The sequence below is a fragment of the Capricornis sumatraensis genome, chromosome 18 (assembly GCF_032405125.1).
Source record: "Capricornis sumatraensis isolate serow.1 chromosome 18, serow.2, whole genome shotgun sequence".
In the NCBI taxonomy this organism is placed as follows: Eukaryota; Metazoa; Chordata; class Mammalia; order Artiodactyla; family Bovidae; genus Capricornis; species Capricornis sumatraensis.
Window position 1 is genome coordinate 52,344,363 of NC_091086.1, and position 72,089 is coordinate 52,416,451.

The following is a 72,089-nucleotide window of genomic DNA, read 5'->3' on the forward strand; positions in this document are numbered from 1 at the left end:
TGGAAAATCCCATGGACAGAGGAGCCTGGCAGGCTACAGTCCATGGGTTCACAAAGAGTTGGACTTGACTTAATGACTAAACAACAACAAAATTCCAAACTGCCTTAGGGCCTTGGCCTTGGCCTCTGATATTCTCTCTGCTTCTGTAGCTATCATCCCCTTTTTTTTGCACAATTGTTTCTGTTGCATTATTTCCATACTCAGCTTAAATATTATCTTGTCAGAGAGTTGTATCCTGAGTACTCTACTCTCTTTCACTCCCTAGTATAATCCCAGTTGACTTTCTATATAGCACTGATGAAAATTAATAATTTATCTATTTATAAATTCTTTGTTATATCTTATACTAAGATTTATGACATCAATAACCATATTTCTTGCTTTCAGCATTTTTACTCAGCATCAATAACAGTAGATGAAAGAGGTATATGACATGTAAACATTGGCTAAATGAAGGTATTTAAGTTGTTTATACTTTTACTATTAGTATTGCTTTATAAATAATAAAAACATTGGCTATTTGAGGTGCAGAAGGCAGGGTGAAACTCAACAAATAAACTATATGTGCCTCATACTGTGCAAATAGACTTTATATCAATAAGCTCATTATTATAACACTTCCCTGATGGCTCAGATGGTAAAGAATCTGTCTGCAATGTGGGAGACCTGGGTTTGATCCCTGGGTAGGGAAGATTCCCTGGAGGAAGGCGTGACAACCCACTCCAGTACTCTTGTCTGGAGAATCCCCATGGACAGAGGAGCCTGGTGGGCTACAGTCTATGGGGTCACAAGGAGTCAGACATAACTGAGCGAATAAGCACATAGCAAAACACATAGTCAACCATATAGGCAATTCGGATTCACAGTCATGGAGGGAGTAAATTTTGATCACCAAGTAGCTTCTGGCATGTGTTCCATATGATATCAGGGCACTCACATTTATACTCATGGTTCACTGACATGATAGTGGTAGTTATTTAGTCACTTAGCCATGTCCAGCTCTTGCAACCCCATGAACTGTAGCCTGCCAGGCTCCTCTGTCCATGGGATTTCCCAGGCAAGAATACTGGAGTGGGTTGCCATTTCCTTCTCCAGTGGATCTTCCAGACCCAGAGATCAAACCCACGTCTACTTCATTGCAGGCAGATTTTTTTTTTTTTTACCTCTGAGCTACCAGGGAGGCTCATAGACATACACCCTCACTATCATGGCATTCATCAGGGTATTCCAGAGAAACAATCAGGGAATTCCAGAGAAACAAAACTATGTAAATAGGTGATGGTTAGACAGATAAATAAAAGCATAAATGCTAAGTTGCTTTAGTCTTAATCAGATTCTTGTGACCCCAAGTACTGTAGACTGCCAGTCTTCTGTCCATAGAATTATCCAGGCAAGAATAATGGAGTAGGTTGCAATGCCTCCTCCAGGGGATCTTCCCAACCCAGGGACTGAACCCACATCTCTTATGTCTCCTGCACTGACAGGCGGATTCTTTACCACTAATGCCATCTGAGGAGATAGATAGATAAATAGATTTTTAAAAAATTGGCTCATGTGACTGTGTAAGCTTGGGAAATTCAATATCTGATGGTGAAATCTGACAGGCTAGAGACTCAGGAAAGACATGTAGTTCTAATTTAAAGGCAGTCTACTGGCAGAATCCCATCTGCTTGAAGGAGGGTATCTTTTTTTTGTTCAGACCTTCAACTAATTGAGTGAGATCCACCACATTCCAAAGGACAATATGCTTTACTCAAATTCCATTAACCTATAGGTAAATATCATCCAAAAGTACCCTCATAGAAATAACTAGAATAATTTTTGACCAAATATCTGGGCACCAATCAAGCTGACACATAAAGTCAACCATCATAGTCAAAATCATAGAAAAAATCATAATCAAATCATTGAAAATGAGCCAGCAGAGGCAGAATACACAGAAGGAAGTAAGATTGAAGAGGGCTCTTCTTTTCTTTTCTAAGATTGAGAAGATTAACAACTTTTCTTCTGCCCATTTCTCCATAAAACATATACCATGACTTAAAGTAGTAAATATTCAAGCAATTCTAAGACTGCCCCTAGAAAAGATGAGGACAAAATTCATACATCCTACTGAAATAGAGACTTTGGACTTTTCATTACCATTTTCTCAGAATCTAGTACAATGCTGTATAAGGTTTAAAACAAAAAGTAAAAAACATTGCATCATTATACTAATAAGAAATGATGAAAGAGTGAACAGGAAGATAGCAGTAAAACTTTCTCCCTAAGTTACTACAATATAATACAAAGAATTAATATAAAATTGGTCTAATAATAACACATGTGCATTGACCAATCAATGCATCAAAATAGAAATTCAAGACACACCTAATAACACATAAATATTTAACAAATAATTCAAATCAATGGAAAATACCTCATTCAAAATAAGTGTTAAAATATTTTAGAAACAATAAGTACCACAATATAGGGTAAGAAACAGCAAATAGTAGTAATGATAATAAGAATTGTAATAAATTTGAGCTTATAAATATTTAAAACACCCTGCCTGGAATTTTACAAATTTTATCCCTTTGTCTCTTTTAATGTATTAGAACTACTTGGTTTGTGAAGGCAGATTGCTGGACTTCACTCTAGGATTCTTATTTATAGGTTTGGGAAAGGCACCATATTTTGCAGTTTCAACTAGGGGGTCCATTTGAGAATTACCAGTCTATACAAATTGTGATAAAATTTTATTTTAGATAAATTTAAGATAAAATTAAGACCCCATGTTGCTTTCTTCTATAAAGTATGCTTAGTTTCAGGACAATAATAAAAAATGTCAACATGCTTAATCCTATTTGATATTACCCAGGATTTTGAAAATGTCATCTCTATAACACTATAAGTACTTTACATATAAAATATACATTTACTTAATTTGACTCTATTAGTGTTTTAAAATTGATTGCATAAATCTGTCATTAAGTTTTAGTTTAATAATACTCTCAAAATATTTGTATTTCTTGCTGATACTGTAATCTATGAATGATACTATATTTCACTTATTCTTTGAATTAATTCTTAAATTTGGCATTATTCCTTCTGAATATGAACCACCACCTGACCCAAACATTCTAAGGAGCAGAAGATTATTATAATTTAACTTTTCTTGAAACATCTTTATTCCTTTGTATGCTGAACATAAGTATCTATTAGTACTAGTTATTTGATTGAATAAAGAAATTATCTTTTTTCTAAAAAGGACAATTTAAAAAATATATTTACTAGCTTATACCATGACTTGAATTTCTTTGGTAGCTAAAAAAAAGGCTTTCCTCGGAAGCACTGAAATTTAGGTGTAATAATTTGAATTCAGTATTTAAAAACTACATTTATTTTATGATATCATCTAAATCAACCAGAACAACATTTTCTAAGAAGTATAAACTGCAATATTGCTGAGAGATAAGGGATTATAAGGAATTTTAAATTACTTCCTGAACAAATGATTCTAAGTTTTACTTCTTTCCTCCTTAAAACTGTTACTTTGTAAATAGTTATTTGGTGATAAACAGATGTCTATTACTTATTATTTTTCAATCAGAAAAAATATTTTCAATATTTACTATATATGGGTTCAAGTTCAACAAAATTCTATATGTATAGCTCGAGATTAGCAAAATATCCTGCAAAACAATATGCTTGTTTTTGGGTGAGAGAAAGATAAATGCACAATAGTGCTTATTATTTAAAGTAAACAATTTACATGTAATAGTTTAACCACATATTCACGCTTGAACTTTCTGGACACAGACTGCTACCTCGTGATTTGATTCCATCAGCACCTTAAGGTCATAAAAGCATTCTATCAATAATTCTATATCCATTTTATTTTTCACTTCACTTATGCAAAATTCGCAAGTAATATTAGCATTACTTGGGAATGATATTCTCAGATTTCTCAATTGTGTTGATATATGTTTTTTAAAATGGCTTTAAAAAGCCCTCATTTCTATAAGGACTAGTAATATGAAATGGCTACATATAAAACAATATCAAGAAAATTTATACCAGCTTGGTGTTACACAAAATTTAATAAAAATAAAAGAATTAGGTTTGACATAGTACTCACATGACAAAAGTTGTTTGCTTTCTGTTTTGCTTTTTAGAACTCTCTGGTTCTTTGAGTTTAGTTAATTTGAGCTAAGATTCCCATTATGACAGCACTTTACTTTGAAGTGGGATTTTTTAATGTCAAGAAGGAAAATCACCTCCCAGTTGGTTGGCAATTTATTAAAGCAAGAGGTCTCAGGAGATGAGCACGCATAATATTGTAAGACATAATGTCAGAGGGCTTGTCATTACAAAACAAACAATTTAATATAGATCACAGCCTCTCATTTAGAAAGTCATAAAAAGCCCTCAAAAAGATGATATTAAAGTTTTAATATGAATACTTTTATATTCTTCTCTTAGGGAAAAAACAGGTGTTTTTTTTTTTTTTATTTTTAAGTATGCATGCATTAAGGCCTATTCAAGTCAATAAAAATTGGTCATATTTGTACTGTTAAAAAAAAGCAAAGTGGAGAAACATCAATATGTGATATACGATATATTTCTTTTATACTCCAGAATTTTAATTGTCCCTCACCTGTTCCTACTGCCTGTTATTACATATTACACATAGAATTTTGTCATAGTTGATTACCAATCATCTCATATATGTTTTTAGAATAAGTTGGAAATGATGATTATCATAATCTGACTTGTTTTATGATACTCAAGTAGCAAGTTGAGAACTTAAGCTGAAATGAAATTTGAATTTGAATGCAGAAATGATTGAATTCCAGAGGCAAGTACCGGGCTATTATGTTGGAGCAGAACTTTCACTGTTAGGTTTGGGAAACCAAAAATACCAAAGAGAAGTTTAATCTTAGAGCATAGATATAAGGAGGTGTTACCTGTGCCTTAATGGGAAAAGGGAGGTGTCAGGGGGGAGCATAAAAGAAACAAAGAGATACCTACTTGGTCTCTAGTGTTTGTGTTGCCACAATTTAATGTTGGTCAATAAATTGTACCTAAATTTTCTTGTATGCAGAATTGAAAATTAAAACCATGTATAGTTATTCATATGCTATATAAAACAAGTTTTAAAAACGTTCTAAAATTTGACTTTTGCCATGAGAACATGCGTATTAGTCGTTTCTGTTGTGTCTGACTCTTTGCTACCCTAAGGGCTATAGCGTGCCAGGCTCCTCTGTCCATGGGATTCTCAAGGCAAAAATATTGCAGTGGGTTGCCATTTCCTTCTTCAGGAGATCTCCCTGACTCAAGGATCAAACCTGCATCTCCTGCGTCTCCTGCATTGGAGGTGAATTCTTTACCCACTGACCCACCTGGGATTTCAACTAAAAACTGAATTTGCAATAAGGAGCTAATGATCTGAGCCACAGTCGGCTTCAGGTCTTGTTTTTGCTGACTTTAAAGGGTATCTCCATCTTTGGTTGCAATTAATATAATCAATCTGATTTCAGTATTGACCATTTGGCGATGCCCATCTATAGAGTTGTCTCTTGTGTTGTTGGAAGAGGGCGCTTGCTATGACCAGTGTGTTCTCTTGGCAAAACTGTTAACCTTTGCCCTGCTTCATTTTGTACTCTGAGGCTAAAGTTGGCTGTTACTCCAGGTGTCTCTTGACTTTTTATTTTTGCATTCCCATCCCCTATGATGAAAAGGACATCTTTTTGGCATTAGTTCCAGAAGGTCTCCTGAAGTAGGAAATGGCAACCCACTTCAGTATTCTTGCTTGGAGAATTCCATGGACAGAGGAGCTTGGCACGCTACAGTCCATGGGTCCCAAAGAGTTGGAAATGACTGAGTGACTAACACACACACTAGAAGGTCTAGCAGGTCTTCATAGAATCATTCAACTTCAGCTTCTTTGGCATTAGTGACTGGGGCACGGACTTGGATTACTGTGATGTTGAATGGTTTGCTTTGCAAATGAACTGAGATCATTCTGTCATTTTTGAGATTGCACCCAAGTACAGCCTTCCAATATCTTGTAATAACTTACAATGGAAAGCAATTTGGTAATAATTCTCTATATATATACTGAATTACTTAGATGTACATCTGAATCTTTTTAAATCAACTGTGCTCCAATTAAAAAACAGAAGACCTTATGAGTGCAGAGGTTATGGTAAATGAAGTAATACTACTAGCATCTAAGAGTTATATTGTAGAGGGCTTTCTGAGTACAGTTAACATGGAAAGTTGTTTTGGTAAAGCTCCTTACTCATTAGACATCAAGAGTTCATAACAGAGCAAGGCCTTCTGAGCATAACGAATGTAAATATTTAGCTGAAACTCCAACCACATTACACATCAGTGATCTCAAAATGGAGACAGGCCTAAGTACAGCAATTATGGGCACGTACTCAGCCAAAATTTTGACCTTACTCAGGACCAAAAAGTTCGCACCAGAGGGAGTACTGCAAATGGAGGAAAACTAACAAATTACTCTAATCTATCCCTAAAAACCTCTTTAAAAATTGTAAAATATATGTGACAAAGTTTATCTCTACCTTTTAATGTTTGGTGCAGCATGTTTAAAAACACATATCTAATCTCCAGAATTCTTTTTCATCTTGCAAAAATAAAACTCTATACCCCTTAAACAACATCTCTCTCTACTCCATTCCCACCCCACCTGGCAACCACTTTTTTTATACTCAGTCTATGAACTTGATTACTCTGGATACTTTATATAAGTGCAATCATACATTTTTCATCTCTTTGCAACTGGCTTATTTTGCTTAGCATAATGTACCCATGTTGAAGAATCTGTCATCACTTTCTTCCATACTGAGGAGGAGTCAGAATTGACCTGCTTAAGACATGAGGAAGGGTGCTGATATTCAATGCAATTTCATCTGACATGATGATATTTAGAGAAATAGGAGATCCAGATTTTATATGGACTATTTATTAACAGCTTTACTGAGGTACTGCTATACAAACATTCATTTATTAAAATTGTAAAATGTATTTTCACATATGTGTGCACAATGAGACTATCACCAATGTCATGATAGTGAACATGTCCATTACTCACAGAGTTTTCACTAGCCCCTCCATATTCTTTCTCCCAACCCTACCCAAGTTTCCATCTCCAGGTAGACATCGTAGTTTACATTTTATATAAAGGGAATGCTACAGGTATTCTTGTACGACTCTTCAATAAGTGCACGAATATATTTTTAGTATTATGTGTGTGTAAAAGAATGACATCAAATAAGGATAAGTAAGCCTTTCCTATGTATTAGAGTTGCATTGTTTGTAACCAAATGTGGGTTATTTTGCTGTTGTTTTCACAATCCATGAGAAAATGTTATTTAAAGTGGGAACTGAAGTTGAAACTATCAATAGTAGTTTAAACTGAAATTCAGTTTCATATGAATTATTTATGAATAAAATAATTTTGAACCATCTATATTATACAGAAAAGAAATTTTCAGGTATTATGTTTGACTTATCAATGAGAAATGCCCCCTTAGTTTACATATCTGTTAAAATATTTGTACCCAGAAGCTATGTCATGAGCCTGTGATGATTAGAGAACAGATCATTGATTTTTCCAGTAACTGTGCACCATTTTAAGGTTTAAACTCAGACCTTACCTTTTTAGCTTTTTATTTTATATTGGAATACAGTTGATTAATAATGTTGTGCTAGTTTCAGATACACAGAAATGTGATCGGTTATACATATATTGATACATGTATCTAATTTTTTACAAGTTATTTTCCCATTTAGATTGTCACATAATAATGAGCAGAGTTCCCTGTGCTATGTAGTAGGTCCATATTTGCTAATAAAATGCTGTGGCCAATTCTATAATATTGGTGATTGCTACTATTCAAATTAACTGTGATTTTGAATGCAAAATCTATACCCTATAGCACTGTATTTAGACTCTATCTATTCGTTATTCAATTATCACTTCATATAGGCATTCATCTGGATGTGATTCAACTAGAATATCATAGAGTGAAAGATAACTGATTATATACATATTCATTCAGTTACTAAACAAATGCCATAAACAAATATGTTAGATTCTAGTTAAGCATATTATTAATATATACTAGAAAGTACACTAAAGTAGTTTTCATTAAGTAATACATGGAAAGTAAACTTGCAAATTTAATTTCTCTGCACATTGAAAAAAAACCTGCAAATTTAATATCTATACACATTGGGAAATGCCATTCTCTATAACAGTCAAAATGTAAAGGGATTTAGTAAGATTCACTTAGTAAAATAAAGTAATAGAATTTAGAATAAACACAGTTGTCAGGATCCAATTAGATATGACACATATAAGTTCATTATAAATTTTGAATAGGTATAGAAACTGGAACAGTCATTTCTATATATTTGAAAGTATTATGTTCAATAAATTTTTGCTATACTTATTAGTGGTATTATAGTCAAAATACCAACTTAATTAAATGAAGAGTAATTGTAATTATGAAGTTAGGACTCTTTTTGTATGTGATAATTCATTTTATGTGTCAACTTGACTTGGGCCAACAAGTGCCCAGATGTTTGGTCAGACATTATTCTAGGTGTATCTGTTAGGGGTTTCTGATGAGATCTGAATCAGTAAAGGAAGAAGAGCAGATTGTTCTGCCTAAATGTAGGTGGGTTTCATCTAATCAGTTCAAGACCTGAAAAGAACAAAAAGGGAACATTATTCCCTCAAGAAAGGGAACATTATTCCTACCTTTGGGCTTAAACAGATATATCAGCTCTTCCTGGGCCTGGAGCCCGCTGGCCTTCAGACTGGAAATGCACTTTTAAATCTCCTGATTCTCAAGCCTTCAGATTCAGACTAGAATTGCATTGTCCTCTCTCCTGGGTCTCCAGCCTACAAATTCAACCTCCAGTTATTTGGGCTTATCACCCTCCATAATCACATAAGCTGATTCCTGTTTATACATACTGTGGGCTTTTTTTTCTTTAAAGAACCTTTAGTATGAATATACTATAAGCATCATTCTTATACAAGATACAGATTGTTCCTTAATAAACTTTTTATTTTCCCAGGTTCTTGCAGATTCCCTAGTAAATTAATGTTTGTTGAATTAGAAATTCTCAGATTTTTTATCATGATTCATGATGGCTGCTAAGAAATTGAACTTTATTTTATTTTCACAGCCTTTAATTTGGAAATATACTTGCATCCAAACTGTTAGCCACACTGTGGTGAGTGGAAATTTGTTTGTTCACAAACATGACACATATTTAAACTTTTATGCCATGTTGTTACTGAAAAATTTTGACACTGAGGAGATGTACTGAATGAGAAAAATACGTCTCTAACATCCTATTCTGCAATATGATTGGGCCTTATGAGAGATTCTGGTACCACTAGAAAATATAACAAACTTACTTCCCTGGACACTATCATCCACAACTGTTTGAAGTAAGAATATAGTAGCTTAAATTTTCTTCCATAACAAAACATGGAGCTGTTTAATCTACCTATTGTCAAACTGAGATAATTTTTTTCAATACATTATGGAATAAGTAAATCTTACTTGATTAATCTTGGTGAAAGGCTTTTCATCAATAACACCTTTGAAGACATTACTTAATACTATGTTCATGATTAAAATATCCAAAATATCTTGCATTAAATATCAAAAGCATTCAAGAGATTGAAATAGTAAAATCAACTTATATTACAAAAAGTAGGTATTTGTTTTAAAAACATTACTAGAGAATAACTATTAAAACTAAGAAATTTAGTTTTACAGAAAACTCAGATAGTAAACAGTCTGCCTGCAATGCAGGAGACCTGGGTTCAGTCCCTGGATTGGGAAGATCCCCTGGAGAAGGGAGTGAATACTCCACTCCAGTATACTTGCCTGGAGAATTTCATGTTCAGAGGAGCCTGGCAGGCTATACTCCATATGGTTACAAAGAATCAGACATGACTGAGAGACTAATACTAAAGTGTTAGTTAGGATGGGAGTATGTATTCTGTGAAATTTTATTTATGATATTTTCCTGAAATCAAAGAGAAATAAAACTTAAGTACTGATAAGATCCAGTAATGAGGGATCTCCTGAAAACATTAGCAATAAAAAGCATAACTGATAGAAAAATGTCACTAGGGAGCACAGAATGAAGAAGAGTGAACACATATAGACTTTTTCTATTCCCAAGGAAGTCATCCCTTCCATTCCTGTTGTTGACAAAGCAAAGGGATAGGAGATACATATTCAGTTATCGATTAAGCTTCAGCAGTATCAACTTTTGCAACTCTTTCTGATATCATAATGACTGGAAACCTGAGAACAATTTTTTCTCAGAATTCTTACCAAAAGAGATTCCACCATCAAGAGGCATTTGCACAATACATAGAAATTAGAAGCTATAATTGAGTTCCATCAAATACCATGAGCAGAAAGAAGAAATAAAATTTTTCCCTCATTCTGGGTATTGTCTAGAAAACAATGAATGTGTGCTATAGTCCAGGGGATCACAAATAGTCAGACATGACTGAGTTGACTGAACTGATCTGAAGAAGGTCAATGGAGAAAAAGAGTGAAGAATAATAGTTGAAATAATAAATGATGTTCAGGGAAGAAGGTTTCCCTAGGGATAAATATGGCTATTATCAAAATAATCAAGTAAGTGTTCAGGGAACATTTAAAATTGTTTAGATGTGTTTAGAGGTTTTAGATTTTTTCAGTGGAGGAATGATTTTTGGGTAGGAAAAACAAACCTAAAATGTTCCCATACTTTTTGTGGCTGAAGCGTATCCTAGGTAATTTGATGAGGTAAAAAATCAGGAATCTCAATTAATTACTTAGGGTGGCTATGATATTTGAGGAAGAGAGACAGATTGTTAAATGCCAACTCTTGGCAATGAGTCAGAGTGACTGGGGAATCTAAAATTACACAACAGATAGAGATTTTTCTTCAGGTAATTTACAGATAAGAGGACTTTGCAGGATAGCTTGGGGAACTAATCCATGGACAATAATATTTGTGGAGGGGATATGTGTTTTAAGCCTTAAACAAGTGATTTAGGAACATACTGGAACACAAGTCACTTGTTCCTGAAATATAAATGTGTTCCGCTAAAATGTGTTCCAGTTTTCTGCTTAGCCCTTAACCTTTATTTTACTCTGTGGACCTGAAAGATTTATTAACTTATTCATTTAATTTACTTTTGGGTACAATCCAAGGAGTAGGTATTTGCTACTATAGGTAAGGATTTTTAATTTGCTTTGTAGAATTAAATGTTTTCCTGTTTCTTATACTTTAATAAAGGCTATTTCTGTGGCAGACTGTTGCATCTTTCTTCATTTAGTTGCAATATGGTCCATGTGATTACTCTCACCTTCTAAATTATTAACTGCAGTTTGATGAACTGAAATTAAATGAATGGTAGTAAACTATATATGATGAATTGTTTTATAATCTAGGCAGATGTCTAATTGTAATGATTACATAAAATGTAGTGGCCTATTAATGACTAAAATATTATCATAAGAATGCATATAATCAGAATATAAATATAAATGTTCCTTTAAATAAAGCATCATTTTTTTTTCTTTGAAAATTGTTATTGCTTGATAGTATACATGTTTCAATGCCATTCTCCCAAATCATCCCACCCTCTCCCTCTGTCTCAGAGTCCAAAAGTCCATTCTATACATCTGAGTCTCTTTTGCTGTCTCGCATACAGGGTTATCATTACCATCTTTCTAAATTCCATATATATGTGTTAGTATACTGTATTGGTGTTTTTCTTTCTGGCTTACTTAACTCTGTATCATCGGCTCCAGTTTCATCCACCTCATTAGAACTGATTCAAATGTGCTCTTTTTAATGGCTGAGTAATACTCCATTGTGTATATGTACCACAGCTTTCTTATCCATGATCCAGAGAGATGATATGGAGGGAGGTGGGAGGGGAGTTCAGATTGGGAACTCATGCACACCTGTGGCGGATTCATGTCAATGTGTGGCAAAACCAATACAGTATTGTAAAGTAAAAGAGGCCTGGTGTGCTGCGATTCATGGGGTTGCAAAGAGTCGGACATGACTGAGCGAATGAACTGAACTGAACTGAAAAATTAAAAAAAAAATGTTATTGCAATCAAATAAATCACAATACATTTCTCCAGGATTATTCAAAACCATACAAAGTGACATGGCTACTTCTTCCACTATATCTTATCACCTTGAATCTCTTTTATCTTATGAAAATTTTTCATGATATTCCTATACATACAAATAATTGACTTCCCAAATATAGCAACCAGAGCATAGACAAGTTGTTACAACATAGCTATGCAAAAATACAGTCACATAAATTATAGTTTTCTTTTTCATTTGTCTTACTCATCCATCCTACTCCTTACATAGCATTCTAGTGACAACTGAGTAAAAGCCATCAATGCAGTGTGATTCGGATCCACTGTGTCATTCAGAGGTCATTTTCTCTCTCAAAACTAAGGGCATCGTCTGCATGGTTGAGGCTAGGTTATATTTATATACATTGTAGCCCACAGAAAGGACAAGAAAATCTGAAAAGGAAGACAAGCATTTTCATTTTATGCAAATAATGAATTAGAAAAATTATCTTTCATTTACTTCCTACTGATAACACCTAAAATTTCATGAGTGTTTCTCATAAAGAAACCCAGTTTCTGGTAATATGGACATGTACCCAGCAAAATTTCTTGGGAAGAAGACAGAATTTCAGATAACCTAGCACTTTGCCATACCAAGATCCCGGGTGCGGAACATTTGTATTACTCAGAAACAGGGACCAGACATATTCCTCTCCATGCTTTACCTAGAAACCCATCATTCTTATTTTTCTTTATTCTATGAGTGAGTGAGTGAGTGAAAGTCGCTCAGTCGTGTCCAACTCTTTGCGACCCTGTAGACTACATAGTCCATGGAATTCTCCAGGGCAGAATACTGGAGTGGGTAGCCTTTCCCTTCTCCAGGGGATCTTCCCAACCCAGGGAACGAACCCAGGTCTCCCGCATTGCAGGCAGATTCTTTACCAGCTGAGCTATCAGGGAAGCCCAATTTCACCAAAAATAGATATAATAAAACTAAGCGATACTTATTAATATAGTAAACACTACCTAGTTTCTGTTTCACTTGTTCTTCCTATCAGCTATCTGACATTAGGGAACATATCTAAACCATTTGATGTTTATTTTCCACATGTGCAAAATCAAGCTATTAAAAATTAACTCACAAAATTATGTTACTTAATGAGAAAAAAATGGATAGAAAATCTGGACACTTAATAAAACACTACTAATTTTCTTATGCCTTTTAGTCTCATTAGCAAACTAATTCTTGAATAGTGTGAAATCTACCCCAGAAACGTATAAGCATTTAAATAACCACAAGTATTATATAAATAAAAGCACACATTTTTCTTGAGTTTTAAGGCCACAATTTGCCTCATGAAGAGTCAAATAACTTGTAGGGACATGCGGGGATGCAATTTCCTCTCATAGGCTTTTAATTATTCTTTCTACTGCTTTTTGGTGGATTTTTTTCCCCTCAGATTTATTCCTGAGTATTGTTCTACTTTTGAGGAAATGAATTAGAAATAGCATATGAATCATTATGAGTATGTGTTCACAAACAGAAAAAAAAAAAACTAAAACCAAAAACCTAGAACCTCAAACACAATATCCATGGAAAGACTGGGTCTTAAATCAAAATGATGGCACATAAAAGCTGGAATAAAATTCATACATTATACATGTATACTTTTTAATATTTTTCTCATTTTTAAGTAACCTACAGTAAAGTTGAATGTCTTGTGTACCATTATATGAATTTGAGTACATGTATATATTCATGTAATCAGCACAGTTTCACTGGCCCAAAAAATCTCCCTCATGGTATCTCTTCACAGCCACAGCCTATCTCAGTCACTAGCTCCTGCTGACTACTTCTTTGAAAGCACAGTTTTTAATTTTTTTTAAAATCATATAAAAATAAACATGCAGTACATAATTTTTTGAGGCTTGTTTTCACTCATCGTAACGATATATATTTGCATGTAACAAATCTTCTACTTGCTACTATCCCATCGTGTGTCTGTACCACCATTTGTTTGTCCATTCACCTATGTGGGATCTTCAGGTTATTTCCACTCTGAGGAACACATATGCTATAAACACTTGTGTATGTTTATATTGGGTTGGTCAGAAAGTTAGTTTGATTTTTCTATAAGATTTTATGGAAAAGCCCAAAAGAACTTTGTGGCCAACCCAATATAAACCCTAAGCTGCTTGAATCTGTAAATTTATATGCTTTGTCTAGTCTAATTTGGAATGTTTGTAACTATTATTTCTCAAACATTTTTTTTTTTTTCTGGCAGAATGTTCTTTCACCTCTCTTTCTGAAATGCTCATGATGTGATTATTAGAAATGCTATTAATAACATCATCATATTAGGGTTCTACAGAGAAACAGAAACAATAGGAAAGCGAGAGAAATTTATTTCAAGCAACTGGTTCATGAAATTATGGGGGCTAGGGAACCCAAAATCAGAAGAGCAGTTGGCATGCTGGAAATTCAAGGGCATTTTGAATAACAGGACATTTTGCAGTCTCAAGTCCCAAATCTAAAGCCTGGAAAATAAGGCAAAGTTTGTTTGTTACAGTCTAGTGGCAAATTGCTTCTTTTTCATCAAATCCTGTCTTTGCTCTTAAGGCCTTCAACTGATTGGATGAAGCCCATATACATTATGGAGGATAAACTGCTTCACTCAGTTACGTGATTTAACTGTTGATACACTTAAAAAAAAATGCAACATCGAGACAAACATGTGTATATGCTTGTAAATATTAACCTATAATAAGTATTAAAAGAAATAGAACTTCAAGAATGATATCATTTTAATAACTTTACCCATTGCTTTTGGCAACCCACTACAATATTTCTGCCTGAGAAATCCCATGGACACAGGAGCCTGGAGCGCTATAGTCCATGGGGTCTCAAAAGAGTAGGACATGACTTAATGACTAAACAACATTGTTTTGTAAATGGAGAACCCATGGTGATAATATTGCTTTGTAATAGGCGGCAATCCTTAGTTATATGTTCCATATGAAGCTGGGGAAAGGAGGAAAAAGCAATTAGGGTTCAGATACATAGGATCATCAACCTTGGTGAGTTTGCACATGTGAGTAAGTGCACATGTTAGCATTTAGAATAATAATAAAAAAAATATCTAATGCTTGTTTTTAAAATGGAAACTTTACTTTTAAAAAATTTTACATGGGCCTGGATATTTATTTATTTTTTTAAGTTTTCTCATGTTCTTATTTTCTAACAATTTAACCATTTTAATGTAATTTCTCTCTGTGCTGTGTGCTAAGTCACTTCAGACGTGTCCAATTATTTGTGATCCTATGGACTATAGCCCACCAGGCTTCTCTGTCCATGGGAATTTTCCAGCCAAGAGTACTAGAGTGGGTTGCCATGCCCACCTCCAGGGCATCTTCTGGACCCTGGGATTGGACCTACATCTGGGTGTTTCCTGCTTTGGCATGCAAGTTCTTTACCACTAGTGTCAATTGTGTTACATAGAACTGAATTAATTTTTCTAAGTAAATTAAAATGAAATGGATGAATTACATTATGACTACAATTTGTTTGCTCTACTGTCACACTTAAATTTTTATGGTCTGTATTATTTCTTTGTTTGAGAAATACTTAGCTACCCTGTGAGAGTTAAATTATTTTTGGCCATATTTTTGTGCGGCAAATCAGGGAGTATCCTACATTAATGATCAGTGTCTTTTCTTTCTAGGAAAGTGTGAAGCAAAGGCTATTAATTTTGTTTATTATCATCTTCCCCTTTAGTATAGAGCCTGGTAATTGGGAAAATGTTCACATACCCCAAACTCATTTCGCATGTGCTTTCTTTCATCACTGATTAGTAATTCTGTCTCTTTTCCTCTAATGTGTGAAATTAGGTCTCCTTACTTTGACATGGCTTGTTAAAAGGGACAGAAACAGTATGTTCATGTGGGTTCATCTGGTCTGATGAGCTCTAAGTATTCCATGAAGCAATCATTTACAGGGCCAGGTGACATGGGTCAAGTCAGGCATGGGGAGAAGTGTGCTATGATAATCTGAACTAAAATTATTTTTTTTCCAAAATACATTAATTGCTTGATTTTAGAAGTCACTGAGAGCTATGAATAAGGCAGTGACTGCATCAAAATTCAACTTTACATAGCATATTTAATGAAAATGAAAGGTCACAACATAAAAGTGCCTAGAACATGCCATGATTTTAATACCAGATGATTCTTAAAAGCTGTTGCTTAAAATGCATATACTTTCATTATAAATTAGTTTCTTTATAACCACTAATATAGATATTTAACTTAAAATGAATGTATACACTTCAATTTCAGAATGGGTTTTAGGGCAAAGGACTTGTGATTCTACAAAATAAAAGCTTTTTTGGTGGGGTACTATGTTCTGGAAATATTCATTAAAATTTTGAAATATTCTGGATTCAAACTATTTAATCTTATCTTTTAATTTTTATTGGAGTACAGTTGATTTACGATGTTGTGTTAGTTTCAGGTGTATTGCAAAGTGCCTCAGTTATATATATACATATATCCACTCTTTTTCAGGTTCTTTTCCATATAGGTCATTACAGAATATTGAGTAGAGTTCTCAGTTTGTCCTTAGTTATCTGTTTTATATATAGTAGTGTGTATATGATGTCAATCACAATCTCCCAATGTACCCTTTCTCCCTGCTGACCCTCAAGTAACCATAAGATTATTTTATACATCTGTAAACTTATTTCTGTTTTGTAAATATGTTCACTTCAACCTTTTTTTTTTTTTAATCCCACATATAAGCAATATCATATGATATCTGTCTTTCTCAGTCTGACACTTCACTAAGTATGACACTTTCTAGGTCCATCCATGCTGCAGCAAATGGCATTATTTCCTTCCTTTTTATGGCTAAGTACAAAATGCTACATTCACCCCTAGATATTAGTGGTTTCAGTGCACTGGAAAATCAAGCATCTTTAAGTGTGTTTCAACAACTTTTTAAAATATGAAATGAGTTTCATTTCTACTAAAATCAGTTTTTCCTAACAATTTTGATTCACATATATGCTCTAATAAAAATAAAATTTTACTGTGTGTTGCATTGTCTGTGGAATATGCGTACTTGTTGGGAAGGGATATGTGTAGGTTGAAGCCTATGGGGGAAATATTTGAATAAATCTGTTGTTTTTTCATAATAAAGATGAAAATCTAAGACCCTTGAATTTGTAAATATTACTATGATTCCAAAGAAAACAGAAACACAGCAGGTAAATACTATTTAATGAAGCTCAGTATGTTATTTAAAAATATGTGTCATATGATTATGTCTGTAATACTTTATAGGTACAGTATATAATAAAACAGCATGAGATAATATAAGAGCACCAATCTTCAGTGGATATTTATACCTATATAAATAGGTGAATAAAAATATGTGTATTCAAGGTACAAACTTGAGGGCATTGTTATAAACATAGTTTCTACAGCAGGAGTTCATACATTACAATCATTCAATTATGGGTTTTGAGCAATTATTATTTCCTTCTATCTCAATTTATTATAATATTTTTACTCCATAATACACTGCTTATATCACTGACATGCACTTAGAGTATACTGGAAATGATAAATTTAATTTTTGGTAACATGAACTCATTGCTTTGGGAGTAATGTCAAAAGTCTTTACAGTGCTTTGTCAAAAATCAAAATAAATAAGTAGGGTACTGAAAAAAAAAACAAAACTTGCCTCTCTTCAGTATTAGAAACATGATTCTGTCATGAGCGAAACACAACAAATGTTGAAAAGAGATAATCAACCATTCATTCATTCATTCATTAAAGAAACCTGCTTGTGTGCTAAGTAGCTTCAGTTGTATCCGACTCTGAGACCTACAGACTGTGGCCCGCCACATTCTTCTGTCCATGGGATTCTCCAGGCAAGAATACTTCAGTGGGCTGCCATTTCCTTCTCCAGGGTAAATAAACCTATGGAGTTTAAAAAATAGCAAGAGACATACTATTTCCTCAAGAGTTTTATAGCTTAGTAGATGATACAGACATACAGACTTTTAAGTGGCTGGAAATGTTGCTGCTGCTGCTGGTGCTAAGTCACTTCAGTCATGTCTGACTCTGTGTGACCCCACAGACGGCAGCCCACCAGCCTCTTCTCTGTCCCTGGGAGTCTCCAGGCAAGAACACTAGAGTGGGTTGCCATTTCCTTCTCCAATGCAGGAAAGTGAAAAGTGAAAGTGAAGTCGCTCAATCGTGTCCAGCTCTTGGCGACCCCATGGCCTGCAGCCTACCAGGCTCCTCCGCCCATGGGATTTTCCAGGCAAGAGTACTGGAGTGGGGTGCCATTTCCTTCTCCAGAGTAAATAAACCTACTGTGGTTTAAAAAATGACAAGAGACATACTATTTCCTCAAGAGTTTTACAGCTTAGTATATGATACAGACATGCACACACTTAAGTGGCTGGAAATGTTAGCAATGTGCAAACAGACAAAAATTAACTAATTAAGAATTGGGACAGCAATGGAGAGGAGGAATCATAGGAAGAGATGAATCTTGATCCAAGACTTAAAAAATAAACAGGAATTAGCACTATTGTTTCAGTCACTTCAAGATATGCAGATCATAAATAAAATATATACTTTAAAATCTGAAAGAATATACAAACATGCACCCCCCCCTACTTCCTATTAATAAAGAATATTGAAGGCATTAATGGAGAAGGAAATGGCAACTGACTCTTATATTCTTACCAGGAAGATCCTGTGGATAGAGGGGCCTGGCAGAGTACAGTCCATGAGTTCACAAAGAGTCGGATACTACTTAGTGACTAAGCAACAACATAGCAATGCACTAATCAACACTCAAAATTATTTTAAGCATTAAACACATGTATAGCTCTAAATAATTTTTGCCAGCCATGAATCTTGTCATCATTCTAGGTAATTTTAATGTTTTTATGGAAAAACAACCAAATAACAAAACAAACTTGCTCTTCCTTCTTTTGGGCAGTTTAATAGAAGATAACTCTTAACCTCCATTGTACTTAAGGTATCCATTTTTTTGGGGGGGTACCATGAAACCCAAATACTCTATCTATGAACTCTTAACTTGAAAATTTAATCTTTGTTTATATTGCTGCTGCTGCTGCTAAGTGACTTCAGTCGTGTTCGACTCTGTGCGACACAGAGACGGCAGCCCACCAGGCTCCTCCGTCCCTGGGATTCTCCAGGCAAGAACGCTGGAGTCGGTTGCCATTTCCTTCTCCAGTGCAGGAAAGTGAAAAGTGAAAGTGAAGTCGTTCAGTCGTGTCCGACTCTTCCCGACTGCATGGACTGTAGCCTACTTTGTTTATGAACACCTACTAAATCTCTAATATGTTTTTATATTATAGCTATTATCATGTTTATGAATTTCTCTCTCTTGCTTTCATCTATTTTTTATCCAGCATGGGTTATATAAGTGAAACTTTAACCACTTTTTGTTATTATTAAGTTGTTTGCTATATGTTGAAATATAGATGCAGGCCCATTAGGAGTGTAGACAGAGCAGGTGGAGAAGGAAAAAAAAAAAAAAAAAACCAGCAACAACAACATATAAGAGAATGATTTCATATGACGAGTGTTATGGAGTAAATATCTGTATCCTCTTACCAAATTCATATGTTGAAGCATTAATTTCTAACGTGCTGTGTTTGGAGATGGGGCCAATAAGGAAGAAATTAAGATTAAATGGAGAAATGAGGGTAAGGTCTAGTTCAGAAAGGTTAATGCTCATAAAAAGGGCCATCAGAGAGCTCACATTTTTTTCTCTTTGCATGTGAGCAAAGATGTCACATGAGTACGGAGCAAGAGGGTGGTCCTCTATAAGCCTGGAAGAAATTATCATCAGAGTTCCCATCAGAAACCTCTCTTACTGGACCTTGATCTGGGAATTCCAAAGCAATGACAAAATAAAGATCTGTGGTTTAAGCCACCTAATATACAGTATATTTTTATGACAGCTTAAGCCAACCAACGTAGCCAGTATCATATAAACAACTGAGCAAGCAACTTATAAATTATGAGGCTACAGTTGAAGAATAGTCTATGAACTTAAGGTTCAAGAAAAGCCAAGCTGCAAGGAATGCTTTTGAGAATGAATGGTTGCTCACAAGGTAGTGATGGTCACTGGATGTGACAAGGTCAAGAGAACAAGGAATCAGGATGGGGTGGGTGAGACTCAGAGGGATATAGAGACTAGAGAAAGGAAGATAATTTACATTTTTGGCTAGTAAGCAAGGATAACAGATACTACAAAGAGATATTTATTTACCTTAGTTATTGCCAAGATAATTTGTGTTAGTTTTCCTTCTTGTGAAAACAAATGTCTTCTGAGAATGTGGGCTCTGCCATGATAGATGGCATTTATAAGAGTGCTACTGGAATTTTCTGATAGTGAATATTTTTTCTCTTACCGTTGGCAAGGCAACTGTCATCTGCTTTGATGGTGTGGATACTAGGGTCAAGTTACAAGATCAAGACTCCACGAGTATGCTATCCCAGGAGAGAGAACAGACATTGTCTGTTTGCATGCAGTAAGTTGAAAGTCATAATGCTGGTGGCCAAAAGTGTGACCTCTGTGATAAGGTCAGCAGACAGTAATGCAGGGTCAGATTATTCCCATCCATCAGGGGCACCTTGAGATCAGAGCCCATTTGGGTAGTGTCAGAAAGATCAGAGTGCTGTCTCCAGAGGTGATGTCATTTCTCAGAATACTCCACACAGATTCTTTACACAACAAGAAGGGTAATGCTGTTGCAAAGGAAACACCAAAATTTAATCTAGATTCCACATATAAGTGATATCATACATGGAACCTAAAAAATACAACTAACTAGTAAATATAACAAAAAAGAAAGTGAAAAAAGTGAAAGTGAATGTCACTCAATGTGTCTGACTTATTGCAACCCCATAGACTGTAGCCCGCCAAAATGCTCTGTTCATTAAATTCTCCAAGCAAGAATACTGGAAAGAGTAGCCATTTCCTTCTCCAGGGGATCTTCATGACCCAGGAATCGAACCCAGGTCTCCTCAGTGGGTTCTCAATTTTTCCCAGTTGAGGAAGACAAAGAGGAGGATCAAAATAGGGGTAGAGATTAAGAGGTACAAAAGTAATGCATAAAATAGGCTACAAAGATATATTGTATAACATGGGGGAATATATCCAACATGTTATAATAAACATAAATGGAGTATAAACTTTAAAAGTTGTGAATTACTCTATTGTACCTATATAAAATGTATAATATTATACAACAATGATGCTTCAATAAAAAATCTCAAAAAGCTTTTTAATCTATTACCTATGGTAAGCTATTTCTTCAGAGTTATCTTTTTAAATATGTCATTGTACATTACATTTTGCTTTTCACCTGTTTTATTTTGAGGGCTGCAGAAAAGTTTTTCTTGAGGAATACATCCCAGAGATAAAAAAAAAAAGAAAGAAAGAACTCAATAAGTCTATTTTTCAGACAAAGACATGAAGCTAATCATTCATCATTAAACTTCCTGTAGACACATCCCAGGATTTCACTTTTGAATACATATTTCGATAACCATCTAGCAGTCAAAGCAACCATCTTCAGTGTGACTTTCAGCCTCTGAGAATGTAGATTTTCTCATTATCCACAGGTAATTATTGAGTTCTACTGATTAAGTTCAGATACAAACACTGAATAAACAAGATGGCTGTTTATTAATGAAGACAGTATACTTTTCAATTGTTGGAATACAAATGACTTTATCAAGAGCCTATCAGTCATTTCTCATAGAATGAAGTATTTGAGAAATCACGTTACTTATCAAGGTTTCCTTGGTATAGCAGAATTAAAAAAAAAAAAATCCCATTAACAACACTTGCCTTCTTTCTCCCTCTATTAAGAATAGTATCTAAATATTCTTTTGCAGAAGGCAACATGACAATCTCTGAAGCCTCTCACTACTGCCTCTCATGAAAGCTAAGAAGGACCTAGACTCTCCCTCTGCTTCTCTGTATGGCAGACACTGAGGATGTCCAAAGTGAGTCAGATGGATTAAGGAGATCTTCTGTCCCTGGTCTTCACACTGTCACTGATTAATGGAGAAATGGATCAAATGGTGGAGCACCAAGCCCATGGGGACATAAGAATTGGCACAGGAGCAGTGTTCTTAAAGACCATCTTGGTTTCTCACCTGCTGCATAGATTGTAGACCCCCAGGGTGTTTTCTCTGTTTTCTAACTGTTTCATCAGCCTCCCATCCATTTTGTTAGCCCACTATCGACTGAATCCATTTTATTTTATAGTGTTATGATTTTGCTTAAAATCTCCTTCATAATACTCTTCAGTTCAGCTCAGTCGCTCAGTTGTGTCCGACTCTTTGCGACCCCATGAACCGCAGCACACCAGGCCTCCCTGTCCATCATCAACTCCCGGAGTTTACTCAAACTCATGTCCATCGAGTCTGTGATGCCATCCAGACATCTCATTTTCTGTTGTCCCCTTCTCCTCCTGCCCCCAATCCCTCCCAGCATCAAGGTCTTTTCCAATGAGTCAACTGTTCCCATGAGGTAACCAAAGTATTGGAGTTTCAGCTTCAGCATCAGCCCTTCCAATGAACACCCAGGACTGATCTCCTTTAGGATGGACTGGTTGGACCTTCTTGTAGTCCAGGGAACTCTCAAGAGTCTTCTCCAACACCACAGTTCAAAAGCATCAATTCTTCAACACTCAGCTTTCTTCACAGTCCAACCCTCACATCCATACATGACCACTGGTGAGCATAAAATCAAGATATGAGAAAGGAAAATTCAAATTTCTTTTAGCTTCCAGATTTAGTATATTTTTCAGCTGGAGAGCAGGAGATGAATTCTGAAATATTTTGTTTCTGTGAATGACATTTCCAAGCTTAGTAAACATTTCTTTGGGTATTTTTTTGTTTAATTCTTAGGTAGGGTGTTCCTACAATCAAGTTCCCATTTTGGGCTAAAGTAAAATTTACTCTGATATTTATCACTGATATTCATATGGGCACAGAGGAAGATGGCTCTTCCCATAATGAGTTAATTTAATTCAGTGTACTTGAAGAGATATACATAATATCCATTGATGTTTCCACAGTCATTAATGGAAATAATCTCACTATGTAATTTAAACATACACTTACTAACTTAAAAAAACTGTACACATATACTTATATATTTTATAATATATATAAGAAAGTTTAATATTGACAACTCTTTGAAAACCATCCACATATAGGACACAGTTCTGCAGCAAGTGATTTTTATAGGTGTCTAATAAACAAAAGAGCATCCCCCTGCACTTTTAAAGGTGCTTCAAGTATTCCTCCACCACAAAGTACACAAAAATTTATGGTGTTTTGTCATCTTATCTGTCAAGTGATTACTTCATAATTATTTACATCTGAAACAAACCTCTCAAGGCATGTGAGTAAAATGTTAAACTGTTTATAAATAATAGATTTAAAGACAACTTAGAAATATATTTACTTATATATCCTGAATATTAGAGCAATACACATATATTGAAAAGTAAAAGAAGCATTTAAAAGCAAATAGAGTAATAAATATCACAAGCAATTCTATCATCCTATAGCAATTACATGCTATTTATAATTCAGTTTTGTCAATAACATAATGACTGACCCACACACATCATATATATAAACCTTTAACAGTTTATTCATATGTCACAGAGCATATATACTTGCCAAGGCTCATTATGTAGTGTTAAAATTGCTTTAGAATGGCAGTACCTATATGAACTCTGAGTCTTAACATGAATGTCTACTTGTAACTTCTTTGCATGCATGTTAGTAATGTTCAGTTTAGATGTCTCCAATTTTGTAAAATAAATACAATATTTAATTTTCATTAAAACTATTGGGATATTTCTTATATTTTCAGTTTTCTAATTTATGAAGTATCTAATGACATGATATTTATTCTTATCAAGGAATGCTTAGAGTTGTTCATATATTAAATAGATATTATATAATATATATTTCTACAGTTTAATTTCATTATGCATGTGTATATGTTCACTCATGTCCAACTCTCTTGCACTTCCATGGACTTCAGCTCACCAGCCTCCCCTGTCCATAGGATTTCCCAGAAAAGAATACTGGAGTGGGTTGCAATTTCCTCCTCCAGAGGGTGGTCCCAACCCAGGGATTGAACCTGTATCTACTGTGTCTCCTGCACTGGCAGGCTGATTCTTTAGCACCGTGCCACCTGGGAAGTCCCATCGTTACTAATATCATAATACATTAAAAGAATAACTGAACTATGAATAACAAAAAGAATTAATATAGCAGTATATATTAATGCAATTGTCCTTGCTATTAATTTGATTTAGCGCATATATCAATTCACTAATATTAAACATTCCTGAAATACACCTAACTAGCGTATACTTTTGCATCTACTCCTGGAATGTACATCATATTTTGGACCTTTTTTTTTTTTTTAAATCTCAAATACAGAGGAAGGTTTAAGGTATATCACTGGTGTGTATTATAATAATTAGTATTACAAACAAGTCTTAGGCACAGCTAATTTTCTCTTTTGGTAGTAATCAGAATCTTTTGCCTAGGTACTTTTAGTATGCTTTTTTTTTTAACAATCTGATATTACATGATATTGGTGTTTAACTTTATAACATTTGCTCCCAGTAAAACTGTTTCCTCAAATGTGTGTAGAGCTTGTACAACTGCTGTAATTATTATTGTATTTGTTGCTTATTTGTTTAATATCTTGTTGCCTAATATGTTATTGATATGGTATACTATATAGAAGAAAATCTATGACAAACTAAGACAGTGTATTAAAAAGCAGAGATATCACTTTGCTGACAAGTGGTCCATATAGTCAAAGCTATGTTTTTTCCAGTAGTCATAAACAAATGTGAAATTTGGACCATAGAAAAGGCTGAACACTGAAGAACTGATGCTTTCAAACTGTGTTACTGGCAAAGACTCTTGAGAGTTCCTTGGACAGCAAGGGGCTCAAACCAGTCAATCATAAAGGAACTCAACCCTGAATATTCATTGGAAGGACTGATGCTGCAGGTGAAGCTCCAATACTTTGGCCATATGTTGCAAAGAGCTGACTCATTAGAAAAGCCCCTGATACTGGGAAAGATTGAGGGTAGTTGGAGAAAGAAACAACAGATGATGAGGTGGTTGGATGGCATCACTGACTCAATGGACATGAGTTTGAGCAAACTCAAGGAATAGTGAAGGACAGGGAACCCTGGCATGCTGCAGTTCATGGAGTCGGAGAGATGGACACGACTTAGCAATTGAACGACAACAAATCTTGATTTATGGACATTTTCCAGAAAGGCAATGGCAACCCACTCCAGTACTCCTGCCTAGAGAATCCCAGGTATGAAGGAGCCTGGCAAGCTGCAGTCCATGGGGTTGTGAAGAGTTGAACACAACTGAAGTGAGTTAGCAGCAGCAGCAGCATGGACATTTTCTATATTTTAATTTTTTCTTCTGCCACAAAGCATCTTGTGTGTATGTACATCAATATGCATGTGTATAACTGTTTCCTCCATCTTGGCAAAGGAATAGATTCCCTACAATAATTGGATCCAAGGTACATTCAGTATTGCTTTTCAAGTAGGCTATCATAACTTTTATTTCCACATGAAAAAGTACTATTATTCCTACATATCTGATGAAAGGCATTTAATCTGTTTTTAAAACTATAAATCTGATTAGGTAGGGATCAGCAAATAGCCAAATATAACTAACCATATATTTCATAAGTAAAGTTTACTGCAATATGATCACACCAATTTACTTACTATTAACTGCGGATACTATGATGGAGACATCAGTTTGTTGACAAAGATCCATATAGTCAAACCTATGGTGTTTCCACTAGTCATTTATAGATGTGAGGGTTGGAATATAAAGAAGGCTGAGTGTCAAAGAATTGATGCTTTATTTTTTTTTTTAATTTTTATTTTTACTTTATTTTACTTTACAATACTGTATTGGTTTTGCCATACATTGACATGAATCCGCCACGGGTGTACATGAGTTCCCAAACATGAACCCCCCTCCCACCTTCCACCCCATATCATCTCTCTGGATCATCCCCATGCACCAGCCCCAAGCATCCTGTATCCTGCATCGAACATAGACTGGTGATCCGTTTCTTACATGATAGTATACATGTTTCAATGCCATTCTCCCAAATCATCCCACCCACTCCCCCTCCCTCACAGTCCAAAAGTCTACTCTACACATCTGTGTCTCTTTTGCTGTCTTGCATACAGGGTCATCATTACTATCTTTCTAAATTCCATATATATATATATATATATATATATATATATATATATATATATAATGTGTGTGTGTGTGTGTGTGTTAGTATACTGTATTGGTGTATTTCTTTCTGGCTTACTTCACTCTGTATAATTGGCTCCAGTTTCATCCATCTCATTAGAACTGATTCAAATGTATTATTTTTAATGGTTGAGTAATACTCCATTGTGTGTATATGCCACAGCTTTCTTATCCATTCATCTGCTGATGGACATCTAGGTTGTTTCCATGTCCTGGCTATTATAAAGAGTGCTGCAATGCACATTCAGGTACATGTGTCTCTTTCAATTCTGGTTTCCTTAGTGTGTATGCCCAGCAGTGGGGTTGCAGGGTCATAAGGCAGTTCTATTTGCAATTTTTTAAGGAATCTCCACACTGTTCTCCATAGTGGCTCTACTAGTTTGCATTCCTACCAACAGTGTAGGAGGGTTCCCTTTTCTCCACACCCTCTCCAGCATTTATTGCTTGCAGACTTTTGATCGCAGCCATTCTGACTGGTGTGAAGTAGTACCTCATTGTGGTCTTGATTTGCATTTCTCTAATAATGAGTGATGAATTGATGCTTTAGAATTGTGGTGTTGGAGAAGACAATTGAGAGTCCCTTGGAATGCAAGGATATCAAACTCAGTTAATCCTAAAGAAAATCAACCCTGAATATTCATTGGAAGGACTGAAGCTGAAGCTCCAACACTAAGTCCACCTGATGTTGAGAGCTGACTCATTGGAAAAAACGCTGATGCTGGAAAGATCAGAAGCAAAAGTCAAGTGGGTGGCAGAGGATGAGATGGTTAAATCTCATCACCAACTCAATTGGCATGAGTTTGCGAAAACTCTGGGAGATAGTGGAGGATGTAGGAGCCTGTTTTGCTGTTCCGTGGAGTTGCAGAGTCAGACATGAAGTAGGGACTGAACAACAATGACAGAATGACAAGATATGTCAGAGAGTTCATGTGGACTATAAAGCCTGAAAAACTTATTACTTGGACTTTTACAGAAAAAGTTTACAAACTTCTAATAATTATTTTAATTGATTACCCTAATTGACTACTATTAGTTTCCAATAACTTTATAATTGAATATATATTTGACTACCTTGATTAGGTCTTTAATTCCTTACCTATATCTTTTGCCAATGTTTATATGATAAGGTTTTCCTGGTTATATTCTAAGAGATTATATGTAATTGATTGCAAATATTTTCTTAATACTTTATTTTCTATTGACTGTGCTTTTGAATTTTGTAAGTTTTAATTTTTATAAATACTCCATTTTTTTTTTTTTCTAAATAGCTACTTTTTCATGCCTGGTTAATATATCTCACTAATCCAAGCAAAGAGATTATAATTTAATGAAAAACTTATTTTAATTCAATAAAATTTAATTTTAATGGTTTGTAATGAGTTATAAGAGTCCAATTTTATTTTCATATGTGGCTTTGTCTGGCTTTTGAAATAATCTGTTTATCTATTGAAATCACATATAAACTCAGTCCCATATGTACAACTTCTCTAAAGCCTTATAACATAACTCCATTTCATATGGTTAAAAAACTACATGTAAAACCTAAACATGATGTTTTTCAATATTATTTCTACATATAGCCTTAAATTTTACTGTAGGCTGTTTTTCCCTATTGAAGTTCAGTTAAGTCACTCAGTCGTGTCCAGTACTTTGCGACTCCATGAACCACAGCACGCCAGGCTTCCCTGTCCATCACCAACTCCCAGAGTACACCCAAACCCATGTCCATAGAGTCGGTGATGCCATCCAGACATCTCATTATGTGTCGTCCCCTTCTCCTCCTGCCCTCAATCCTTCCCAGCATCAGGGTCTTTTCAAATGAGTTACCTCTTCACATCAGGTGGCCAAAGTATTGGAGTTTCAGCTTCAGAATCAGTCCTTCCAATGAACACCCAGGACTGATCTCCTTTAGGATGGACAGGTTGGCATCTCCTCACAGTCTAAGGGATTCTCAAAAGTCTTCTCCAACACCACAGTTCAAAAGCATTAATTCTTTGGCGCTCAGCTTTCTTCACAGTCCAACTCTCACATCCATACATGACTACTGGGAAAACCATAGCCTTGACTCGACAGACCTTTGTTGGCAAAGTAATGTCTCTGCTTTTTAATATGCTGTCTAAGTTGGTCATAACTTTCCTTCCAAGGAGTAAGTGTCTTAATTTCATGGCTGCAATCACCATCTGTAGTGATTTTAGAGCCCAGAAAAACAAAGCCAGACACTGTTTCCCCATCTATTTGCCATAAAGTTTTTATATAATTTAAATGTAAAATAGCATATAATTTTTCTACACAAGTAATATAGTTTATGCATTTGTTACATAAACGCTGCTTTTGTGAATGAAAAAGACATTTTTTATATACATTATTGACTCCCAAACACTTAGCATAATGTCTGGTATAAAATGAGCTTTTAATAGATTCATTTTCAAGCACTGTTATTGCATATCTAATAATTAACAATCTCTCAAGACCAAAAATACTGAAACACATTTTAAACCAGGCCTAAAAATATAATATTCTATAGGAAGTTGTTGTTGATAGGTACCTGAAAAAATTTAAAGGATTTTAAAATAAATTTCCATAAAGGAGGTTAAAATAACTTCCTTTTAATCACATAAAATAAAATATCTCTTATGAAGATAAAAGTTATTATTATAATAGCTATAAGTTTTGAACCCATATTTTGTGCCAGATGTGTGCTAGAAGCTTAATGGAAATTACACATGAAATTATGTGCAGCTAAACACTAATTGGAAGAAGAAGGCGGGGCAGATTTGGTTATTAAAAAAAGTGGAGAAAGTGATAATTTAAATTTGGCAGCTGATTAACTGTATTAAGCAGATTAATAAAAATAAAAATAAAACAGCTTGGAGACTGGTGACATTTTTCATCTTTGTCCAAGCATGTGTTGCTCCAGATGATACTAGATAGTGGGAAAAAACTTTTTAGGATAGTTATTACTGCATTCACCTGTGCATAAAATGTAGATTATCAGGTTTATAATATAATAAATAAGAAAGCCTGTAATCAATTGATTTTCATTGCATTCTTTGTAGTATAAATATGTATATATTAAACATTTACATGTCATAAATATGATAATTTAGAAACCTCAGAAATCTAGTTTTCATCTTACATTTCATATTCTAGATGACAAAAAAGTTAGTATCATTAAACAATGTATTATAATGGAACATAGTCAAGGCATTATTTAGAAAGCTGCAAAAAACTGACATTAAAATTTAATTGTATTTTGGATCTGAGTCTTTTTAAGCAAAGTTAGATTTTAAAGAAACCAGGATTGGTGAAGCATTTCACATAGAGTAAAATTTAGTTTTAAATTTTAATGTTTCATAAATGTATTTTGTTAACCACCATATATTCTCAAAATGTCCCATTTTTCAGTCAGTCTCCTCAATCCTATCTAAACCCTGTCAACCACTGATCTGAATACTTTCCAAATAGCAAGCATATGAATTGAATCATAGAGGAGTAGCACCTCTGGGATCCTTTCACTATTTTTGAGATCCATACCTGTCAGTATGTCATTCCGTTTGGTCTTACTTATTGCCAAGTAGTATTCTACTGTGTAAATGTACCAAAATTAGTTTATCCATTTGATGGTTGAGGAACATTTAATTTTTTTCAATCTATGGTGATTACAAATGAAGCTATTATATATTCAAATCCAGGTTTTTGTGGATATACATTTTTGTGTCTCTTACGTAAACAATTAGAAATAAGATTAGAGGGTAACAGAATAAGTATATGTATAATTTTTTACAGGCTTTACAAACATTTTTTTTCAAAGTAGAAATAGGATTTCAGGTACCTATCAGCAATATATGAGAATATAAGTTATATTACATTTGTACCAATGGTTGATATTTTGCAGTTGATAATGTTTAGTGATATCTCATTGTGATTTTATTTCTCATTTACTCAGTGCCTATTGGTGTGAACTGTCTCTTCATGTGTTTATTTGCAATTATCTTCTTTAGTTAAATGTCTGTTTAAAGTTTGTACCCAACTCTTATTGTCTTTATCTTACATCGAATATTAAATTTCCGTTTTCAGAGCCATAGTCTGTGACTTGACTTTTCATTTTCTTAATGGGTTATTTGAGGCAAAAAGTTAAATTTTGATGAACTATACTTAATCATTTTTCTTAAGATCTAAAATTATAAAATCTGTACTCAAACACACATACTTTGTAATTATTTCAGTGGGAAAACAAAAAGATCAAAAAGAGGAATTTGCTGAGTGTCAGCTTCTCATTTATGCCCAAATACATGCCAAGACGTCACTGTCTTTTGTCACAGTAAAAGAATGTTTGTGTACTATAAATTTATAAGTATATCTACAGTGTTAAACTTTAATTACTGCTATTTTTCAGAATATTCTAAAGATTCCAATTATAAATCCATAAGATTTGGTGGGCATATTGTATACTTTTATTTTTTTATATATTTTACAGTATAATAAACACAGGCTCAGGGTGTCAAATATCTTGAGTCTAAAATTTCAAGAAGTCATTTGAAAGACACACAGCTTTGGGAAATTTATGTATATTTGCAATATTTTAATCTGTTAAATAAGATGTTTCTAATTATCAGAGTTCTGCATGATCACAGTAATTTTTTTTTTTGGCCTGACACATGTAACCCAAAGGAAATATTTAACAGTTCAATTTATTAAGTAGTGAGTTCTATCACAGTTAAAAGCATTTGTCTTGACAACTTTATGATCATTTAAAATAATCCACAAAGATTGAAAGAAAAATGCTTTTATTTAATTACCTCGAATCATTCACTATAGCAAATATTTCCTTTTATTCAGTATATCAAATATTCCATTATAAAAAACTACCAATACCTGTTAAATACTGTACACTTTCTAAGACACAACATTCTACAATATAGATAATACAGCCAATATTTTATAAATAATTTAAATAGGATATAAGCTATAAAAATATTGGATCACTATGTTATTCATCTGAAAATAATATAATATTGTAAATCAATATACTTCAGTAAAAATTGTAGATTTGAATCGAAAAAGATCAGATCTACATTGCAACACATGATCTATGATAATGCCATATATGAGACATTTTTAAAGCAATATTGGAGGCAGCATAAGAGAGGGATGATTTTATTCCTTCTGAGTAATAAATTCACATTGCCTATGTCCATAAAAAAAGAGGAACCTTTGTTTAACTGCAACAGCAATAACCCTATGTAAAATCTTATCAATCACCTATACCTCACTGTTGTGATATAGTAGATAACTTCCAATCCATGCTGATTAAAACTCTCTATATTTTATAAAATAGAGCTTATTTAAAAATTTCAAACATATAGCAAAGATGAAATAATTTTATAAGGAATATCTATATATTCCAATCTGAATTCTAATGTTAACATGTTACCATACTTGCTTTATCACCTGTATGTATACTCATACTTCTATTCATGTATTTGTCCACCTTATTTTCTGGAGCATATTACAGTAAATTAAAGACTGTCAATATGCTTACTCCTAAATATTTCAGAATCCTTTTTTAAATTAGAATTCAATAAATGTTGATTTTTTTTTTCTTTTGGTGTAAAATTGAATATAAAAAAGTTCACAAATATTAAGAGTTATATACATACTCAAATGCATGAGAGGCCCTTGGACTGCAAGGAGATCCAACCAATCCACTCTGAAGGAGATCAGCCTGGGATTTCTTTGGAAGGAATGATGCTAAAGCTGAAATTCCAGTGCTTTGGTCACTTCATGTGAAAGGTTGACTCTGATGTTAGTAGGGATTGGGGGCAGGAGGAGAAGGGAATGACAGAGGATGAGATGGCTGGATGGCATCACTGATTCAATGGACGTGAGTCTGAGTGACCTCCAGGAGTTGGTGATAGACAGGGAGGCCTGGCATGCTGCAATTCATGGGGTCGCAAAGAGTCGGACACGACTGAGCAATTGAACTGAACTGAACTGAACTGAACTATGTATATACATATGTTTTTAGGATCTTGTATTTTCTTCTACTAATTAATTAAATTGCACCTTGAAATATTTACTATGAAATATTTAATCGATGTTCAATTATCAATATGCCAAATTTACACTGTGATTTCTTCTTTGAATACTGCATTATTTTGAAGTTTAAGTATTGAGATTTAAATGTGTTTATTATTTTAATTGCATTTTTATCAGATAGCCAATTCAGATACTTGCTGTTATTTGAACATTGTTAAGATTTTCTTTATAGCCTAGCTCATGTTAAAAGTGCTCATGCAATTGAAAACTATCCATGTTTCTTTGCATTAAATGTAGTGATTTACATATAGTACCTTCAATCATTTTTATTATTTTGTTTCATTTGTCTAGTGTTTGTGAGTTAGTTGCTCAGTCGTGTCCAACATTTGCCACTACATAGACTGTAGCCCACCAGTCTCCTCTGTTAATGGAATTCTCCAGGCAAGAATACTGGACTGGGTGGCCATTTCCTTCTCCAGGGGATCTTCCCTATCCAGGGTAAACCCACGTCTCCTGAACTGCAGACAGATTCTTTATCAGCTGAGAAAACAGGCAAGCTCACAACTGTCTAAATTCTTACCAATTTTTGTTTCTGATCTATTACCAAGAGCTATTAACATTCCCTCATTCCCATTGCATTTTAATCAGATATCATTATAATCACTTTTTTCCCCCTTTCCTTCATATAGTGTTGACTATTATTAGCTAAATGTTACATTTGGATCGTTATAAGTTTTTAAGTAATATTTTATTTTTGTTGTTTTTCTTCAGTCACTCAGTCATGTCTGACTTCTTGCAACCCCATGGACTGTAGCACCCTTGGCTTTCCTGTCCTTCACCATCTGGAGTTTGCTCAAACTCATGTTCATTGAGTCAGTGATGCCATAAACCATCTAATCCTCTGCCCTCCCCTTCTGCTGCTTTCGATATTTCCCAGCATCAGGGTCTTTTCCAGTGAGTAGGCTCTTCATATCAGGTGGCCAAAGTATTGGAACTTCACCTTCAGCATCAGTCCTTCCAATGAATACTCAGAGTTGATTTCCTTTAGGGCATGGTCTTCCCTGATAGCTCGGTTGGTAAAGAATCCAGCTGCAGTGCAGGAGACCCATTTCAATTCCTGGGTCAGGAAGATCCACTGGAGAAGGAATAGGCTACCCACTCCAGTATTCTTGGGCTTCCCTTGTGGCTCAACTGCTGAAGAATCTGCCTGCAATGCGGGAGACCTGGGTTCGATCCCTGGCTGACAATTTACAGCCTTGACCTGAACCTTTCCCAATTTGGAAGATCTCCTGGAGAAGGGAAAGTCTACCCACTATAGCATTCTGGCCAGGAGAATTCCATGGACCATAGAGTCCAGTCATAAAGAGTTAGACACGACTGAGAGAGTTTCACTTTCACTTGGGCTTCCCTGGTGGCTCAGATGATAAAGAGTATGCCTGCAATGCAGGAGACCCAGGTTCAATCCCTGGGTTGGGAAGATCCCCTGAAGAAGAAAATGGCAATCCACTCCAGTATCCGTGCCTGGGGAATCCCATGGATGGAGGAGCTTGCCATGGGCTCACAAAGAGTCAGACACAATTGAGCAACTTTCACTTTCTTTCACTTTCCTTTGGGACAGATTAGTTTGATCTCCTTGCAGTCCAAGGACTCTCAAGAGTCTTCTCCAACACAATTTGAAAGCATCTATTCTTTGGAGCTCAGCCTTCTTTATGGTTCAAATTTCACATACATACATGACTACTAGAAAAACCATAGCTTTGACTATACGACTTTTGTCGGCAAAGTAATATCTCTGTTTTTTGATACACTAAGTTTGTCCTAGCTTTTCTTCCAGGGAGCAAGTGTCTTTTAATTTCATCACTGCAGCCACTGTCTGCAGTGATTTTGGAGTCCAAGAAAATAAAGTCTGTCACTGTTTTCATTGTTTTCCCATCTATTTGCCATGAAGTAATAGAACTGGATGTCATGATCTTTTTTTGAATGTTGAGTTTTAAGCCAGCTTTTTCACTCTCCTCTTTCACCTTCATCAAGAGGATCTGTAGTTCCTCTTCACTTTCTGCCATAAGGGTAGTGTCATCTGTGTATCTAAGGTTATTGATATTTCTCCTGGCAATCTTGATTCCATCTTGGGTTTCATCCATCCTGGCATTTTGTATGATGTACTTTGCAGAGGAGTTAAATAAGCAGAGTGACAATATGCAGCCTTGACATACTTCTTTCCCAATTTGGAATCAGTTTGTTGTACCATGACTGGTTCTAACTGCTGTTTCTTGACCTACAGAAAGATTTCTCAGGAGGCAGGTAAGGTGGTCTGGTATTCATATCTCTTGAAGAGTTTTCCACAGTTTGCTGTGATTTATACAGTCAACAGCTTTTGCATAGTCAGTGAAGCAGAAGCAGATTTTTTTTTTTTTCTTGAAGTCTCTTGCTTTTCTAGATCCAGTGGATGTTGGCAACTTGATCTCTGGTTGCTCTGCCTTTTCAAAATCCACTTGTACATCTGAAAGTTCTTGGATCGCACACTATTGAAGCCTGCTGAAGGATTTTGAGCATCACATTGCTACCATGTGAAATGAGTGCAATTGTGCAGTAATTTGAACATTCTTTGGCATTGCCCTTCTTTGGAATTGGAATGAAAACTGACCTTTTCCAGTTGTGAACAATCCCTCATTCTCACTGCATTTTTAGCAATTATCTTTGTAATTATGCTTTTTTGTTTGCTTCACATATTTTGACTTTTATTAGCTAAATTTTACACTTGCATGTGTGCATGCATGTGTATGTGTTAAGTTGCTTCAGTCATGTCCAACTTTTTTGCGACCCCACGGACTGTTGGCCACCAGGATCTTCTGTCCATGGAATTTTCCAGGCAAGAGTACTGGAATGAGTTGTCATTTCCTCTTCCAGGGGACCTTCCCATCCCAGGGACCAAAGCCACATCTCCTGCATCTCCTGCACTGTAGGTAGGTTTGTACCTACTGAGTCAGCTCAGAAACTTACACTTGTGTCGTTATAATATTTGCAGTAATTTAATATTTTATTTAATTGTATGTATTTTCTTCATTTTGATACTTAATAATATCAGTAATTATATTACTAATATTATTTTTATTACTTTATTATTTTTTATGCTTATTACTTTTTCTAATATTTTTATTATTTTATTACTAATATTATTATTATTACTAAGATTATTTTACTAATATTAATACAATTCATTCAGCATTATCTGGTTTATATTTTTTAACCTGAGGTATATGTGGGCGGGTAGGTATGTATGTGTGTATGTATCATTTATCTGCCTGTCCATGTATCTTATATTTCATGTCTTAAACGTTTATCATTTTGATTTGGATTTGTCTTTAGTAATTTGAATATTAGTTAATTTATATCTTATTTCAGTTTTTTATTTACCTTTATTAAATGTCATGGTGTTTGTATTTATTATCGCTAATGTAGTTTTAATAATTTATACATCTTACCTTGCATGACTATCACTCATTTTCCATATAGATTTTCTCCTAATAGATTGATCAAGTTTTCTTTTTTCTTTTACTTGTTACCTAGTCCTCCCTACTCTAAAGATTTGGAATGTCTACATCTATCATTTTTCTTTTCATGTTTATCTTTTAAAAATACATGCAGAATTTTCTTAAAGGTGAAAATCTCACTAGTATCTAGTCTCTACAGTCAAAATCTTTAAATCTGTTCATTATGTCCTGTGACCCTCATAAGGGGTTTCCCAGGTAGCACTGGTGGTAAAGAACCCTCTTGTCAATGCAGTAGACATAAGAGATGTGGGTTTGACCACTGGGTCAGGAAGATCCCCTGGAGTAGGCACGGCAACCCCCTCCAGTATTCTCTCTTGGAGAATCCCATGGACAGGGGAGTTTTGTGCACTACAGTCCATGGGATCACAAAAAGTCAGACATTCCTGAAGTGACTACGCATTCATGCAGCCTCATAAGGGTGCATATTACATGAATGACATCCTTTTCCACCTCCAGAATTAATCTTTTAAAATTCCTCTATACTGAGCAATTTATTTTCTCCAAATTTCTTCTGAAATTTTATTCCTTCTATCTGGATTCATTGTTGCTTTTGTTGAAGTGCCATCTTTAGCAGTTCATGTAGTTCAGTTATCTTCGTGCTTTGTGCTGATTTTTACTGAAAATTGTTTGTTTGCATTTAAATCAAACTAGAGGTTATTTGGGTATTTGATTCTAAGTTTGTAACATTTTGTATGAGCACTTTAAAGACATTATTTTATATTTTCCTGGCTCACATTTTTTCTTTTAAGAATTATTCTATCAGTCTAGTAATCTGCATTTTCTTTGGAGCTGCTTTTAACTTGATTTCTTCTGTCCTACCTGACTGTTGATACTCGTTTACATTTACTATTGTTGCCCAAAACCTTAGCCTGAGGACTCAGGTTTTTCACTTTTCTTAAATATAATTTTAATATTACTTCTTCCCTAGCCTCTCCATGTACAGTGTTTATTATATGTTTCAAGTCTTCTATTCCTTCTTTTTAAAAGACTCTGCAGCGTGATCATTTGAATCATGTAATCTCATTTTTTCAAACTCTTCCAAATTTCCCAAAGAACTTGGATTTAAAACACAAATCTTGGCTATGAATTGCAAGTCAGGGTCTGGTTATTTGCTTATTTGCACACTTCATCTCTCCTCACATCTCTTTCTCTACTTACCTTCAAGCATGACAATCTCAATCACACAGATTTAAAATGAGAAAGACATTACCAGAAACATTAATTTTGGACTAAATTAAATGTGTTACAAGTAGAGAAGACTATAGTTACTCAATAGAAGTAGTTATTTAATGTCTGGAGGAGGGCATGGCAACCCACTCTAGTATTCTTGCCTGGAGAATCCCCAATGACAAGAAAGCCTGGTCCATGGGTTCGCAAAGAGTCAGACACGACTGAGCAACTAAGCACAGGACAGCACAGCACACACACCACAGTTATTTAATGATTGATACTTAATTTGGAAGATTAATTAATTAAACAATAAACTAATAAACAGCAGAAATTACATCAGATGTCATGTTTTATGTTTTTGGTCATGAATAGCACCTTGTACATTTTAAGTGCTCAATACTGACTTGGAGAAATGTAATTGATTTTGATAGAATAGAATTTTTAATGAAAACTGTCTGCAGGTAGCAGGAAACATGAGAATTTTAAAGGCCACAAATGTAGTTACTACAGGAAAATTCACTAAGCTTTGTGCATTTTTTAAATTGAAATAGAGCTAACTTATTCTGTAAGTGCAAGGTATGTATCATTAAACTTTGAATTTTCCCAAAATACTCAACTAGTAAGTGTAATATTATGAGAAAAGCAAATAAAAATCAAAATATATCAGTCTTTGAGATGAGATAGACTTACCTCACTTTCTTTTCTATAGAAAATAATGAAATTTATATTATCCCATAGTTCAAACTTCGCTGCATAAACTGTACTGCAATTACCATAAAAATGTACAGTGCCTAATAAAAGTGAATCCATTGTTTGGAATAAAACTTGCCTTTTATTGAAGTCAGAGTCATCACATTTCTTCTACCGAACTTCTTGAATAATAAGGATTTCTACTTTCTTTAATGTTCTGAGTATTTTCTTTCTGAATAATATAAAGGCTTATATTATCATGCAGAGGAAAAGGTATAGGCTTCTATTGTGAATGTGCTGCAATATTCCATTTAAATAAAGTTGATTCAGCACAAGTTCTCTAGATAACAGCAATTTTAGTTTGAATAAATGTAAAATGTTTGCCTGGGTTGAGGCTCACATTATATACAAGCTTTCTATCATGAGAGACCTTCTTGGGAATTTTTTTTTACAATACATTTGGAAAGAAAGACTGAATAAAAAGATATTATTACTTTTTTTTTTCTTTTGTGGATGTGATATAAATATATTTAAATACAACTTTGGTGATTAACAAATAGTAGTCATGGATTCAAGAGGCCTCTATTGTTTAATACTTTAAGCCCCCACATTTTTGTATAAAATTAATTTGAGTTTTGAATATGTGTAAGGGTTTATAAAGTCATTAAATTCAGAATATTTTGAAGGCTTCTTTATGTGGTATCATTCAAACCCATAATAAATTATTAAATCTAATGCCAAATTATTTATTTAGCATAATAATAAAAATGATTGGGATGTTTTGAAAGCAATTTTTTTTCTCATAACTGAATATAACCAACTTCATTCACATTGAAACATGAATATCTAAAAACACTAATGTATGGAATGCAGTGAATATAAGTAAAAGGAAAATCACAAGAGTATGTTTTAAAAATAATGAAGTGAGAATGAGATCTCTCATACAAAAATCTATTTCTTTAAGGGGAAATTTACCTGTTTCAAATCCCACATTAGGTTAAAAGTTTAATACTAGATAAAACACACTCTGTGTTAAATACTTTTTAATCCCACTAGTCATATTATATATAGTGCCAGCTGAAACATGAACTTTTGTGTCAGAAATTTCAAAAGTTCATTAATTACATGAATTTTAGTAAGTTAATCTCCCCCTGATCAATTATACATTCTTAAATTTAATAAAAATATCAGTACTATTTCAAAGGATTGTTGTGGAGTTTCATTGAGATAATATTTATAAACACAATTAAAACAACACTAGGTACAGATTAAATAGTACCTCCTAATATTTTTTTTAAATCCACTCTGTCAGTTTATTCTTGGAAAAGGCATACAATTAGTCCATATTACATAGATCAAGAAAAATAAGAGGGAGAAAGTTGAATTGTGTAAATCTGAGAGCCTCAGAGGGAATACTGAGTTGTTATGTATTTCAAAGTAGGAAAATGCTCATAGCTGGCTCTGCTGTTCTCATATAGAAAAGAGAACTCTGCTTCTGTTTATGGGGACCTCTGTGGTTAATTAAACATATACTCCAATGTTTCCCTTCTTGTGAAATTAAATTTGACCACATTGCAGAGCACTTGGCAATGGTAAGTGTTGGAAGCAGTCTTTCCTATAGCCTCATTAAAAGACAGCTTTCATTTATTTTTTCCTTCTTCCATCTTCATGTCTGAAAATATAGCAGTCATTACAGAGAGGCAACATATATTGAGACAGCCTGGAACCTGGGACCTGGGACTCTACTACAACACATACACCTGGACACAAGTCTCCTCAAACTAACTACAGAGAAACTATAACAGACTAAAAGTAATTGTGGGTATGGGCAGTTGGGACAAATTGTGGACAATATATAAAAGGACCAAAAAGCCCAGCTGCCACTTCTGAAATGCCAAGAGCAAAAGTGGGGCACTGGATATGCTCCTGCATTGAACACCACCAAACGAGTGGGCAAACCACCTAGGTCATCCCACTGGCCTGACCCCTGGACACCTGGACACCTGGACACCTGGACACACCTTGCTCTCATCCGATATAGGGAACCAGCTCATCCCCATTTGGAGAGTGACTGCATGAGCATGGGAACCCGTTACATATTCTTGCCCACTGCTGTGTCAAGGGCCCCAATAAAGCCTTGTCTGAATTTCTTGTCTGGCCTCTAATCAATTTCTGTTGATTAAGAAAGTCAAGAACCCTGGTCAGTAACAGTATTAAGATGGAAAATTACAATACAAATGCTGGACAAAAGATGAAATCTGAGTCCTTGTTAAGACAAAGTGGCAGAGATGAACTATCTATAGCTAGACCTCATTTTATGGTAGTAAAGCATATATCTCTGTGATAAAGCCACTGTAAAAGTTCCTTTCATCATGTACAGTTAAAAGTAACCTGAACTGACACAAAACTGATGGATGAAGAAAACAGTAAAGGTGCAAAGATACCCCATCCATACCAAAAATGTAACCTTTTGTTTTATTAACAATACTCTGGGGACTTCCCTGACAGTACCATGGTTAAGACGTCACCTTCCAATGCAGCAGGTATGGATTCAATCCCTGGTGGGAGAGCTAAGATCCCACAGGCTTTGTGGCCAAAAAATTAAAAAAAAAAAAACAAACAAACATAAAACAGAAGCAATATTGTAACAAATTCAATAAAGACTTTAAAATGGTCCGCATTAAAAAAAAAAAAAAAGTACTATTTCATCCTTACAATCTTCCTTTGTCATTTGCAATTATTTCTATTGTTTTCTCTAACATTTTAGTCATCTCTTTTCCATCTTCTTTGCTGCTTTACTGTCTACTTGATCATTCAGGTTTACAGCAGTTATTGAAGTAGCCCACAATGTATTATGTGTCCCTGTCTCCATACTCATGTATAGCTTCTTCCCAGATTAGCTGTGATTGACCATGTGACTTTCTTTGGCCAAATATTTTAGCCAATATCATTCAAGCAGAAGCTTGAAAAATATGGGCATTGAAATCATCTCTTATTTTGATTTTGGAACCACATTCCCATGTAAAGAATGCCAAGCTAGCCTGATCAAAATGTGTGGCCTGGGAAGTAGCTAGGACCAACTCTCAATCAAATTAAGGTTATTTTAAAACATCTAGACCAAGACACAGTGCTGAGTAATCTCATTTGAAACCAGCCAAAAAAAAAAAAAAAAAAAAAAAACACCTAGCTAAACTCAGTTCAAATTGTTGACATGGATGAAAGTTAACAAAATTACTGTTAATTTTAAACTATTTAATTTGGGTGTTGTTTACTACACAGAAACAGGTAATACAAGTTGCATAAATGTTTTTGATGTTCTTCCATTATATGGCTATATTCTCTTGCCATCACTCCCAGATAGATATCATCAAATTATATCTCTCATTCAGTCCTCCAGACCCTCACTTCCAGTCCTCTTCTCAGTATCCCTTCTAAGAGAATATTACCTATGTGGAGACTTCAAGCTAAACAGTTTTGTTGTTTTTGTTGTTGTTCAGTCACTCTGTTGTGTCCAACTCTTTGCAACCCCATGAACTGCAACATGCAAGGCTTCCCAGTCCTTTACTATCTCCCATAGTTTGAAAAACTCATGTCCATTGAGTTGACGATACCATCCACCCTTCTCATCCTGTGTCACCACCATCTCCTCCTGCCTTCAATCCTTCCCAGTACCAGGACATTTTCCAGTGAGTTTGCTCTTTGTTATCAGGTGGCCAAAGTATTGGAGCTTCAGTTTCAGCATCAGTCCTTCCAAAGACTACTCAGGGTTGATTTCCTTTAGGATTGACTGGTTTGATCTTGATGTCCAAGGGACTTTCAAGAGCCTTCTCCAGAACTGCAGTTCCAAAGCATCAATTTTTTGGCACTCAGCCTTCTTTGCGCTCCAACTCTCACATCTGTACATGACTACTGGAAAAACCACAGCTTTAAGCATACGGACCTTTTTGGGCAAAGTGATGTCTCTGCTTTTTAATACACTGTGTAGATTTGTCATAACTTTTCTTCTAAGGAGCAACATGATAGCCGCTGGTCCAGCAAAAATCCTAAGAAGTGAATAATCCTGAACAGTTAATAATCTGTTCTCATGAACTGCTACATGATAGCTGTAGCATAACACTTTCTGCAGAGCCCTTCATTTCTCTGACAGAATGCCCAGTGCTCTGTTAATGTAATGAGGTCCCACAGTACTTGGTCCATTTCTTTCCTCTTCACTGTTGTATTTTTAGTGGTTCCACAGTGCTCAACTTACAGAATGCAAATTATAAAAATGTATTAAGTGAAAGAAAGAAGGAATACATGAATGTTGATGTTTCCCTGCCTTCCAGGGCAGCACCAAGGGCTAAAGAGTGTCTGAAATTAAACATCTCCATCCTTCTGTTCTGTAAGACTCACATAAAAACACTTGGGGAAGATGTTGAAATGTATTTGTGTAGGTTGAAAATGCATAGCTGGTGAGTTTGATTTGACCTGTGTTGAAAAACACTATTTTAAATTATGTATCCTGGGTATATACATATTAGTCAAAAAGAGGTGGCATTGAGAAGACATTTAAAACAGTTTTTAAACCACATTATGCAAAGGGCATGCCTGCCTTAATGTTGAAACAAGTAAGCTTCACAGATACTCAATTGCACACCTAGTTAACTGGCAAAGAAGAAATTGGAAGTAAATGATGATGGATGCGTAACCCAGTCTTTTTCAACTGCTCTATCATTTGTAGTCTGAAGTATTTGAAATAAAGTGATGTTGATTACTGTAAAAAAAGTTGCTTAAACAAGCTATAATTTTCTGAAGATTGACTATAGAATAGGAAGTCAACAGGAAATTCAATGAATAAAAGCACATCTTAGAAACTTTGGGAGAATAATTCCAACATAATTGCACATGGTTTGAGCTCCCATGAAGTTGATGCTGAGATATTAGTGGCTGTGCATGCAAGTTAAATGATACAGTTTCTTTCATAAACAGTTAAAATATTATTTACTAAATACCCATACTTTCAGGCTTCTAAGATGAGTATTAAAAATTTTGGGTCTCTGAAACTCATTTGCAATAAGTAAAACAATTGAATTACAATTTAACTGGTAGCATTTGATTCCATCTTAGTAAAGACTCAAAAATAATGGCATTATTAATGTGATAAACTACAGCAATGGTGTTATTCCATAGCAGATACCATTTTGCAAATAGGAGATAAAAATATAAAAAGTCATTTTTTCAAAATCCTGACCTGGAACAGCAAAACTGAAAAGTCAAAGGTAATAAATATTAGATTAGACTTAAAATTGTAAGGTCAAGAGCACTAAAAATATTATTACAGTGCTTAAAATATTTGGTGTTTCCATTGTGGTGTTTTCTAAATACTCTAAGTATTTGGTGTTTCCAATATGATTCTAAGGCATCGGAGTAAGTATTCACAAAAACATGTTTGTACTGTGGATGCAAAAAAAATTAACATCACTTAATTGGTTTTGTACACCATCCAATTTTACAAGGATTAAGTCATAATCCACTACATCCCTGAACACAGTGCAGACTGAAAGGATTTCAGGGTGAAAAACAAGATGAGACACTCTGTACTTTGGAAGAGCATGAACTTAGGTGGTTAGATGGATACCTCAGGAACAATTTGAATGTCCCCTGACATTTGTGTATCCCCATATTAAAAAAAAAATAATAGAAGGTACTAAAATCATTAACATGAAAGTCTGTTCTTTGTTTCAACAGTAATCTTTTATCAAGATGTATGTTCGATTGCATACATTTCCAAGTCAAAGATCATATATATACTGGCTTCTCCCCTAGTTCTTCAGAGCAGTTTCCTCAATGCTGAGTAGCTATCTCCCAGGCTACAGTCCTCAGCAAGAACCTGAATAAAACAAACTCACAACTCTTCTGCTGGATTTTTTTCTAAGTAGACAATGTATATAATCAATCAACATTCTACATTTTTTTTTTTTTGCCCCCAAATTTCTAAAGGCTTATCCTACAGAGAAAGAGAAAACAAGTCTGAAATTAAGTTGATGTTCAAAAGCATGACCATGAGCAACTAAGATAAATAATATTTTTTAAAAATGTGGTCCACAAATCATATCCATAACAATTGCCTGGCAAGCCTGTTAAAAATAAAGATTCTTTGACTGTGACCCAAACCTACAGACACAAAATTCATGGATAGAAACTCAAACTCTTTATTTTCAACAAGCTTTTCAGCATGTTTTATGCATACTGAAGTTTGAAAGGAATATTTTGTAGGAAAGGAAAAAAAAATATCCAAAAAATATAATAAACATAGGATGTTACACCATAATTTTAGTCATTCACTAAGCTGTGTCTGACTCTCTGTGACCCCAAATATGGCAACATGCCAGGCTTACTTGTCCTTCGCTGTCTCCTGGAGTTTGCTCAAACTCATGTCCATTGAGTTGATGATGCTAGGAAATTGTTAATAATAAGTATGCTGAGTAGGCATTTAAAATTGTACTGCTTTCCTATGGAAATCTATTTAAAATGTGGATATATTTCAACTGAGTCATGAATAATTGTTCACTGAAAGAGTGTTGGTACAGACAGCTATGTAATATTCAACTGTATGTATTGTTGATAAATCTAATGTAATGCTATATTTCATTCCCACTGAGTAAAGTTGAAAATTCTTATATAAATTGCCTTTTTTTTAGGAAGATTTACATATACTTCACATATTTTATCCAGTTTACAGCCTATGCATTTTGTCAATATGAAGTTATCTAGAGCACCAAAATTTCATTAGAAAAATTAACAGCTATAATATTTGTCATATTTTAAAAACAAAATTCTAGTCATAAATTAGAGTATTTTATATACACATATATTTGTTGTCTAAAACTAAATATTAGCAATAAAGTTATACTTAACTTATTAACATCAATTAATGTGCTAACTTGAAACCAGAGAACTATTAAAATATGTTATTCTTAAATAAACAATATAGTAGTACATCAAAAAACATAATTTAAAAATTGAAATTTGTCTTCAGTTAATCAATTATATTTTGCTTAACTACAAGATTATTGTCTGAATTAGAACAAATAGCCCTGATTTTCTTTACTCATCCTCAATTGTTTGCTATTTTGTTGTAGTAAATAGATAATCATTATTATTTACATACACCATTGAAATATTTCAATAAGAAATTGAATATCCAGCACATTTTGGAGAAAATGCAATCAAAAGTAATTTTTATATGAATTGATTATTTTTAAATAAAAATTTAATCTTTTCTTTACCTAACTGCATATGTTACTATTTTAAGTTTTAGTAGGGGATAAAATATTTAATGCACATGCTATAAGACTTCTCTACAATTCAGAAGATTTAAATTAGCATAGAAAAGAGTCAAGAAAGCAAAAATAAAAACCAAGTGAGGAAAATAAAATATCTATAGTCTATTTTTCTTGAGTGAAAAATTATTGGTACCACATATATGTTGGTACAATATATCTCTCATTTTCCTGACCAGCTTCCAGGAAGATAATATCTTCTCAGGTCAAGATTATACAAAGGTTACATATTAGCTATGAATTGGTTCAGACAACTTTCTAACCATTTAAAATTTCTCCAAAATACATAAAAGCCATGGTTGTTCAAGGGAAAGCTCTTTTCTAAGTTTGCTATGCTCTTGATTTATGAAGTAGAGTAGCTAAAAGGATGTTTACATTTACACAAAATGAGTCTTTTTTTAATCTTAAACTTATTTAGTAGAATTCTTACAAGAACAAGCCTACAAATAAAAGAAAAATGACAGACATAAGTAAATATTGTTACACTTAAATAAATATGTCTTTTTTTGATACTTAAAAGAAATTGATTTAATATAAATTAGGACTAAAGTAAGTGCCAAAGTCATTTTTGCAAAATTATGCTTTTGTTGATTGTTTTTTTCTTATATTTGCAATGGTAATTTTCTTATATTGTGTTAGTTATAAATACGTATACAAATATACATGTACAAACACACAGAAAGGAAAGCACTAGAGTCTTGTTATTTTACATTTAAACTTTCTATGAAAAGATATTTTTCTCTTTTCTTATCATCAGAAAATCTCACATATCTATACTGTAATTACCACACTGAACAAATTTTGCCTCTCTATGGAGAATTCTGTTTTGTCATAGCAGATAAAATAGATCCTTGAGCTTTTAGCAATTGCCATAACACTCTAGTCTTTCATGTCATTTGGATGAATATTCATGTCAAAAATTTAAGTTAAAATTTATTTTAAAAAAAACTCAAAGTATATTTTATATTTCATTTCCGGTTTTCCACTACAAAGATGGAAAAATCTTATTTTGTGTCAAAAATAATAAAATAAAAAATACATTTTACATGTTACTTCTCTCTGGTTGTAACTGACTCCATGCAGTCACTCCAAAGTTGATTTATGAGAAAATGATACCTTTGAACTGTGAAAGGAAAATTACACCAGATGGAGTTAAATAGCTAAGGAAGACCTTGTCATGACTATTACAATAGGGAAGAAGAATTGAACTCAATTCCATTAAATAAAGAGAAGAACTTTTAAGTTCCTGGATACAGTAGTGAAAAAAATACTGGAGGACCTTAGAAAAGAGTTTGGTCACTGTGGTTAGGTCATCTGCATGTGCTAACTAGTGCTTGGGGAAAGCTAAGCTCCTTCAGGCAGATAGCAGCCCTATGTTTCTTGATGACTGCATTTCAAGGCGATGGCTCCCAGGTACTTGAGAGAAAATTTAGCAAGTTATAAAACTGGCCAAAGGACTGGAGGTTTACATCTTAAAAGGGTGGAGAAATAATTTACAATAAAATGTTGTCTTAGACAATGATTTAAAAAAAGGGAGGGAAGGGTCCAGGGTCATGAAGAAGCCTGTGTAAAGTTTAGTCAAGCAGGCAATCATGGCTACAATAGGAGAGAGGTCTCTAGTCTACACTGCAGGTTCATTTAAGTGCTACCTATGGTTTCTCCAACAATCATGTACAGATTGGAGAGGTGGTCCATAAGGAAGGCTGAGCATTGAAGAACTGATGCTTTTGAAGACTAGAGCAGTGGTGCTAGAGAAGACTCTTGAGAATTCCTTGGACAGCAAGGAGATCAAATCAGTCAACCTTAAAAGAAACAAACCTGACTATTGATTGGAAAGACTGTTGCTGAAGCTGAAGCTCCAATACTTCTGCTATCTGATGTGAAGAGCTGGCTCACTGGAAAAGACCCTGTTGCTGGGAAAGATTGAAGATGGGAGGAAAAGGCAGTGGCAGAGGATGACATGGTTAGGAAGCATCATCAACTCAACGGACAGGAATTTGAGCAAACTTTGGGAGATAGTGGAGGATGGAGGAGCCTGATGTGCTACAGTCTATGGGGTCACAAAGAAGTAGACACAGTTTAGCAACTGAATAACAACAAATAATACTGGAGGGAAATGTATCCATAAGATAGGTTGGATGCCTTATCCTTGAGGTCTTTTCCTCCACCGTTTTTCCTTTTAGGTCAAATAGTTTGTCCCCAGTCTGACTTAGAACTCTTTGTCTGTTCCCAGGTAATCCAGCAGTATCTCTTTCAAAATACGTGTCATCAGAGATTTAATTTGGGGAGGCAATTTTGTCTTCCCCATCACACTTCAGCCATTTCTGGGACAAGATGTTGTGATTTTTATCTCTGTTATCCAAGAAACAAGCTAAGTGTCACAAATAATCAGTACATAATGAACACTGCTAAATAACAGAAACATATTTATTTCATAGTAAACAGTTTAAAGTCAGCTGGCGCTTTGCAGGTGGCACTAGTGGTAAAGAACCCACCTTCCAATGCAGGAGACTTAAGAGACAAGGTTTCAATCCCTATCCCTGGATCTGGAAGATCCCCTGGAGGAAAGCATGGAAATCTACACCAGGATTCTTGCCTGGAGAATCCCATGAAGAGAGGGGCCTGGTGGACTGCTGTCCATGGGGTCGCAAGGAGTAGGACATGACTGAATCAACTTAGCACACACAGGATAAAGAGAATCATCGATGGACAAAAGGTTATACAAAGTCCCTTAAATCTTGAATCTTAAAGCATTTATTCTGTCTCTTTGAGCAGTAAGGCCAACCCTATTAGAGAGCATTATAAATGAAAAATATGCAAATTAAAAAAAATAGCCCAGATTTAATGGGGATTATAACAAAATCGAATATGAGCTTAACTTTGAATTTCTTGGCTTTTATGTTTAACTTAAATCCAAGATACCATTTGAAACTATCTTTTGGAATGCAAATCAGCACCAATACTGCTGAGCATAGTTAAAATGAATAAAAATGATAGCAGAAAAAACTTTACAAATTATACAGAATCCTGTTTTAAATCTTGTTTTATGTTTTATTATTATTATAATTAATGGCATACAGACTAAATCTTACTTATAATTTAAAGTAAATTTATATATAAGGAAGACTGTATAATATTGGCAAGGAAAAATGAATACAAAATACTCTAAACAGTCAATATATCACATTCAACATATTACTAAGATAATCTTAAGAACAAATTATTTCAAATACTTTGTTTGTTGAGAAAATACTCATTTGCTCTGAATTCATTTATAAACATTTTTTTCCCTTTAATTGTGTATGAATTTTAAGTTATAGAAAAAAAAAAAAAATGGATGTTAGGTCAGTGATTTGCCCTGGTATTCTTATAAGAAACAGTAAATGACAAACAAGATTTTTCCATTGCATTTATTAATTTCAGACAATCACAAATTTGAAAGATGATTTTAATTTTAAATAATTATTAAATCTATCATTAATAATGTGTAGAAGCCCAAATGATTATTTTTAATAACTATTTTTCATGAAATTTCACTTTCTTCTCAGATGTTGTATTGTAGTCTTTCAAAGTAAACATAAATGTTTTTAAATAAAGAGTTGATTTAAAGCTTTCTTTTATTTCCAAAAGTATTTTCTGAATATTAAACTTCAACGAGACCAAATTCAGACAATGAGGCTATCCTCTGACATGATCATTAATTTACATAGTTTTATTTTAGAAAGAAATTAACTTTTTATAAATGTCTGGTTTTAAAATTATAAAAAAATATATCATTTGAAAAAATATCATACTAGAAAGAGAGAGACAATGAGAGAAACAGACATAAAATGTATCTAAAACTCTATAATTACAGACATAAGCCATATAACTTCCCTAGGTTTTGGTTTTGGACTGTTTGCTTTCACAAATATTTTCTAAGACATTAAAATTTGTAGATTTCAACACTTTAATGGCTTCATATTTTTCCGTATAATAAATAAATAATGCCTATGAAATGAGTCCATTATTTTCAGAATTCATGTGGTTAACAGGAAATTGTTACTATGCTTCCACTAAGTGTATGCTAAAACTTACATAATCAGTGACTAGCAAGTTCATTTCAGCTTAGTTCAGTCGCTTAGTCGTGTCCGACTCTTTGCCACCCCATGAATCGCAGCACACCAGGGCTCCCTGTCCATCACCAACTCCCGGAGTTCACTCAGACTCACGTCTGTGGAGTCAGTGATGCCATCCAACCATCTCATCCTCTGTCATCCCCTTCTCCTCCTGCCCCCAATCCCTTCCAGTATCATCTTTTCCAATGAGTCAACTCTTTGCAAGAGGTGGCCAAAGTAGTGGAGTTTCAGCTTTAGCATCATTCCTTCCAAAGAAATCCCAGGGCTGATCTCCTTCAGAATGGACTGGTTGATCTCCTTGCAGTCCAAGGGACTCTCAAGAGTCTTCTCCAACACCACAGTTCAAAAGCATCAATTCTTCAGCGCTCAGCTTTCTTCACAGTCCAACTCTCACATCCATACATGACCACAGGAAAAACCATAGCCTTGACTAGACGGACCTTAGTCGGCAAAGTAATGTCTCTGCTTTTCAATATGCTATCTAGGTAGGTTTCTTCCAAGGAGTAAGTGTCTTTTAATTTCATGGCTGCAGTCACCATCTGCAGTGATTTTGGAGCCCCCAAAAATAAAGTCTCACACTGTTTCCACTGTTTCCCCAACTATTTCCCATGAAGTGATGGGACCAGATGCCATGATCTTCATTTTCTGAATGTTGACTTTAAGCCAACTTTTTCACTCTCCTCTTTCACTTTCATCAAGTGACTTTTTAGTTCCTCTTCACTTTCTGCCATAAGGGTTGTGTCATCTGCATATCTGAGGTTATTGATATTTCTCCTGGCAATCTTGATTCCAGCTTGTGTTTCTTCCAGTCCAGCCTTTCTCTTGATGTACACTGCATATAAGTTAAATAAGCAAGGTGACGATATACAGCCTTGACGTACTCCTTTTCCTATTTGGAACCATTCTGTTGTTCCATGTCCAATTCTAACTATTGCTTCCTGACCTGCATACAGATTTCTCAAGAGGCAGGTTAGGTGATTTGGTATTCCCATCTCTTTCAGAACTTTCCACAGGTTATTGTGATCCACACAGTCAAAGGCTTTGGCAGAGTCAATAAAGCAGAAATAGATGTTTTTCTGGAACTCTCTTGCTTTTTCCATGATGCAGAGGATGTTGGAAATTTGATTCCTGGTTCCTCTGCCTTTTCTAAAACCAGCTTGAACATCAGGGAGTTCATGGTTCACATATTGCTGAAGCCTGGCTTGGAGAATTTTGAGCATTTCTTTACTAGCGTGTGAGATGAATGTGGTTGTGTGGTAGTTTGAGCATTCTTTGGCACTGCCGTTCTTTGGGATTGGAATGAAAACTGGCCTTTACCAGTCCTGTGGCCACTGCTGAGTTTTCCAAATTTGTTGGCATATAGAGTGCAGCACTTTCACAGCATCATCTTTCAGGATTTGAAATAGCTCCACTGGCATTCCATCACCTCCATTAGCTTTGTTCGTAGTGATGCTTTCTAAGGCCCACTTGACTTCACATTCCAGGATGTCTGGCTCTAGATTGGTGATCACAACATCATGATAATCTGGGTTGTGAAGATCATTTTTTGTACAGTTCTTCTGTGTATTCTTGCCACCTCTTCTTAATATCTTCTGCTTCTGTTAGGTCCATACCATTTCTGTCCTTTATCAAGTCCATATTTGCATGAAATGTTCCCCTGGTATCTCTAATTTTCTTGAAGTGATCTCTAGTCTTTCCCATTCATTGTTTTCCTCTATTTATTTGCATTGATTGCTGAAGAAGGCTTTCTTATCTCCTCTTGCTATTCTTTGGAACTCTGCATTCAGATGCTTATATCTTTCCTTTTCTCCTTTGCTTTTCTCCTCTCTTCTTTTCACAGCTATTTGTAAGGCCTCCCCAGGCACCATTTTGCTTTTTTGCATTTCTTTTCCTTGGGGATGGTCTTGATCCATGTTTCCTGTACAATGTCACAAACCTCCATCCATAGTTCATCAGGCAGTCTATCAGATCTAGGCCCTTAAAACTATTTCTCACTTCCACTGTATAATCATAAGGGATTTGATTTAGGTCATACCTGAATGGTCTAGTGGTTTTCCCTACTTTCTTCAATTTCAGTCTGAATTTGGCAATGAGGAGTTCATGATCTGAGCCACAGTCAGCTCCTGGTCTTGTTTTGCTTACTGTATAGAGCTTCTCCATCTTTGACTGCAAAGAATATAATCAATCTGATTTCGGTGTTGACCATCTGTTGATGTCCATGTGTAGAGTCTTCTCTTGTGTTGTTGGAAGAGGGTGTTTGCTATGACCAGTGCATTTTCTTGGCTAAACTCTATTAATCTTTGGCCTGCTTCATTTTGTATTCCAAGGTCAACTTTGCCTGTTACTCCAGGTGTTTCTTGACTTCCTACTTTTGCATTCCAGTCCCCTATAATGAAAAGGACATCTTTTTGGGGTGTTAGTTCTAAAAGGTCTTGTAGATCTTCATAGAACTGTTCAACTTCAGCTTCTTCAGCATACTGGTTGGGGCATAGACTTGGATTACTGTGATATTGAATGGTTTGCCTTGGAAACGAACAGAGATCATTCTGTCGTTTTTGAGATTCCATCCAAGTACTGCATTTCAGACTCTTTTATTGACCGTGAAGGCTACTCCATTTCTTCTGAGGGGTTCCTGCCGCAGTAGCAGATATAATGGTCATCTGAGTTAAATTCACCCATTCCAGTCCATTTTAGTTGGCTGATTCCTAGAATGTTACATTCATTCTTGCCATCTCTTGTTTGACCACTTCCAATTTGCCTTGATTCATGGACATAACATTTCAGGTTCCTATGCAATATTGCTCTTTACAGCATTGGACCTTGCTTCTGTCACCAGTCACATCCACAGCTGGGTACTGTTTTTGCTTTGGCTCCATCCCTTCATTCTTTCTGGAGTTATTTCTCCACTGATCTCCAGTAGCATGTTGGGCACCTACTGACCTGGGAAGTTCCTCCTTCAGTATCCTATCATTTTTCCTTTTCATACTGTTCATGGGGTTCTCAAGGCAAGAATACTGAAGTGGTTTGCCATTCCCTTCTCCAGTGGACCACATTCTGTCAGACCTCTCCACCATGACCCGCCTGTCTTGGGTTGCCCCACGGGCATGGCTTAGTTTCATTGAGTTAGACAAGGCTGTGGTCCTAGTGCGATTAGATTGACTAGTTTTCTGTGAGTATGGTTTCAGTGTGTCTGCCCTCTGAGGCCCTCCTGCAACACCTACCATTTTCCTTGGGTTTCTCTTACCTAGGTTGTGGGGTATCTCTTCACGACTGCTCCAGCAAAGCACAGCCGCTGCTCCTTACCTTGGATGAAGGGTATCTCCTCACCACTGACGTTCAACGTGGGATAACTCCTCTAGGCCCTCCTACACCCATGCAGCCACCACTCCTTGGATGCAGGGTGGCTCCTCTTGGCTGCCACCCCTGACCTCAAATGCAGAGTAACTCCTCTTGGCTGCCGCCCTTTGGGCATGGGGTCTTCCCGGCTTCTGCCCCTGATCTTGGATGGGGGGTGTCTTCTCCTGGCCACCCCTGACCTCAGACTCAGGGTAGCTCCTCTCGGCCACCACCCCTGGCCTCGGACGTAGGGTGACGGGGGAGTTCAATTCAATCAAGAACTTATTTTATAAAATTTTTTCAGCTAATCATGAGGAGGTGATGTCACCATGAAGGGAATTAGTGCTTTTCTAGATATGAGGACAAGAAAGGATTGGGATCATGAAATCAGTTCCTGAAAATATCTAAGCATCTAAAGACCTGTTCCACTAGTTTCCCTGGAGCACACAGTGCTTCACTCTCCACCCTGAACTCTCTTCAGTGTGTCTCGAAGGTCAGCAGCTGCAGCAGCACAGGATTCAACCTCTGCAGAGGCAGGTGGCAAATGCCTTTGGCAAGTGCTAATTTGTAGCTGATATTGTGAAAGAATTCGGAGATGAAGCCAAGAAGTTAAGAAAGGAGAGTTTATTTAACCAAGGATATGCTCTGGTGCTAGCTCTTTGTCCAGCCAGTTAAGAGGGATGTACAACACCCATGGCTGATTCATGTTAATGTATGGCAAAACCCACTACAATATTGTAAAGTAATTAGCCTCCAATCAAAATAAATAAGTTAATTTTTTTAAGAAAAGTAGGATGTACAAATGAAGGGGCAAGATATTTACTGGGTGTGTTGCATGAAGGGGGAACCCCTTCCAGGGCCCAAAACTGGGCTCTTGTCTAACACTCAGAAATGAATTGTCTAAGGAGACACGTGCTGACAAAGGAAGAGATTTTACTGGGAAAGGACACCCAGGTGGAGAGCAGTAGGGTAAGGGAACCCAGGAGAACAGCTCTGTCACATGACTTGCAGTCTCAGGTTTTATGCTGATGGGATAACCTCAGCAAACGTTATCCTCCATGGTGAAACCCTCACCATTTGAGGGTTTGATACCCCTCAGCAAACATTATCCTCAATGGTGAAATTTGAAAGCATTTCCCCTAAAGTCAGGAACAAGACAAGGGTGCCCACTTTCACCACTACTACTCAAGATAGTTTTGGAAATTTTGGCCACAGCAATCAGAGCAGAAAAAGAAATAAAAGGAATCCAAATTGGAAAAGAAGAAGTAAAACTCTCACTGTTTGCAGATGACATGATCCTCTACATAGAAAACCCTAAAGACTCCACCAGAAAATTACTAGAGCTAATCAATGAATATACTAAAGTTGCAGGATATAAAATCAACACACAGAAATCCCTTGCATTCCTATACACTAACAATGAGAAAACAAAAATAGAAATTAAGGAAACAATTCCATTCACCATTGCAACGAAAAGAATAAAATACTTAAGAATATATCTACCTAAATAAACAAAGACCCATATATAGAATACTATAAAACACTGGAGAAAGAAATCAAAGCGGACACTAATAGATGGAGAAATATACCATATTCATGGATTGGAAGAATCAATATAATGAAAATGAGGACTCTACCCAAAGCAATCTCTAGATTAAATGCAATCCCTATCAAGTTACCAATGGTATTTTTCACAGAATTAGAACAAAAATTTCACAATTTGTATGGAAATACAAAAAAACCTCAAATAGCCTAAGCAATCTTGAGAAAGAAGAATGGAACTGGAAGAATCAATCTGCCTGACTTCAGGCTCTACTACTAAGCCACAGTTATCAAGAAAGTATGGTACTGGCATAAAGAAAGAAATATAGATCAATGGAACAAAATAAAAAGCCCAGAGATAAAATCACACACCTATCTTTGACAAAGGAGGCAAGAATATACAATGGAGAAAACACAATCTCTTTAACAAGTGGTGCTGGGAAAACTGGTCAACCACTTGTAAAAGAATGAAACTAGAACACTTTCTAACACCATACACAAAAATAAACTCAAAATGGATTAAAGATCTAAACATAAGACCAGAAACTATAAAACTCCTAGAGGAGAACATAGGCAGAACACTCTCCAACATAAATCACAGCAGGATCCTCTATGACCCACCTCTCAGAATATTGGAAATAAAAGCAAAAATAAACAAATGAGACCTAATTAACTTAAAAGCTTCTACACAACAAAAGAAACTATAAGCAAGGTGAAAAAACAGCCTTCAGAATGGGAGAAAATAATAGCAAATGAAGCAACTGACAAACAACTAATCTCAAAAATATACAAGCAACTCCTGCAGCTCAATTCCAGAAAAATAAATGACCTAATCAAAAAATGGGCCAATGAACTAAATAGACATTTCTCCACAGAAGACATACAGATGGCTTACAAACACATGAAAAGATGTTCAACATCACTCATTGTCAGAGAAAAGCAAATCAAAACTACAATGAGGTACCATTTCACACCAGTCAGAATGGCTGTGATCCAAAAGTCTACAAGCAATAAATGCTGGAGAGGGTGTGATGAAAAGGGAACCCTCTTACACTGTTGGTGGGGATGCAAACTAATACAGCCACTATGGAGAACAGTGTGGAGATTCCTTAAAAAACTGGAAATTGAACTGCCATATGACCCAGCAATCTCACTTCTGGGCATACACACTGAGGAAACCAGAATTGAAAGAGACACATGTACCCCAATGTTCGCAGCACTGTTTATAATAGACAGGACATGGAAGCAACCTAGATGTCCATAAGCAGATGAATGGATAAGAAAGCTGTGGTACATATACACAATGGAATATTATTCAGCCATTAAAAAGAATACATTTGAATCAGTTCTAATGAGGTGGATGAAACTGGAGCCGATTATACAGAGTGAAGTAAGCCAGAAAGAAAAATACCAATACAGTATACTAGCGCATATATATGGAATTTAGAAAGAAGATAATGATAACCCTGTATGCGAGACAGCAAAAGAGACACAGATGAATAGAACAGTCTTTTGGACTCTGTGGGAGAGGGCGAGGGCAGGATGATATGGGAGAATGCATTGAAACGTGTAAATTATCATATGTGAAACGAAACACCATTCCAGGTTTGATGCAAGATACAGGGTGCTCAGGCTGGTGCACTGGGATGACCCAGAAGGATGGGATTGGCAGGGAGGTGGGAGGGGGGTTCAGGATGGAGAATACATGTACACTCATGGAGGATTCAAGTCAATGTATGGCAAATCCAATACAATATTGTAAAGTTAAATAAATCAATCAATTTTTTAAGTAAATTAAAAAATTAGCAATTAAAAAAAAAAAGAAAGAAATATGACCTTATTAGGAAAAGGTCTTCAGTTTTACAAAATACCTCCAAAAAGAGCCAGCCTTTGAAGGGGTGTATTAATCTCTTTATTTGTAGCCATTCACTGGTAAGCAGGGTCAGATTATCTCTCTTATGAGCTGGTCAAAGGCTCTTTATTTTTGTTGCAGAAACCAGTACTTGAGGAACTAAGCTCCATACTCTTAGAGTTGGAGAACTCAGGTTTGTTAGGCTGGTGAGCCCAGAGGAGTTAACACTCCAAGCTCTGAGCCCCAAACAAAGGGATTACAAAGTTTTTACAGACAGTCTATAGTGGGCAACACTAGCTTTTAACAGGCTGGTTTAAACTAAAGGGTTTTGCTCATGCAGGAACAGCAATCAAGATGGGGAGGCGGATGCCTGACCCTTACACAGATAGGCATGATTAAGCAGGTTTGCAGGGGCTGGGCGATTGCAAAGAGCAGGACAAGGATTGGTGAGATAACTTCAGTTCCTAGCATTGCAAGTCCCCAATTTCTGAGACTACGTGACCTATGTGATCCAGATTTTGCAAGGGGCAAGGTGAGTTACAGAGGCAGAAGCAGGTAAAATTTTAACTTTTCCTCTTCAGTTTAACAGTCAGGGAGAAGAACAGGGTCCTTTGTGTGCATCTATTAGTCCCTCAGTCATGTCTGACTCTTTGAGACCCCATGGACTGTAGCCAACCAGGCTCCTCTGTCCATGGGACTCTCCAGGCCAGAATACTAGAGTGAGTTGCCATGCCTTTCTCCAGGAGATCTTCCCAACCCAGGCATTGAACCCAGGTCTCCTGCATTGCAGGCACATTCCTTACTATTTGAGCTACAGTGGAAGAGGGTCCTTTGAGGCAGGCCAGTATGTATGACTGTAATAACAAAAGCAACTAAAAGTCAAAGAAACAGTTCCAATGTGGAATCAGAATTGGCTTCTTCTCTGCAACATGCATACATATTTTTGAATATTTTTTGTGTCTTAAAATATTAAATTTATCACACATTTTCTGAGGAGGTCCTAAATTCATGTGGTCCTATTGTAACTTTTCTAAATAACCACAAAAATCATTAACAATGGTGAAAGTGGTGCACCCTTGTCTTGTTCCTGACTTTAGGGGAAATGCTTTCAATTTTTCACCGTTGAGGATAATGTTTGCTGAAGGTTTGTCATATATAGCTTTTATTATGTTGAGGTATGTTCCTTCTATTCCTGCTTTCTGGAGGGCTTTTTATCATAAATGAATGTTGAATTTTGTCATTGTCATTTCTTTGCATCTATTGAGATAATCATATAGTTTTTATTTTTCAATTTGTTAATGTGTTGCATTACATTGATTGATTTGCAGTACTGAAGAATCCTTGCATCCCTGGAATAAAGCCCACTTGGTCATGATGTATGATCTTTTTAATATGTTGTTGGATTCTGTTTGATAGAATTTTGTTAAGGACTTTTGCATCTATGTTCATCAGTGACATTGGCCTGTAGATTTCTTTTTTTGTGGCATCTTTGTCAGGTTTTGGTATTAGGATGATAGTGGCCTCATAGAGTGAGTTTGGAAGTTTACCTTCCTCTGCAATTTTCTGGAAGAGTTTGAGTAGGATAGGTGTTAGTTCTTCTCTAAATTTTTGGTAGAATTCAGCTGTGAAGCCGTCTGGTCCTGGGCTGTCGTTTCTTGGAAGATTTCTGATTACAGTTTCAATTTCCGTGCTTGTGATGGGTCTGTTAAGATTTTCTATTTCTTCCTGGTTCAATTTTGGAAAGTTGTACTTTTCTAAGAATTTGTCCATTTATTCCAAGTTGTCCATTTTTATTGGGATATAATTGCTGATAGTAGTCTCTTATGATCCTTTGTATTTCTGTGTTGTCTGTTGTGATCTCTCCATTTTCATTTCTAATTTTATTGATTTGATTTTTCTCCCTTTGTTTTTTGATGAGTCTGGCTAATGGTTTGTCAATTTTATTTAATTTCTCAAAGAACCAGCTTTTTGCTTTGTTGATTTTTGCTATGGTCTCTTTTGTTTCTTTTGCATTTATTTCTGCCCTAATTTTTAAGAGTTCTTTCCTTCTGCTAACTCTGGGATTCTTCATTTCTTCCTTTTCAAGTTGCTTTAGGTGTAGAGTTAGATTATTTATTTGTCTTTTTTCTTGTTTCTTGAGGTATGCCTGTATTGCTATGAACCTTCCCTTTAGCACTGCTTTTAGAGTGTCCCACAGGTTTTGAGTTGTTGTGTTTCATTTTCATTCGTTTCTATGCATATTTTGATTTGTTTTTTGATTTCTTCTGTGATTTGTTGGTTATTCAGCAGCGTGTTGTTCAGCCTCCATATGCTGGAATTTTTCGTAGTTTTTCTCCTGTAATTGCGATCTAATCTTCCTGCATTGTGGTCAGAAAAGATGCTTGGAATGATTTCATTTTTTTTTTTTTAATTTACCAAGGCTAGATTTGTAGCCTGGCCCAGGATGTGATCTATCCTGGAGAAGGTTCGGTGTGCACTTGAGAAAAAGGTGAAATTCATTGTTTGGGGGTGAAATGTCCTACAGATATTAATTAGGTCTAACTGGTCTATTGTATCTTTTAAGATTTATGTTTCCTTGTTAATTTTCTGTTTAGTTGATCTATCCATTGGTGTGAGTAGGGTATTAAAGTCTCCCACTATTATTGAGTTTTTGTTAATTTCCCCTTTCATACTTGTTAGCCTTTGTCTTACATATTGTGGTGTTCCTCTGTTGGGTGCATATATATTTATAATTATTATATCTTCTTCTTGGATCGATCCTTTGATCATTATGTAGTGTCCCTCTTTGTCTCTTTTCACAGCCTTTGTTTTAAAGTCTATTTTATCTGATATGAGTATTGCTACTCCAGCTTTCTTTTGGTCTCTGTTCATGTGGAATCTTTTTCCAGCCCTTCACTCTCAGTCTGTATGTGTCCCTTGTTTTGAGAAGGGTCTGTTGTAGACAACATATATAGGGGTCTTGTTTTTGTATCCATTCAGCCAGTCTTTGTGTTTTGGTTGGGGCATTCAACCCATTTAAGTTTAAGGTAATTATTGATAAGTATGATCCCATTGCCATTTCCTTTATTGTTTTGGGTTAGAGTTTATACATCGTTTTTGTGTTTCCTGTCTAGAGAAGATCCTTTAGCATTTGTTGGAGAGCTGGTTTGGTTGTGCTGAATTCTTTCAGCTTTTGCTTGTCTGTAAAGCTTTTGATTTCTCCTTCATATTTGAATGAGATCCTCACTGGGTTCAGTAATCTGGGCTGTAGGTTATTTTCTCTCATCACTTTAAGTATGTCCTGCCATTCCTTCCTGGCCTGAAGAGTTTCTATTGAAAGATCAGCTGTTATCCTTATGGGAATCCACTTGAGTGTTATTTGTTGTTTTTCCCTTACTGCTCTTAATATTTGTTCTTTGTGTTTGATCTTTGTTAATTTGATTAATATGTGTCTTGGGGTGTTTAGCTTTGGGTTTATCCCATTTGGGACTCTGGATTTCTTGGACTTGGATGATTATTTCCTTCCCCATTTTAGGGAAGTTTTCAACTATTATCTCCTCAAGTATTTTCTCATGGTCCTTCTTTTTGTCTTCTTCTTCTAGGACTCCTATGATTTGAATGTTGGGGGATTTAACATTGTCCCAGAGTTTTCTGAGATTGTCCTCATTTCTTTTAATCTGTTTTTCTTTTTCCCTCTCTGATTCATTTATTTCTACCATTCTATCTTCTACCTCACTAATCCTATCTTCTGCCTCCATTATTCTACTATTTGTTCCCTCCAGAGTGTTTTGTTATATCATTTATTGCATTATTCATTATATACTGACTCTTGTTCATTTCTTCTAGGTCCTTGTTAAGCCTTTCTTGCATCTTCTCAATCCTTGTCTCCAGGCTATTTATCTGTGATTCCATTTTGTTTTCAAGATTTTGGATCATTTTCATTATCATTATTCGGAATTCTTTATCAGGTAAATTTCCTATCGCTTCCTCTTTTGTTTGGCTTGGTGGGCATTTATCCTGTTCCTTTACCTGCTGGGTGTTCCTCTTTCTCTTCATCTTGTTAATATTGCTGTGTTTGGGGTGGCCTTTCTGTATTCTGCCAGTTTGTGGAGTTCTCTTTATCCTGGAGGTTCCTCGCTGTGGGTGAGTTTGTGCAGGTGGCTTGTCAAGGTTTCCTGGTTAGGGAAGCTCGTGTCGGTGTTCTGGTGAGTAGAGCTGGATTTCTTCTCTCTGGAGTGCAATGAAGTGTCCAGTAATGAGTTATGAGATGTCAGTGGGTTTGGAGTGACTTTGGACAGCCTGTATATTGAAGCTCAGGGCTGTGTTCCTGTGTTGCTGGAGAATTTGCATTATATGTCTTGCTCTAGACCTTGTTGGCCCTTGGGTGATGCTTGGTTTCACTGTAGGTATGGAGGCATTTGATGAGTTACTGTTGATTAATGTTCCCTGGAGTCAGGAGTTCTCTGGTATTCTCAAGATTTGGACTTAAGCCTCCTGCTTCTGGTTTTTCGTCTTATTTTTACAGTAGCCTCAAGACTTCTCCATCTATACAGCACCATTGATAAATCATCTAGGTTAAAGATGAAAAGTTTTTCCACAATGAGGGACACCCAGAGAGGTTCACAGAGTTACATGGAGAAGAGGGAGGAGTGAGATAAAAGTGACCAGGATGAGGTGAGGTGGAATCAAAAGAGAAGAGAGCAAGCTAGCCAGTAATCACTTCCTTATGTGCACTCCACAGTCTGGACTGCTCAGAGATGTTCACGGAGTTATACAGAGAAGAGAAGAGAGAGGAAGGAGACAGAGGTGGCCAGGAGGATAAAGGGGGGAATTAAAAGGGGAGAGACAGATCCAGCCAGTGATCAGTTCCCCAAGTGTTTTTCACCATCCAGAACACACAAAGAGATTCACAGAGTTGGGTAGAGAAGAGAAGCATGAGGGAGGAGATAGAGGTGACCTGGTGGAGAAAAAAGAGAGTCCAAAGAGGGAGAGAGCAGTCAAGCCAGTAATCTTGCTTCCAAGTAAAAATGGGTACTGAAGATTGGGTTCTTAAAGGTACAAAATTGATAGCAAATACCAAAAAGCAAAGATTAAAAATCTAGAGTAGAGGCTGGATTTTAAAAAAATACAATATTAAAGAAAAAAAAGTCATAAAAATTATAAAATATATATAAATATGGTTTGCTTTAAAAATAGTGTCTTTTTTTTTGCAAAGTAATAGTAGGTTATAAAAATGAAAGTTAAAGCAGTAATAAAGGACTTAAAATTTTTAAAAAAATAAAAAAAAACTAAAGAATGATAGTAAATATACTAAAATATATATCTAGGACTTTCTCTGGTGGTGTGGTAGGCAGTGTGGGGTCAGTTCATTTTTGGATAGTTCCTTGATCTGGCTTATATTTCTCAAGATCTATAGGCCCCATCCTATGTAGTCTATACTAACTACAGGGTTTTAATCTATTGCACCTGTCACTTCCAAGGAGGTTCCCTCTGTTTTAGCTTCTGTTTTCTGGTCTCTTCACTATCTAATTTCCGCCCTGACACAAGGGGGCGGTGGTGGACACTTTTTTAGGCTCACTTGTTAAGTCGTGCTGTGGGGAGGGAGGGACGCTGCAAATAAATAACACTGGCGTGTGTTCCCAGTGTCTCAGCCACACTGGGTTTGCTCCCGCTCACGGCGAGTGTGGTTTCCCTGTCTACACTGCTTAGGCTCTTGGTTGCTCTGCCAGGAACTGTCTGAGGCCAGCCCTGGGTTGTATGCCCTTCCCAGGTCTAAGCCACTCAGGTTCAGGTACTTGGGTAGTCCTCAGAGGCGCAGACTTGGTTGCCTGCGGTTTGTGCCCTTCCCGGGCCCAAGCAGCCCAGGTGACCAGGTGTTAGGTGAGCACGGTTGCTGCGACTTATTGCCTCTCCTGTCCCTGCTGCTTGGTTTTCCGGGTGTACAACCAGCTCACCTTCTGAGGCGGATGTTAACCATCCAGAATCCCAAGAAGTCTTAGTTAGCAATGAAGCCTGCTTGCAGTTCGGTAGATAATACCTCTCTGGGGCCACAATTACCCACTTCTGGCTCTGGCTGCCTGTCACCGGAAGGGAATGGTCTGCAGCCGGCTAGCTCAGATCAGTCCTTTGTTCTGTGAGAGGGCCTGGTGGTGTCTTACATTAGGGCTTTTAGCGTGGTAGCTATCCCACAGTCTGGTTTGCTAGCCTAAGTTAGCTCCCTCAGATTGCCCTTGGGGCATTCAGGCCTGGTCCTTACTCTAAGCAATGCGGTCCTTAATCTAAGCAATGCAGTCCGCACCTCCCTGCCCAGCCCCCGCTTGCTAGTGGTGGACTCAGGCGTCTGCGCTGCTTCTCTGCTAGGGGAGTTACCATTGGGCACATAATCTGTGGGTTTTAATTATTTATTTTTCCTCCTGGTTATGTTGCCCTCTGTGGTTCCAAGGCTCGCCACAGACTTGGCAGTGAGAGTGTTTCCTGGAGTTTGGAAACTTCTCTCTTTTTAAGACTCCCTTCCCAGGTCGGAGCTCCGTCCCTATCTCTTTTGTCTCTCTTTTTTTCTTTTATATTTTCTCTTACCTCCTTTCGAAGAGAATGGCTTCTTTTCTGGGTGCGTTATGTCCTCTGCTGGCATTCAGAAGTTGTTTTGTGGAATTTACTCAGCGTTTAAATGTTCTTTTGATGAATTTGTGGGGGAGAAAGTGAGCTCCCTGTCCTATTCCTTTGCCATCTTAGGACAGCCTCCACACTAATCCACTAATGTCTTTCAGTCTTCCTGAGCAATCACTCCATAAAGCTGAAATATTTACTTATAGCTTTTATTTCAACTTTTGAACTCACTATGAAGGTGCTAAAGCTATGAAAAAAGCTAAGTGCTGAAGAATTAATGCTTTTGAACTGTGGTTTTGGAGAGGACTCTTGACAGTCCCTTGCACTGCAAGGAGATCAAACCAGTCCATTCTAAAGGAAATCAGTCTTGAATATTCATTGGAAGGACGGATGTTGAAGCTGAAGCTCCAATACTTTGGCCACCTGATGCAAAGAGCTGACTCATTGGAAAAGACTCTGATCCTGGGAAAGATTTAAGGCAGCAGGAGAAGGGGACAGCAGAGAATGAGACAGTTGGATTACATCACTGACTCGATCAACATGAGTCTGGGCAAACTCCAGGAGTTGGTGGTGGACACAGAAGCCTGGTGTGCTGCAGTTCATGGGGCCACAAGGAGTCGGACACGACTGAGCTATTAAACATTTTCTGGTTCTCTGGTTATCTACTAAATTATTTTAATTATGTGACAAAGAATTAACTGGTCCCCAATGATATGTTTACTTTAAAAAAAATGCTTTTTAAAATAAAATTACCACGATATATATTGCTTATAGAATAAAATATGAAGTAGGAAAGTAAATAGTAGTCATCTTGATTTTTTGATAGTACACAAGCAAAGGAGGTTGAAACAGGAAGCATGAATATGTTAATTCTTTGCTTTGTTGTAAAGAAGATATTTGTTTCTTACCCTTTCACAAGCTTGTCCTGTCAGAGAAAGACTGAAAAAATTGCAGTCTTCTTGATGATTTTCCTGGTTTGAACTCTGGAATTAAAAATCTGGCAAACTGGCTAGCCTGAGTGTAGGTTACAATGATCTACTTGGATAATTGTCTAGTCAACTCAGGCATGATATGAAAGTTATATTAAATTTTGAATTCCTTCTTCATTTAAGTTCAGCAGAATATTTAGATAGCATGCTGTTGTACCTGAAAAAGTGAATGAAAGTCAATATGCAAAAATGCTGTTATATGTGTTGGCCAAAAGATATGTTCAAGTTTATGAAAAACCCCAAACAAACTTTCTGGGCAACATAATGTGTATGAATGAACATAAACATGAATATGAACAATTGTAAGTATAAAAACTGAGTATAAAAATCTGAAGCTAATGCCCACAAACTCATAGAATTAGTGAATGGAATTTCGAAGAAAGCATTTTATATTTGTTATTTTCTGTCCTTAAGAAATGGAAGTTCTACCTTTGTATCTGGCCATGACAGAGAAACTGGTAGCAGACTCGCCCTTGAATTGGAATTAATTAGAAAATTGGATAAGTCATTAAGAAAAACAACAACGAAAAAAAATATGTTTCATACATTTAGCAATTAGAAGGAAGCTCAGAAATGTGATCTCTGAGAGAAGGGAAACAAATGAGACCAACATTATGATTTCACAAACCTCTCTTTGTGGGACACTTCCTGAATTGTGGCCAAAGGTGGCATCCAATCTAAGTAGTCTCTACAGTAGAGGAGAAAGACTGAAATTCCAAGAGGCTAAGACAGTTGAAATTTGTGGGGCAGAGTATCAGAGACGTGAAAGCTACACTGTTCTCTGAAATATGTATGGTGACTACCTGATTCTTTGGATCATGTCTAAGCTGTGTGTTCATAGAGTGAGAACAAACAAGTGTGAGTAGTGCAATAGATTCTTAAATTCTCAGTATCAATTTTAAGAACAACAATAGGAAGCTGGTACCTAAAATATGGACTTCCCTGGTGGCCCAGTGGTAGAGATCTGCCTACCAATGCAGGAGACATCGGCTTGATCCCTGGGTTGGCAAAATCCCCTGGAGGAGGAAATGGCAACCCACTTCAGTACTCTTACCTGGAAAACCCATAGACAGAAAAGCTTGGCACATCAGTGTCTGTGGAGTTGCAGAATCACACACAACTTAATTACTGAGCAGGAGTACACACAGAGAAAATGACCAGAATACATACAAGGATGAGAGGCATTCAATTCACAATCAGTGAGAGTGGAAACACCTTGTTGAACACTCAGTGTATTTATTCCATCTAAAATCTTAACTCATTGAATATTTTATGAGGGCAATGTTCTATGTACCCATCGCTCCTGTAAATGTAAACTAACAAATTTACAAACAAACATTGAGGATTTCAAACAACTCAAGTAATTTGGATTCATGTCAAAAGAATATAAAAAATCTTAAAAGATAGAAAATGATTGTATGCCCCCAAATTACCAACTTTAGGAAATAAAGAGGGCATCACAGATACTCCAGATATTATAGGGATAATAAAGACTTAATAATGAAAATATTAATGCAACACTGACTTAAGAAATAGGAAACTTGAATATCCTATAACTATTTTGAGAAATGAAGTCATAATTAAAACTTTCAAATTAGGTAATAAACTTTAAGACCAGAAGCCTACACCAATGAATTCTATAAAACATTTGACAAGGAAATGGTACAAATCCTACACAATTTTTTTTCAGAAATCGAAGAAGAGGGAAACAGTCTCTTCTTTCCTGAAAAGTGATGATAATTTTTCAAACAGTATAAGCAAATATCCTTAAAAATCCTTCCAGACCAATAAGATGGAAGACCATGCCAACACGTTTTCTGCTTTCATGAAAAATCAACCATTATTAAAACAATTGAAGTTCAATGAAAGATGATGAAAAGAGGTTATTAAATTTTTAGAGAAGTTAGTTCTTTGTTGTTGTTGTTCAGTTGCTATGCTGTGTCCAACCCTGTTGCACCTGCATGGACTGTAGCATGCCAGGCTCCTCCGTCATGGGGATTACCAGGCAAGAATACTTCAGTGGGTTGCCATTTCTTTCAAGGGATCTTCCTAGACCAAGGATCAAACCCTTGTCTCCTGCATAGGCAGGTGGAGTCTTTATGACTGAACCACCAGGGAACAGATATTAAAGCTATTAAAATGAACAGCTGAGTACATGTGCAACAGGAGAACCCAAGAGCAGAGAGGCAAGGATGTTTGCATCAGGTGGCATTTCTCTGAGATCTGCATTCAGATCTCTGTCTGTAACATCAATTGGTCCAAAGGTAATAAAGAAGGAATAGGATTAAATCAGACTGTCATATCTTGTAGAAGTCGAATATCAGGCAATAAGATAAATTATAACACGTGTCAGACAAGCCTAAGTTAAGAACCAGGGCATAAATTTAGGAGCCCCTTTGTGCCTTCTTTATTGATATTTGGGAGAAAGGTGAACTACCTAGGTCTTCAGGTGGAAAGATAACAGGTTTAACTAAAGAGTTTAAAAGAACAAAGAATGTAAGAAAAAGCTACCACTATCAGGCAAGAGAAATAACCACAGCATGGGTATGTGTTAGTTGCTCAGTCGTGTCTGACTCTTTGTGATCTGAGGGACTGTGGCCCACCAGGCTCCTCTGTCCATGGGATTTTCCAGGCAAGAATACTGGAGTGGGTAGCCATTCCCTTCTCCAGGGGATCTTCAGGGATCAATCCAGGGATCAAACCCATGTCTCCTGTATTGCAGGCAGATTCTTTACCATCTGAGCCACAGGAGAAGCCCCAACGATAACATAGAGGGATCCAATAAATTAGTCACAAAGACTCCCAGCTCTGTTTCAGAGGTAAAAACTAGCTTGACATACATTTTTGAGCCATTTTCTAGTAAATAAACCTCCCTTGAACACTCGACCACCAGACTACCTTGAGCCAAAAAAAATGATGATACTGACCTTCTTTGATCTCATACCTTCACTCAACAAGGTGTCTAGATATTGTCAACCTAGAGAAAACTTTGTCTCATTTTAGAGCTAAAATCCCCACTCCTAGGATGGGAATTACTGCCATTTTGGCACATGCAACATATGTCTGAGCACTGTGTAAGCACATGTAGAACTCCACTCTGATGAAAGATTACACTCACTCTTTCATGAATATACATGCACCTTTGATTGAAAGTACTTGTTGTGTTCTCTGGCTATCCATTCCAAGCAACAGACCCAATGAGTATCACAACACAACCCCTCTGGAGAACTCACAATTTCTTATAACTCAAGTCTACACATACTGTACAGCCCATAAATTTCACTATCCACAAGAGATGAAAATGTATGCATTAATACACACTGAGGAAACCAGAATTGAAAGAGACACATGTACCCCAATGTTTATCACAGCACTGTTTATAATAGCCAGGACATGAAAACAACCTAGATGTCCATCAGCAGATGAATGGATGAGAAAGCTGTGGTACATATACCCAATGGAGTATTACTCAGCCATTAAAAAGAATACATTTGAATCAGTTCTAATGAGGTGGATGAAACTGGAACTGATTATACAGAGTGAAGTAAGCTAGAAAGAAAAACACCAATACAGTATAATAAAGCATATATATGTAATTTTAAAAGATGGTAATGATAACCCTGTATGCAAGATAGCAAAAGAGACACAGATGTATAGAACAGTCTTTTGGACTCTGTGGGAGAGGGCGAGGGTGGGATGATATGGGAGAATGGCATTGAAACATGTAAATTATCATATGTGAAACAAATCGCTAGTCCAGCTATGAGGCATAATACAGAATGCTCGGGGTTGGTGCACTGGGATTACCCAGAGGGATGGTATGGGGAGGGAGGAGGGAGAGGTTTTCAGGATGGGGAACACGTGTACACCTTTGGATTCATGTCAATGTATGGCAAAACCAATACAATATTGTAAAGTAATTAGCCTCCTAATAAAATAAATAATTTTATATTTTAAAAAAGTAGCAAAGGAAACTAGTTTGAATGGAAAGAAAGGGATAGGAACAGGGGAGCGGATGGTATAATTGGCTGAATGTTTAAAATGAGATAACAGGAAAAATAAAAAAAAAATGGTAAATTCCAGGGTTTTGAGCACATCTGACTTTGACAATAATGTAGTAAATAAATTAAATAGATAGATAAATCAGTAGGATTTTGGTTTTGAGAAAAAATGACAAGATTTTAGGTATGCCAAGTTTGAGATACTCAGCCATGTCTTACTGTATCTTACTGATTTGGAAAGTTATTGATTAAATTACTAAGATAAAATTTTAAAAATAAATACATAAATTGTTACCAGTTTCTTAGCCCCAACAGCCATGCTTTGTTTCTACATCTTCATATTTCCCCATCATTAACTCTCTAGTCAGCATTTTACTTCAAAAGACAAGGATACAGGGGCTTGCAGATGATTTAATTCCTGACCCCCTTCCTCCATCACTTTGGAGACAAGGAAATTTTCTAGCAACATTGCCTGATAATAAGTAAAGAGGTTTTTTAAAAGTGATAATAATAATAATGTATGCATTAAAAGCATGCACACAAATGTTCACAGGGGTTTTATCACAATAGCAAAACCCTGAAAACCTTAAATTATCACCAGCATTTAAATGGATGAAAAGTGATGATCCATACAATGGAATACCATTCAGTAATAAAATATAATGAGATATGGATAGAAATAAAAACATGAAAGAATCTCAAAACCATAACATTGAGTAAGAGAACTCAGATGAAAAGGTACTTTCTATAATTCTATTTAAGTGAACTTTTAGAAAAGGATCTAGGGAAATAGTAAGCAGATCATTGCAACCGAGGATGATGGTGTTGGGAGACAGTGATTGCAGAGAAAAACAAGATAACTTCTGGGAACAACAATCTTGATTCCATCTAATGCCAGCTTATCTCATAGCAGGTAATGACAATTATCACCATTGATGTTTGATAATAAACAAGTCTTGACACAAAAGAAAATGCAAAAAAAAAATTCTAGTAAAAATCAAAAGAAAAATATTCCCAACAGGCAAATATGTCAAGACCTAAAGTCACTAATTATATAAGAAAAATATTTTTAAGAAGTAAAAAAGCTGTATTTTGATTATATCATTAAGTGTAATTATAAAATTATTTATACTATTAAAATATAAAGCTGAAAACTACTTCTTGGAAGAAAACATTTGCCATACCTATATCTCAGATACAAATTGCCCCATGATATTTAACACAACACAATTCGATGAAAAGAAGAAATCAAATAAAATTTAGAAAAATCGTTTGAGCAGAGATTTCATAAATGATGGCTTATATTACCAACACATGCATTTAAAAGTTCACTATAATTATTCCTCAAGGTATTGAAAAATAGAAACACAAAGTACTACTATTAAACATATACTAGAATGGCTAAAATTTAAAGGAATAATAATATCAGATACTGTCAAGGGTAGGTTCCAATTTGAAGTCACGTTTTGTTGTTTGGAATGTAAAGTAGTACAATTAATTTCTATAACTTTATGGCACTTTCTTGTGAATATACAAAACTCACATAATATTGTAAATACATGTGTTGTATTACCATTAATTCATTTGTAGATATCCTTTCAAGACAAGTGAAAACATTTGTCTAAAAAAATTAATCATGTGTGAATATTCAAAAGAGCCTTAATCATAAGAAGAAAAATATTACAACCTAATTCCATCAATAGATAACTGGATAATCATATTTCCATATATTAATCCATTCAAATACTACTCAGTAATAAATCAAAATATTTAAGCAATCAAACTAATGAATTTCAAATCTTGTGCTGAGTGAAAATAATCATACAAAAAAGAATAAACATTCTGTAGCTTTATTTATTTCAAATTTTAGGCCACTGAAATTTATCTATAATAATAGAAGCAGACGAGTGCTGGTGAACATAAATTTGATTATATGATAGCATATTCAGTGGTGACAGCATTGTACTCTATCTTGATTGGTGTAGTTGTCATACAAATGTAATATATTTGTTGAAGGAGTCTAATGATACACATAAAATGTGTTGTTTCGTGTAGAATATGCCTTAATAAAATGCTAAGAATAAATAAATAAATAAGCAAAAGGTGGAGAAAAACAAGTAAGTGTTTTCATGGAAGAATATGTGACCAAATAACTGAAATGCAAGAAAAGTTTAAATGAAAGGAATGAATTATTTATGAGACATCATATGGAGAACTAGAAACATCATTTATTTGTTTTTTTATTGATTGATTTTATACTTGAAATTATAAGATTTGGAACTTTTTTCCTAGAAAATAATTAGGGTATTATATTTTCCCTCTGTTTTCTGTTGAAGTGTGCTGAAACCTGGAATACTTAATTCAGAAACAGAAACCAGCTAAAGAAGATACATATTTAAACAAATTCTCTCCAATAAATAGCCTGGAGAAATCTTGTCCAAAGTGGCATACACAACTCCCTGAAACACAAAGCAGGTTAGTCTTCTACAAAATAATGTTTTGCAGCATAAATGTTGTTGCTGTTCAGTCGCTAAGGCAAGTCACACTCTTTGTGACACCCTAGACTGAAGCATTTCAGGTTCCTCTGTCCTTCACTATCTCCTGGAGTTTGCTCATATTTATGTCTATTGACTCAGTGATGCTTTGTAAGCATTTCATCCTCTGCCAGCCCCTTCTCCTTTTGCCTTCAATCTTTCCTAGAATCAGGGTCTTTTCCAATGAGTCTGCTCTTCACTTCAGGTGGCCAAAATTTTGGAACTTCAAATTCACCATCAGTCCTTCCAATGAATATTCAGGGTTGATTTCCTGTAGGAGTGACTGGTTTAATTTACTTGCTGTCCAGAGTCTTCTCCAGCACCACAATTCAAAAGCATCAGTTCTTCAGTGCTCAGATTTCTTTACGGTCCAACTCTCACATCCATACAGAACTACAGGAAAAAGTATGAAAGTGAGTCTCTCAGTTGTGTCTGACTCTTTGCGACCCCATGGACTGTAACCCACCAGCCTCCTTCATCCATGGGATTTTTCCAGACAACAATACTGGAGTGGGTTGTCATTTCCTTCTCCAAAGGATCTTCCTGACCCAAGGATCGAACCCACGTCTCTCTCATTGCAGGCAGGATCTTTACCAGGGAAGTCCCACTGGAAAAAGTATAGCTTTGAATACACGACTTTGTTGCCAAAGGTCTATACGGTCCATGGTCTCCAGGCCAGAATACTGGAGTGTGTAGCCTTTCCCTTCTCCAGGGGAGCTTCCCAACCCAGGGATCAAACTCAGGTTTTCTGCATTGTAGGTGGATTCTTTATCAACTGAGCTTCAGAGAAACCCAAATCCCAATGTAGGTGTGAACAATTAGTGATGTAATAATGTTATAAACTCTTGTTATGCTTGACAAAACAATTTTAAATTTTTGTAAACAAAACTTCATAGTAACAAATACTTTAAAAAGGTTTGCTATCAATTTCTATAGTGAAATATGCTGAGACATTTTTTTTTTCCTCCAAAGCAACTTTCAACTTTCATTATGTAGATGGCAATTCAATTTTCATCATGTAAGTTGAGGATGTAAGATGCATTTAGAACTAATACCTATGACTCAAATAAATTGTGTCAGACAGTGTTATGAAATTGGCAGGCAATAATTGGCAATTTTATACTGGCTATAAAATACTCCACAATATTGAAACCCTTACTTCTCCGTGAAATGAGTTTATTTAGATGCCTACTAAGATGATAGTTTACATCAAAATGAGTTATTCATTAACAGTACAGTTTAATACATGATACATATCACTATGAAGTTTCAAAATTTCACTTAAGTATGAATATGGATTTGTAATATTTATTATTTAATATGTAATATAAAGTTGAAAAGTGAAAGTGCCAGTTGCTCAGTCCTGTCTGACACCCTGATTGCCCATGGACTGTACCCTTCTAGGCTCCCCTGTTTATGAGAGTACTCCAGGCAGGAATACTAGAGTGGGTTGCCATTCCCTTCTTCAGGGGATCTTCCAGACTCAGGGATCGAACTCAGGTGTTCTGCATTGCAGGCAGATTCTTTACAGTGTTAGTTGCTCAGTCGTGTCTGACTCTTTGCAACCCCATGGACTGCAGCATGCCAGCATCCTCTGTCCATGGGATTTTCCAAGCAAGATTACTAGAGTGGGTTGCCATTTACTTCTCCTGACCCAAAGGGGGATCTTCCTGACCCAAAGATTGAACCCTAGTCTCTTACATTGCAGGTAGATTCTTTACCATCTGAGCCACCAGGGGAGCCTCAGATTCTTCATAATTTAACAGCAATTAACATTTGTTGAGAAGTTTTATGTCAGA